The following is a 61436-nucleotide window of genomic DNA, read 5'->3' on the forward strand; positions in this document are numbered from 1 at the left end:
ATAAAAGAATACCATTTTGATTGCTTTATTTTTTTTTTTAAAAAAAAAAAACTGGCAACATAGTGATTTATATACAGTATTAGGGTGAATATCTAATTTGAAATGTAATAAAGTGATTAGATGTGTCCAGAAAAATATTCTTCCTTTTGAAAACAAAGGACCCATCTAATCCTTTTTTTTTTTTTTCTCAGGATTATTCGCTTATAAAACTTTATAGTATGTCTTAAAATGTTTATTTTCAATAATCTAAAATAAAATAAAAAGTTGATAAAATTTTTAATTTGTAGAAGACCGAAAAGCGTGTAGTATTGAAAATGATTGTAATGCAAACTTTGATGTCCATAAATTTAACAAGACAAGAAAATATTATAAATGAATTTCTTAAGGTTGATTCAATATTCGTGGTTCTTAAAGTTGATTCAAACGTTCGTGGGTAGAAAATCTTTACTTGAATCTCTAATTATTTACTTAAAGGTGCATTTGGATTTAAAGACAAGGTTTTGGAGAAAAAGATTTAATTTAAAATTTATCAATATTCAACAAAATATAGTTCAAAATTAGAGTGGAATAATTTGAAATTCTTTAAATTTATAATTATCCAAATAAATTTAAAAGATTTGTAGCAAGAATTTGAAATCCGTAGTTTTAAATCCTTCAATTTAAATGCAATATTAAGAAATACAATTTTTAATTTGGCAATTTTAAAGGTGGAACTTGGCATTTCAATCTTATTGATTTGAGTCTTCGATAACATTAATTTCAAAAATCTTGGGACTAATCCCGAATTAAAGTGTTACAAATTTAAAATATTTGGCTTGAACTTAATTATTTCTTTGGGGAATCAACTTTTCAACTATTTGCCAAGGTTGACTTGAGCTTTGATAAAGTTGATTCATGGTTGCACACTATAATCAGGAATTAAATATTGAATGTTTTTTTAATCTCCGTAACGAATGTCTTGACTTTTGACTTAAACATCATGGATCTCTTTAATTTGCGCTAGCTAGAGAGAATTTTCAGAACTTATTGGATTCTCTCCTATTTTGTAACTTTCACTTGCCTTTTGATATGTATCTTCACTTGTGTATTGATTTGTGTCTTGAGCTATCTTTTAATTTGTCTTAATTTATGTTATTGGTGGAAAAACACCATTAGTCACCAATTAACCCTATTTAACCTGAACTAAACCTATTCCAAATTAGAGAAAATTGTAGTTTTGGTTTTTATATATTAAGGTATTTTAATTTAATTTTATTTTTTATAATTTTCTCTTATTGCATCTTATAAATTAAAAACTTTTTCAATGTTAGTTTTATGTGTATTTTTATTCGATATTTATTGAAAAATGTTAATAATTTGGTTAATTATTGAACCAAAAATGTACATTAGGATTAACATTGAAAAAAAATATTTATAAATGTAATATGAAAAAATGATAATAAATAAGATTATTTTTTTCTAAAAAAAACACCAACACATAAAATGAAAAATGTAATTTTCGTCCCAAACAATTAAATTGTATGAGGATAGAATGGTCCCGAAACGTGCAAACGGCTAATTCTTATATAACTACACAAGAAACAAACCGGAATTCAAGACAAGAACTTTTGGGGAGAGAGAACCTAGATTACATCGAAATCCACGTGTCAAAATCTTGAACATACCACGTTCACTCTAAATTCACCGGGTCCCACCAGAAAAATACCACTCTCAGTTTAGATTTTAAAGTTGGTAATAGATCTTCTCCCTTTCGCTTCTCTTTTACAGAAAGTAAAAAGTCCTCTCTCTCTCTCTCTCTTTCTCTCTCTATATCTCTACATAATGTGTATGTACAAACTATATATGTATATATATATAGAGAGAGAGAATACATATTCAAACTAGTTTGTTTTTGTGTGTATATAGGTAGAGAGAGAGAGACAGACAGACAACGGACATGAGAACACCAACTGCTGATGGCCAAGATCATCATCAACTCCTCCCACTTTTGACCCTTCAGACAGCGGCATCCCACCCCAATCCCATGGGCTCCCCACTATTACTTCATCCCTCTCTGCGTTTTAGCTTTCTTTCTTGAATTCAATTCTCTCGGCTTCTTGCTTCTCATGGCAGAGCACGAACTCGAGTCCGTCTTGGAATTCTTGAGGAAGAATGGGTTGTCGGAGTCTGAATCAGCGCTGCTGGAGGATGTAATGGAGAAATCTCAACTGGGATCTTCTGAATTGGAGAGGTTCTTCTTCCCCATGCCCCCTCCGCCTCCGCCCCTCAGAATTCCGTCCGCTCACCGGCTGCTGCTCCCGCCGCCTCGGGCTGAGCTCTCTGATGGTACTGCTGACACCTCCAAGAGTTCGTCCGATGATGAGTTCGTGAGTTTGGGTTCTTCTACTACTGAATTATGTTCTTCTGGTATTCAAATCTTTTCTCTTTCCAGTTCCTTTTGTTTTCTTTTGTTTGATCAATTTTAGTCAATATTAGCTTCTTGTTTGTTCCTCTACTCAGTTATTAGATTAATTACTTCCATTTTTTAGCTTCACCTGTGAAGTATTTATAGTTCGTATTGATGCTTGGTCACTTGTGTGTTTCTTGGTAATTAAATCTACTAATTTGATAAATGTCTGGCTGTTTTTTCCATTTTTCTCCTGGGATTTTCTTTTATTTATACGAATTGGTGTTCTTTTCCATTAAAAGGAATCCTTCCAAATGAAGCCATCATATTTCTTGTCTGTCGAAAAATAAGGTTGGAATTATTAGTTACATCGGGGAATCTTGTTTAGGTCCTACATTAATTTGAACAGAATTTGTGCCATTATTCACTCTTTTTGGTTAGAACTTGAGTTTACGCAGTACTCCAAGTCACTTATTTGTGTATTGGTAGTATTTGACAATACTTTGTTACCATTTCTTTTCTCTTAATTCCAGAATTTACCAATCCATACGGTATCCGTACGACTCGTCCGACATCTCAGGCTTCGTCTGATAGGTTGTCTCAGTTTGGTACAGCTCGAGATTACCCCGATTTTGATATGCAAACTGACCTTTTCTGGTACAAGGAGAAAGATGAGGACTATGCTATGCCACCCCTCTTTGGAGGTCGAGATTTTGATGGCGACCCCAGCGAGGATAAATATGTCATGACCGTGCAAACGGAGGAACGCATAGACGATCAAGTCGCGTATAATTTCATTCCTGATGGAAGCACTAAGTATATAGAAAGTCGATGGGATTTTACCTCGAGGGATAATTTGAAAGACGAGGCTTACAAAGACTATTATGAATTGGGCGAACACTTTAGGCTTGAAGAAAGTGGTGAAAAGCGTGAGGGACATTGCACCAATTATAGTTGTTCGGCCCCTCTCTGTGCTTGTTGCAATGGTGCTGGAACTGTTTACACGCATGGCTCAAAAGAACACAAACTAGGAAATCTAAACGTAACGGATGACAACCGCGATCAAACAAGGACTCGATTAGCAGAAAATGACTCTAGCTTTGCCAATGAGAGGAATTCTACATATGATTGGTTCGAAGGTTTTGGTAATAACCTTGATGTTGGTACGGTTAAGAAGGATAGCCAGCTAAATGAGAATGACGATTATGACTTTATATATGATGAAGTAATTGCAAGTAAAAAACATGAGCCGAAAGTTGCTGTAAATGAAGAGAACGGTGCTACATCTGACGAGCTCCTGTTATATGAGACTAAGGAAGATGATTATGAGATATTCAACCTAAGAATCATACATAGGAAAAACAGGTGAGTAACTTACTGGTCTCACCTTCTATTTCTTCTGTGAGCAATTTGTTTCCACATTGTGAGTTCTGGGAAAATAAGAAGACTATATCAGACATCATGCTCGTCTGTAAGAAAGTTTGTAGTCATTCTTTCCTTTATTGACTACATCATTTGGTTCTTAATGGAAATTTTGAGTTTGTCTTTTGCAGGTTGATTTGTAGCATTCAGTTGAACTCATTTCTTATGCCATTCACAGGACCGGATTCGAGGAGAACAGGGACTTCCCGGTTGTGATGAATAGTATCATAGCGGGTAGATATTATGTTACGGAATTCCTTGGATCTGCCGCATTTAGCAAAGTCGTCCAGGCTCATGATCTTTACTCTGGAATGGATGTTTGCTTAAAGATCATTAAAAATGACAAGGACTTCTTCGATCAGAGCTTAGACGAGATCAAACTTCTGAAGTTTGTTAACAAGCACGATCCTGCTGATGAGCAGCACATTTTACGTCTTTATGACTACTTCTACTATCAGGTATGGCTAACATGATTAATGCTGTTATAGAAGAAATATAATGGACAGGAGTACCCTTCGCATTTCCTATTTATTTGAAATTTACGACACATATAAAAGAGAAATTTTATGCAATAAACTGGCTATCATAAGTTTGATTTTGATATTTCATTGTATAATATTAAATTGCTACCAAGGGTACATGCACGCACATGTATTCTACATGTAGAGCATCGTTGTATCTTCAAGAAATCACTCAAAGTTTTTGAATAATTCCTGATTGCATTATTTTCCATTTAACGTTTATTGCAGGAGCATCTATTTATTGTTACTGAACTTCTGCGAGCAAACTTGTATGAATTTCAGAAATACAACCGTGAATCTGGTGGAGAGCCGTATTTTACAATGCACAGGCTGCAGGTCTCATTCCACTAAATTTCTCATATCTCCACTTCTTAATTATAAATATATATGTATGTATGTATATGGTTGATATTGAAAATACTACTATTGGAAAAATAACAGGATAAGTCTATATTATCAGGCACAAACTGAAAATATTAAAGCTGCCTATGCCCTTGCAGGTGATAACCCGACAATGTTTGGAGGCAGTATTGTATCTCCATGATTTAGGAATCATTCACTGTGATCTGAAGCCAGAAAATATTCTGATCAAACGGTATAGAACATGCGAGATCAAGGTGATTGATCTTGGCAGCAGTTGCTTTCAGAATGACAATCTGTCCCTGTATGTACAATCTCGTTCGTATAGGGCTCCTGAGGTTATGTTAGGTCTTCCTTATGACCAGAAGATCGACCTGTGGTCTGTCGGGTGCATTTTGGCAGAATTGTGTTCTGGGGAGGTATGCCCTAGTATTCAAGCAGAAATCATAACCTGAACTGGGTTCGTCTGAATCCAACAAATTTGCAGCTATGTGATTCTTGTGCAATTTGAGGAGAGTGACAATGATAGGGCCAATGTAATAACACTTACTGTGTGACTAACTCGGTCTTGCCAAACCTGTTTTGGGAGAGAATTTCGTGTTTGAGTTGGTAATTAATGGCATGTTCCTTGGACATTATTAGTCATTACATGACATTCTTGAATCTTGCTATAGTTGTAAAGTATCATGTCATAACTTGCAACTTTAACATAGGTTTTCATAGTCGAGGTACTAGGTGTCTATGCAAAATTAAGAAAAGGATTGTTGACATGTTATTTAATTTCTGTTGTTTGAGTCGCTTTATTTTTCAAATTCTGTTATTCTTATGCTGCCTCATGTAATTATACAGATAAACCTGATCTGTTCGCGCATGTTTCATATTAGCATTTATATCGGTACTTTTGTGATATTCCAGGTTCTTTTTCCGAATGAACCAGTTGTAATGCTTCTTGCACGCATGATAGGGATGCTTGGTCCAATCGACATGGACATGCTGAAGAATGGCCAAGAGACACACAAGTACTTTACGAAAGAATATAATCTGTATTACATAGACGAGGTAAGTTCTGTATATAATGCCTGTTAGGTTTCTAGAAAGTTTTGGGTCTCTGTAACTCGTGGTTACTTAGTACTGATGAAACTTGGCAAAAGTTTGTCAGCTTATTTACCATGTAAGAGACTCTAATTTCAGCATGATGTGGGCAGGTTGTACCTCTTTTTTTTCAAATAAATAATTAAAATATGTCCAATCCTTAGGGATGTCTCTGTAATTATCTGGATTTGTTAAGGATCACTTTCTCTTTCCCATTGAATCTCTTCCATAGTAGTTCTTGCATTTGTTATGTTTGGAAAGTATTGCAATTCTTCTGGTTCTGCAATCAAGATTGCCTTTTACCTTAGTGATGTAATGATTATTGCTAATGTTGATGTCCAGTGTTGCTTTTCCGTTTATTAGGACCGAACCCTCCGTCCTACCTAGTCCTTGTTGGTCAGTTAATTGGAAACCTGGATTGAATATATGTCAACTTGATTGTTGTTCAATTGTTATGCATATCACCACCGAACCTAAGATATCCGGAATCCCTGTTAATGATTTGTTCTTATGTATTAGGATACGAATAAGATCGAGTACATTGTCCCCAAGGAGACATCACTGGAGCATCACCTGCAAATTTCAGATTCTTGCTTCATCGACTTCCTGAAACACATGCTTGAGATCAACCCCAACAGACGGCCTACTGCAAGAGAGGCGCTGCAGCATCCTTGGCTTTTGCATTCATACGAGGTTAATTCTTTCTGAGCTTTTTAAGTAGATAAAAATTTTGTATGAAACCTCCAAGAATGTGGGTTTGAAGAATGTCTTAACCAAAATGTTTCCTGTGAAGTAAAGAGATCATTCGCATGCTGTATATAGATGGTTTCCAACTTTATATTTCCTTCATAAAAATGCCCATATTAATTGGTATTCACCTTAATTGTCCGGACAGCATCAATTCTCGATTTACATTAATTGGTATTCACCTTAGTTATCAGCCGTTTGATAACAAATAATCAACATCATTAACATCATATGTTCATCTATCCATTGACAATTCATTTGGGTGCAAGTTTACATGGGCGATATCAAATTTTCCGTAAAACCTGATATTTTAGGTGTGGGTTGTAATTTGCTGTAAGAATGTCCGGACATAATTGTAATTAACCCTCCTAGGCCAAATTGGATTAAGACGGTAGGATAAGTTATCCAACGTGAACAACATTTGGGGAGTACGTTTAAACAACATTCGTCTGCTGAGGAAGTTTATCTCAATTGACGAAATTGAAGCCAAATAATTATAAAATTATGGATTCGAACTCTACCAACATAGAAATATAATAATAAATGTCTTTTTATTTTAATAATAGATATTTATTAAATATAATTATCTGACATTTCGATAGTTGTTAAATAGATACATGATATTAGATGGATAAAATAACAAAAAATAAATTGAATATAAAAAGTGGGTGTTTTTGCATTGGAGAAAATGTGTAGGAGTTATTTTGGGATGTGAGAAGTAGGATTAGGAAAGCCGCCAAAGCAGGAAGATTTGTCTCTTCTCATTGGCAGAATCCTCTTTTTCATGTGCTTCTTCTGGTGACTCGATACTGACACCGGATCACCCATCCTCCCTCTCTCTCACATCCTATTTTTCTGTACTTACAAAAGTAATCATCAACACTTGTTCACGTCCCAAATTAACTGACACCTTAATTTTCATAGCTCATAAATATTTTTAGTGCATCGCATATTCTGATATTTGTTGGGATATTGTGAGGTATTTGTTCGGACATGATGGAATATCACAACTATTTCTCTTTCACAATATGTGCTGGTCGCAACATGACGTAGCTCATGATCGCCCAATCGTTATGTATTGACGACATAATTAGTTAACGTAGTCAAATATCAAAATTCTAGAGAGGTTAAAGAGGTGGCTTTCTTGCATCTTAAATGTTGTCATTCAAGTTCAAAACTTGACTTCCATGCGTGTAACATTTTTTATAGCAGACATAACACTTAGAGGGTGTTTGGCTGAGCTTATAAATTTTTAAGTATATTTTATGAGATGATAGAGAGCTTATAAGCTCCACTAAAGTATTTAGCAATTTTTTCTTTAAGAGCTTATAAGATTACAAAATAAGATGTTTTGGATCTTATAAGCTCTTTAAAAAAAAATTAATTTTTTTTATAAGATCTTATAAGTTGTATAAAAACACCTCCTCTCTCTCTCTCTCTCACACACACACACACACTTTCTCTCTCTAGAATTAAAAAAAATATTATTTAATTTTTCTAACATTCAAAAAAGAGAAATATACTCAATTATTTAATAATAAATTATTATAGTTAAATAAAAATAAGACTAGTATTAATATTATATTTACAAAAAAAAAAGAAAATTTAAGACATTATAAATTACACGATTAGAAATAATCATTGCATGAACAAAAAAAATATACATTAATATTCGACTAGCATGAATGTATATATAAATTATTTTTATTCCAAAGTTTAGGTAATAATTCATCATTTTTTTTATTATAAAAAGATTATCTATTAATTTTTTTTTATTCAGAATTAAACCAATGTGTACTATTTATAAAAGTGTTTTAAATTTTTTTAAAGCAAAATATGTCAAGAAATAATAATTTATTTGATTCTAATAGTATCATGCCCATTTTAGTCATTTTATCAATAAAAGATCCTATTATGCCAAACACCCTAACATATTATAAGATGTTTCCACGTTTTATAAGTTTTAACATCTTATTTTATCCAAACACTTTAGGAGCTTATTTTTAAAATAAGATTCAACATCTTATAAATTACTAAAATATTTTAAAAAGCGTAGGAGCATATAAAATACTTTAAAAAAGTTTAGCCAAACACGCTCTTAATTTCTAATTCCACGTTAGTCTAAGATAATTGTATGATGATAATTTCAAGATATATCAATCATAGGATCGATGATATGGTAACATAGGATATCACAAATTAATGTAATAACTAAATGGAAACCAATTCTTTCTCTAATCATAGAATTTAATAGCTGTACAATACACAACAAGGAAATGACAATTTTAATATTATCGTTAATTATATATATCTAGTAACAAAACTGTTTATTATGTGACAATAAGAAATTTTATGATTTTAATAATCATTATTATTTTATATAAATTATTGTTAATATGAGATAATGACAAAAAAATATGCATAAAGTTGTCACTAAATACAATTAGTGATTCATGTATAGTGACGATTTAGCGACAATAAATAATAATTGTTATTATGTTATATTGTCAGTATAAATGGGTCATTAATTGTATTTAATGACAACTTTATAAATATTTTTTGTCATTAATAATTATATAGTGACAAAATAAAAAATACTGTCATTTAATATATATTATTAATAATAGTTTTAAAATTATCACTTAGTAGTTTGTCACTAATATTATTATTATTATTTTTTTTTGTAGTGATAGGTATCTATCTATGATATTTTTATTTTAGAGAATTAAATCCTAATCATCGACTTCTTATTTGATGTTTTTTTTATGATGATCATCTTTTTATCATGATAAGAGCATCTTTGTAATGGTAAGCAATGAGTCACTCAAATTATCAAAAATACATTTAATTTTTCCACTTTTTACTAAATTAAGAAAAGTTATGAAATATAATACTCTGCATAGATTCTTTTCCATTGTTACGTCAATTATATGTATATATATATATAGTATATTTATATTTATTAATTATTCAAATTTATATTAATAATAAATTTTATAGGAATCCATTGGAAATTATCATAAAAAATAAATAATTGTATTATTATGTATGCCATTACCATTTTTGGTCAGAGTGTTGATGGTCAACAAGGAAGTACGCTTGTGGGAGAGAGTCGCAATAAACAAGCACTTGTCTCTCTCATACTCTCACCCAGGGAGCGTGAAATCACGCTCCTCTTTAATGTAATCCTTCATAATTCATTTTTGTGTATCTGGAAATGATCGACAAAGCAAAGCCAAAGCCATCGCCTCCATCTTGACCACTCCTCCTTTCTTCCAAAACACACACACACACTCACTCACTCACTCACCGCGGCCAGCGGCGCGCACGGCAATCACTCAGGCGCATTTTAGTCTGTAGCGGAGTCCCATAGCTATCCGTACTCGCATATTCCACGATGGCGGAGATGGCGCCGGCCCAAGTGTATGCCCCACGGACGATACAGGTGTGGAGGACGCTGCTGAACTGGGTGGCTTTCGTCTTCCAGATCTTCGCTCAGATCCTGCGCGGTACCCCGTCGTTTACTCAGGTTCTTTCTTACGTCGGCCTACGCCATGGCTCGGTACTCTCTTCTGGACCGCCGCAGTTCAAGTCTTTGCCGGTAGTTGAGCTCCACGACTTCTCGGAAGAGCCTGAAGAGGCGCCGCTTCCGGCCGCTGCTCCTGTTGCCTGTGGTGGAGGGAGAGTGATTGGTGATTCCCCACCTTTGGAGAAACTAACGGTAAACTTTCTTTTGAGTTCAAATTTTGAATTTGAATTACTCCTAAATTTGTTGGATTACAGCGAGAGAAATATGGAAAGTTCTGCTTTAACGTTGACTTGGGCAACCACTTTAGATCATAGCTGTGTGATTCAATTTGTTTAGCAATTTCAGTTATAGAAAAAAAAAAAAAAAAAAAAAAAAAAAGAGGAACTGAGAAGTTGTGGTATCGGCTTGATAGGCACTGCTCCACATAGGTGCTGTGTACTGGAATATTATCGGGTGATACAAAATGAATGTATTATAGGGTGCTAAATATCTAAAAGATTAGTCAAAGTTATACAATAAAATACAAGTAGTTAATTACTATTCATTAGTATATATTAAGAAGTTTTAGAATAATTAAATTAAATATTGTTGTTGAGCATGAATTTAATAGAAAAATAAAATCTAATGATACCTTAAGTAGATCATATTGGAAATACTTGCATTGTAAAGAAGTATAACTTCACTAACGGATATGGGATTCACCAAAATACAATGATGTTGGATAGCCTATGATATTCCAACTGATCACATCATGGTATCAATGATATAAACCTATACTATTGGAATTATATACCCAAAAAAATATTATTAGATATTGAGGACGATACATATTTTCTCAGACAGGCCCTCACATATTGGCTGGTATCAGATATCGGCTTATACTTTGAACAATGATCGAAGGAACGGCATAATTTTGGGTAATTCAGAAGTTATTAGGTGTCGAGTATACGTTAAACAAATTGATTAGCTGCTTGCTTGTATTGCTTTTACTTCTCCGGTAAGGTTAGAAGTTGGAGGGAGAGCAAGTGAGACTGTAAGAAAAGAGAGGTAAATAATATTGTTTTCCTTCTATGTCGTTCAAATTATTTAGGACGAAGCATGTCTGTCCAAGAAATTTGTTCTTCAATGTAATATGAGGGGAATCATATGTATGCAATCTATTAGAATAAAAAAATGATTACTGCAAATGACATTCACAAATATAATGGCCAAAGTCACAACTATTTACTCTATATAGGTGGTTCTTGATTTGGATGAAACTCTGGTATGTGCATACGAGACATCGAGTTTGCCAGCTCTGCTACGTACTCAAGCCACAGAAGCTGGTTTAAAATGGTTCGAACTTGAATGCATCTCTTCTGACAAGGTGAGTTATAAACTCTTCATTAGATCTCAGCATTAGATTTCAGTTTGGATTTCTATTTTAGTACTTAATCTTTCGGTGGTGCTTCAAGGAATTTGAAGGAAAACCGAAGATCAACTATGTGACAGTGTTTGAACGTCCGGGAGTGAGGGATTTTCTAGACCAACTTAGTAAATTTGCCGATCTTGTGTTGTTTACTGCTGGACTTGAAGGTTTTCTCAACTCTACGATGCTATATCTTTCTTGGTTTTGAACTCAAAACTTTGGAAATTGTATTTACGTTTTATTGGGTTGCCATTTTTGTTTTGCAGGCTATGCTCGACCACTTGTTGATAGAATAGATGTTGAAAATCGGTTCAGTCTTAGACTTTATCGACCTTCGACCATTAGCACGTAAGTCAGCTGCTCCTCTATGGTGATAGCCCTGCTTCTTTTTATTTTTTTGTTATTTCTTGATTTTTTGTATTTAGAGATACTCCTCACTTTCTTTAAGGGGGCTTACTAGCTTCAAATATCTTAAATTTGAATTTTATAAGCTCTTGGACATGCATGCGTTCATGTATGTGAATACATCTGTTTGATATACCCACATGTTTGAGTTCGTCACAGGGAATACCGTGAACATGTAAAGGATCTATCCTGCTTGGCAAAAGACTTAAGCCGAATTGTCATTGTTGATAACAACCCTTTTAGTTTCTTGTTGCAACCATTAAATGGAATCCCATGCGTTCCCTTTTCAGCCGGACAACCTCAAGACGAGCAGGTACCTGTAATAAGTCTGACAAAAATTTTGCTCTTCCTGACATTGTTATATTACCCCCATCATTATGGCTAATTCCTATATCTGTCTGTTCGTTAGCTTTTGGAAGTCATACTTCCATTGCTCAAGCACCTTTCTCTGCAGAAAGATGTAAGACCCATGCTCTACGAGAAGTTCCACATGCCCGAATGGTTTCAGAAGCATGGAATTCCTGCTTTAGAGTGGACGAACATAGGATAAATTCATCATCCCCTTTGTCTGTTTCATATGCCGTAATTCCCGAGGTAATTATCCTTGTCGCAAGTTGTTGTCTCTAAACCTGGGGACAAAATTTTTGTATAGCATCATCCTGTGCGAGAATGCAGGTATTGATGAAATTCCAGAGATTGCCTCCTCGGCACGTTCCAATGTTGTACCATTGTGATTTGTGAAAAGCAAGATTCTAGTATAATGCTATTCATATATAGTCTCCGGCCTCATTTTCTGTAACTTCCTAGTGTTGTATGCTCTTGGCACAATAGATTACTGCTGGTCCTAATTTGTTTTCTTCCTCTGTACTATATTTTCAGATTTTTGAATGCAATACTTCTGTACATATTGGATCAGATTTCTGGCAGTTTTTAATCAAGAAATATCTTCACTTTAGTGAACCTAACATTGTACATCTGAGTTATGTGGGAACTATGAAACCATATAGTTTAAGGAATGTTTTTACCCAAAAAAAAAATTATGGTAAAATCAAACCAATCATACAATAAATATGACATACTTGCTATGCTATGTGATTGATATACTAATCACAAGAAGATTTGGCCATACCCGATCGGGGTCAGAATTTCCAATCGTTCTAGCATTATTGTCGCATTTTGAAGTCTGATCATTTTGATTAGTTTGGCTCCTTATGACAATGCTTGCTTTCTACAGTATGACTTATGGTCCAATAATTTCCATTTTTTTCCTTAACCCGCGTGCACAAGAAACGACATATGTTTTTGCGTCTGGTGGTCTGGGATGTTGTCGTTTTGTTTGTGTTGGGCCATTGTGGCGAAGTTTGATTGCTACAGTACTGATCCTCGTCAAATTCTTTACCGATTCTTTGCGTGCATGGTGTCGCATATGATGTTTGTAGCGGATTGCTTTGAATAGTGGACTGGGGAAAAAATAGAGCAGAAGAGAAAATCCTTACAATGAATTGTTCGTTGTTGGTGTGTGCTTCTTCTTTGGATGGTGTGATCCTCTCCGCAATGGGGTCTTTTCGACAGAGAGATTGACGTTGGAGTGATTTGTGTGGCAGTCTGGTTGTCTATTTGGTGATGGAATCGTGCGAGTGCGTTCGGCGTGTGGATTGATAGGCATGTGCTGGCTTTGATCGAATGTGCAGAGAGATAATATTGGATTGATTTTTTTTATTTTACATTGTATTATATTTTTATTTTATTTAATATATACACATCAAAATTATAATTTTTTTTTCTAAATAGAACATGGAACATGACTGAAAATAAAAAAATCCAATTGAAATGCCATGCTGGAAAGAGGTAGAATTCTTTTGTGAAAAACATATTTGACCATTTATTAATCTTAGGAAGGTAGCCGCGGCGGCGCCACTTCAACGACCACCGTCAGCTTGCAGCTTTATTGAGTAGAGATATTCTCCGGCAACATGATTCATTCTCATCTGGTAGACGGGCATTACTTTCTCCAAAAGGGCTGTAGACTGTAGTAAGTAAATCCAACCTCAATTTCCAAAAAGTACCTTTTTAAACATTGTTGCTGTAATCATCAACTCCTCTATTATTAAAAATTCGGACAATATCATGATTTCGTTTGTGAATTGAGGGACAGTGTGTGTTGGTCTGAAGCAGCAAACCCATGTTCCCAAACCTATACATGCAACACCACACACAACCTTTTTCAATTACTTCCAATCTGTACTGTCCCTCCGGATTTGAAAATTATTGTCAATTTTGTTGCATGGGAATTGGGATGGCTGGTCCAGTCCTCAATTCTGTGTGTTGACTCCATTTCAATTATTTTGGTCTACAAATGATTTTTATCAAGCTGCTTCAATTTTTATATTTAAAATGATGAAAGCAAGCGCTCGGAGTTTGAGCAGTTTATAAATTTTAAGTTTTCCTCTTCCTAGTGAAACGCATTTTCAAGACAAGATCGTGAGCCCAATACAAAGATAGAGCGAATAATATTTCGCGTGACGGAGCATCAATCGAGTTGCAAACCAGATCACAGATATAAATAAAAGTAGAGACCTAATATATTATTTGTAATCAAATTACAATAAGAAAAAAAGGGAGAATTTTAATTGAAACAAAGGTTTGGGCTCAAGAACTTTGTGTATGAACACAAGTGTTGACATCTCCATATTTTGCCTTTATAGAGACCAAAGATTGATGAAGTAACTGTGTATACATTTCTACTAAAAATGGCCTTAGAATTTTCCACGAAATGAAATGGAAGCTTCCTTTTCAATGTTCCCATCAAACTTCTGTTTGACTCACTCTAAAACCTACTTACGTGAATCGAAATATTCCACCAAATGATGTCATTTTATTTGAACCTTATTCTTTACATTGGCTGTTTAAACAAGAAATTTGTCAATGATTCAAATTACAGAAAATTGAGGTTGTAAAAATATATAATTCTTAACTTAAACCATACCCCAATAAATACAGTATATATACAATAAAGTAGAAACATTGAAATCATACGAATAAGGGAAGTAAATATTTTTAAAAAAAAAATTCTCAATTTTAGATAAATTTATAATTTGTTTATCTTTATTGAGAAAGATGCAGCATAATTTTACTTGAATAATTTTCCTTTATTTTTTTAATAAATTTAGATGAGGGTATAATATTTTGTCTTTATCCAAGAGATTTACGGATTTTTTTTTTAAAAAAAAAGTTAAATTAGTAAGTAAAATTGCATTTGGATTGAAGGAATCCCTAATAACAAATATATTGAATTTGTTTGGATAATTCTAAATTTAAAGAATTTCAAACCCTTCGACTCCAATTTTAAACTATATTTTGTTGAACATAAATGGATTTTAAAACCTTTTTAAATAGAATCATTGAAAATTCTTTTTTCTAAATCCTTCGCTCAAATAGTCAAATCTAAGTCCATCAATCTAAATGCAACAGAAGATAATTCAGATTTATTTGTACAGATTGATTCTTTTTGTATTAAATAATTTTCCTGTATTTTGGCACAGGAATTTGAAAACATTGATATTATTATATATATGTGATTATTATTATTATTATTATTATTTTAAGGTGATAGCACATAGACCAGGTAATTTTTACCATAATCTAACTTGTGTTGCAGTACTCACAAGCAACCTCAATTCTCTTCCTATTTTCTGTGTTTGAATGTTCAATGTTGGTAACCACAAGTTCATGTTATTTGACTGGTCTCCTCTCCTCACTCTTTTCTTTTTCATTCTACAACCCTTATTTTATGTTTCAATTTCAATTCTTCATTTGCAATAGTAAACCCATGATTTAATTATGATGAGTGATTTTGATTCACTTCGTATCTTGGTATTGAGATGATTATCTCATCTTTTGAACAGTAGTTACGACTCAAATTGAATATTTTACAGCAATATGTACTTTTATAATTGTATTCAAAAGGAATTAATAAGACATCTTATTAGAAAGAGAAGATTTCTGAGATTCATAAGCCGCATAAGCTTTTCGTCTATTGTTTTTTTTTTTCCTAAAACAAAAATAAAGTAAAAGAAAGAATAGGGAACCCCCTTTTAATGACACGAGAAAAGTGCATTTGTGAATTGAATTTTAAATAGAAAAAGATGAATAGGTTATTGGTCAACATTTGCAAGCTTGTAACCTTGGGATTCATACTTGCAAAGAAAAGACGTGGCATTGCACCAACTCATTATTTCCACTAATATTTTTCAAAAATGTTTTATTGCTATTAATCTCCAATTAATTAATACGCAATTCTTTTCGAATCTGATTTTCCAATCAAATGAATTTACTCCTCATTCTAAGTGTTTATTTTTTTTTATAAAATAAACACTTTTATTCAAAAGTAAGAAAGGGCTAATAAACAAAATTTTGTATAATTTCAATTTTTATATCACTGAATTAGTTTTAATATTTTATGTACTAAATAATTTAAGAGTCTAATTTGGAGTTATGATTTCAAAATTTATTTTTATTCATATGATATTTAATTGAATCAAATTAAATATATAATAAATATATTATTTTTTAAAAAAAATTAAATTAATGACATATCATTCATATTGATGGTATGGAGTTGGGTCCGATTGCGACTATAACCTCTTCCCCTACCAATGTACATTTTGCAGTTGGCCTAAGGCATAGAATTACTCGCATATACATACAATTTCTCCGTATCTCAACACCTCTCTCTTTCTCTCTCTAGACTCTCTCCCTCTCTCCAAATGAGGGGGCGCTTCCATAGCTCGCAACGAAGGATAACTCCCTTTAGATGACGACACCCTTTTCAGCCGTCATCGCCGCCACTATACTGTTCCTTGCCGCCGTCTCCCCTCCGCCGCTGTGTGTCCATGCGCTTGGCGGCTCCGCGGCCACCATCGCCGTCGTCTACGGCTCTGCCACCACCATCTGCACCATAGCTGCGGAGCAAGCTATCCAACAGATTCAATGTTGGAGTAACGGCCAATTACTTCCGCCCATCCTTCCTACCACCTCCTTCGACGCTGTCGCGGGCGGTAGCGACACCCTTTGCGGCGTTCGCTCCGGCGGTTTCAGCCTTCTCTGCTGGAACACGACCTTCATCCCCAAGAGGATATACAACAACGCTTCGGCTCCGCTAACTTCCCTTGCAATTGGCGACACTCAAATTTGTGCGCTTAAAAACGCCACCATGGGAGAAAATGCCATTTGCTGGCGAGGAGATAATGTTTCTTCCGCTCAATTTCCAAATGGGAGCACACAATTTCGCGTGATTTCATCGGGGTTGGGATTCTCTTGCGGAGTTCTGGATAGTAACAATCAGGTCTTATGTTGGGGAGATGATGGTATTTCTCGTTCGATTGAAATGGAGTTTGCAAACTTATCCATGGCAAATGTTCAAGTAGGTGGAAGGCATGCTTGTGGAATTGATAATTCGGGATTTGTAGTTTGCAAAGGAGATAATAACAATGGGCAGTTGAATATACCGGCAAATTCAGCATACGAATACAGGGCCTTGGCGCTCGGAGCAAACCATAGTTGCGCGCTCAGAAGATTGAACCGCACGGTGGTCTGTTGGGGCGGAAATGGTGAATTTTCGAGTAATATTACTAATGGGATTTCATTTGAGTCCATTGTTGCAGGTCTTAATTTCACTTGTGGATTGATCACTAGCAACTTTACAGTAATCTGTTGGGGCCCTGGTTGGCCTAATTATGCTTCAGGGATTGAGCTGCCCTTGCAGAAGACTCTTCCAGGCCCCTGCGTCAACACGCCTTGTCAATGTAATATATATCCTGAATCCCAAACTCTTTGTTCTGGAAATGGTCATATTTGTAGGGCTTGTGATATTCCGATTTCGATTTCACCACCATCACTTCCATTACCACCTAGCGTTAGTCCCTCCCCTTCTTCACCGTCCAGAGGGCTCAGAAGGGGTTTATTGGCTTTCGTGATTGTTGGATCAGTTGGGGGATTCGCAGGTATTTGTTCGGTAATATATTGTTTGTGGGCTGGTGTTTGTTTTGGGAAGAAGAAGATACATAATTCTGTGCAGCCAACCATTACTGGTGCTAATGCCGCTCAGCAATCTGGCAGCAATCCGCCTTCCCGATCGGCCACTCTTAGGCGCCAAGGCTCTATGCTCATAAGACGTCAGAGGAGTGGAACGTCGTCCAAACACGCAGACAAGGCCGAGGAGTTTTTGTTTTCTGACCTTGCAGCTGCTACCAATGATTTCTCTTTAGAGAACAAGATAGGTGCCGGGAGTTTTGGGGTCGTTTACAAAGGGAAACTACCTGATGGACGTGAAGTCGCTATTAAGAGAAGCGAGACGGGCCCAAAAACAAAGAAATTCCAAGAGAAAGAGACCGCGTTCGAGTCAGAACTTGCGTTCTTATCTCGACTTCATCACAAGCATTTGGTTAGGCTGGTTGGTTACTGTGAAGAGAGGGATGAAAGATTGTTGGTTTATGAGTATATGAAGAATGGAGCTCTTTATGATCATTTACATGACAAGAACAATGTCCAGAAGAGTAGCAGTGTGCTAAATTCTTGGAAGATTAGGATAAAGATTGCACTAGATGCTGCTCGTGGCATCGAGTACCTGCATAACTATGCAGTCCCCCCCATAATCCATAGGGACATTAAGTCTTCAAACATCTTGCTGGACGCAAACTGGACAGCAAGAGTTTCGGATTTTGGGTTGTCGTTAATGGGGCCGGAGAATGACCGTGATTACAGGCCGATGAAGGCGGCCGGTACCGTTGGTTACATAGATCCAGAATATTATGGACTAAATGTCTTGACTGCAAAAAGTGATGTTTATGGTCTTGGAGTAGTGTTGTTAGAACTTCTGACAGGGAAGAGGGCTATCTTCAAAACGGGTGAAAATGGGGGTGCCCCTATCAGCGTGGTTGACTATGCTGTTCCAGCAATATTGGCCGGAGAATTGGGCAGGATTCTCGACCATCGGGTCGGTCCGCCTGAGCTGAATGAATCTGAGGCGGTGGAGTTGGTGGCATACACCGCTATGCATTGCGTGCATTTGGAAGGCAAAGATAGGCCTACAATGACTGACATTGTTGCCAATTTGGAAAGAGCGTTGGCTCTATGTGCAGATAGCCATGGCAGCATCTCAAGTGGACCAATCTCCATTGTTTCAGACTGAAATTTAGAATAGACAAAAACAAAAGAATTTGATTCTTTTCCTCTGTTTTTTCTTCCACTTTTTGAGATTGTTTTCAGCTGAATTTGTTGGTATATTTTTGTAGAGTAAAGGAGATTTTTTCTAACACTGAGCTGTAGTGTGGGAGTTTTTGTAAAATCATTGATAGCCACCACTACTTCTTCACATAATTATTTCTCAAGGAATCGTTCAATTCCATTTCTCTAGAAGATATCTAAAGATTCTTTTCCTCTACCTTCTCAACACTTAAATAATAATTAAAAATCACATGAACAACCCAACTTATGTTAAAAAAAGCTATCAATATAATTGATTTAATACGACAACAAAATTCTGAGTCAAAAATTTTGCTCTCTTTAGCGTGAAACAAACAATAATGCAAGAAAACCTGGTAAAGTGAAAATGGAGTTTGTTGACGAAGTCGAGGATGAAAGAAGTGCAACCAAGTTAAGGTAAAAGATTGGTCCAAACTGAGTTTTGGGTACGTCTCTAGACTGACTGACTCTTATTAATTGTTGGACAAAAAAGGCTCTAGACGTTGGGAGAATTGACTTTGAAGCTCTCATTAAAAGCAGTCTATTAAATCCAGTGATCCACTCAAGAAGTGACACGTGTGGGGCCCAGATCAAATAATTTCATCCCCTTTGCTCATATGGGCCCCATCCCCATATATTGGGCACCATAATTCTAAAACAGCGGTGCCAATCAGATACCAACATCAATATATATAAAAATTAATTAATAGCTGAGTGTGAATTTATTAAATTATTCGGTTATCAAATTTGAATTTTTTATTTATTTCTTTCCAAATATATTTACTGCACAATGATGAATAGTAAATGTAGGAATCAATGTGTAGCAAGCCGTGGGGTGTGGTGGAGGAGAGGTGGTGGGTTTTATTGTTGGCCGGTGACCCGCCGCCGCCGCCCACCACCTCCCATTTTGTCTACAGTATAGTCCAACAGTTCACACAGAACTACATAAATGGGATACATTTCTATGCAAAAAAATAATAATAAATTATAAGGGTTTTTTTTTTATATTTATCATAATTATAAATATTTTTTATTATTACAAAATTTATAAATATCCTTTTAAAATTACAAATACCCTTATAAATACCCCTTGCGACATCCCATTATAGGAGGTGTTTGTTAAGGTATTTCAGCAGTATTTGTACTTTTAAACAATGATAAAATATTTATAGTTACGAAAAATTTTAGAAAAATTTATTATAATTTATCCTAAAAAATAATTAAATATTATGCAATGATATATTAACCAAAAAGAATAAAGTTACATACTATTCTTGTCATAGGAATAAATACTCTGAGAAAATAATAGAAAAGGTTATAATTGATATTAATAATATAACAATAGAAAATATAATTTATTATTATATACATGTCACTAATTTTATATAGTAATAATTTTCAACATTGTGGCTTATTATTTTATTGTTTATATTATTTTTTCTTGTAGTTAGAAAAGCACCAAATATCAAGATTATTAAGATTTTGGATTTGAATTCCATTAGAATATGATTTCTTTTATCTAATTTTCAACTAAAATTATACTTTTAGTCGTATGTGATAGGAAGTTAATGCTTTTACTCCTAAATATTATGAAATTTTTAAAATGATTCTAAAATTAAGAAAATTAGACACATTTGATCATCTGTTTTAGGAGATTTTCAAAATGGTCTCAAAATTGAGAAAATTAAATACATTTAGTCTCATATATAAGTTTTCGTTAAAAAATAGATGGCAATGATAGGTGTAATGTGTGTGTTCGTTTGTGCATTGCCCGTGCCCGTATCATCTATTTTTTTAATTATGAAAATTTGGACATGAAATTAAATATGTTGAGTTTTCTCAATTTTAGAACTATTTTGAATATTTCGTAAACATATGACTAAAAGCATTGGACCTTATATTCTATGAGACTAAAAGTGTAATTTTATCTAAATTTCATGTAGTTATTGTGCAATTATCATATTTTACTGGCTTACTGTTGATTATAATCCAATCTTTATGATTTATATTCATAAATATTAATATAATTGATTATACATAAATGAAAAATTGGGGTTGTGAGGTGGCCAAAAATTCAATGGATAATGCAATAATGAGCAACCTTAAGTACAATAAAAGTAAAAAAAGTGTCCCAATTAAGCCATTTCAACAATCAAATCAAATCACTTTTAGAGTATAAAGGTTATGAAAAGAATAGATAGCTTACCTTCTACCATATATATATATATATATATATATATATATATATAAATGAGGCTTTCTTGATTATTGGAATAGACTTATTTCTTTTATAATTTTGCTTTTGCCCTTTTTATCTTGTTTTTATTTAAATTATCAAAGTACATGTCAAGGCCTGTGGGGTACATGAAAGTGATTAATTATATTATTAATTTAATCTTCATGTATCAAAAATTAAGTTAGTATGTGAATAGTTTTGTGTCTAAGCATATATACGTACATATATATAGATAATGATAACAAATTACTGATGTTATTACAGCTAGTGAGTGATTCCGAAAGTAAATAGGTGACCTACAACGCGATTGACACAGATAAAGAAAATCACACTAAACTATTCAAATAGTGATGACTGTATTATTCTTTGACAGTAAATATTCTGGAGGTTGTTGTTGTTTTATAAAACTAGTCTGATGCGGTGCCTCGGCTCTAAAGACCACGAAGCCCAGTCCTTCTTCCAGTGTCTCTTCTCCTTAACAAATCGTCTTTTTAAAAATAAAGTTGTAACGTTCACATAATGGAGAAGACCTTGTACAACAGAATATTAATTGTATTCCATGCCGCATCACAAATATACAACAAAATAGAAATTATAATAATAATAAATAAATATTTACACATACATGTGACTCATATTAAAAAGAAAAATAAAAAGATAGTTAGATAAAAAGTTTTGAGGATTCAATTTTAGTATTTGGAGATGATAGCAGCGTAGTAGAGTAAATGTAAATTGGAAATTCAGAATGATTATAAAAGACAGGATCATCAATACCACGAATGCAATGAATCATGAATCTTATCCTTAAACCTTAGTCTATTCTGTTTATCATATCTACGTAATAAATAAGAAAAATACTTATCAGTATTATTACCACTACTTAGGGTGAAATTACTGCCCCTCATCAATTATAGTTTGTCATGTTTATTGCTGTCACAGGAAATTAATTCAGAAAAAGGGTAAATTACAATTATTTTTTTTAGATTTTGCTTAATTATAAATATTTCTTATTTATTTAAAAAATTATCAATACTTTCTGACGTTTGATAAAATTTTGTAATTTTTGAATGAAGATTTAAAAATGTCCACTTTGTCTTTGCCACCTTTTTTATAAAGAAAATCTAAAAATTATAAAAAAAAATCTTACCAGCTGAAATTTCATTCTTGCTCCTTTTGTGTTATGGCATTTAATAAAAAAATTAAAAAATCTTAAAAAACAAATAAATTATAATTTATAGCCCACATTTGGTTAAAAATTGACGAAAATTTAACGAAATGTGCTAGTTGTTAAAATAAAGAGAATAGTGGTAATTATCCAAATAATGAGAAGTATATATAATCATATCAAATATGAGGAGAGCTCGTCAAAGATTGCCCTTAAGAAAAAAAAGTATAATAATTATTGATTCTTACTGATGGGCACCAATGCTTGATTGGACTTCATGTACTTGTAAAAAATATGGTAAATGACTATTATTAACTACGATTAAATAAAATCAATGCAAAAAACTAGCTTTAATTTCTACCATAAAAAAGTTGTTTGTCATGGTAAGAGCCATGGACAAAACAAATCATGGCAAATGTTTTAGTCACCCTCTCACAAATCAGGGTCAACAATTGTTGTATGATCGTGGTCAATAACTATTTGTTACGGCTATTTATTATTAATCATATCACTTAACCGTAGTTAAATATTATAATTCTTATAGTGACGACATATATTTGTACACGTCGGAACTTAACCATCTTGATTAGTTTCCCCAAGTTTTGGGCATGAATTTGCTATCAGTATCCGACCAAGAAAGGTATTTGATCGAGCACGAAGAACTAGCCCAAACAACTACCAATGAATCTTGTCAAGAGTGTGATCAAGAAATATCCCTGTAAACATGGAGGGATGAAATAATTGTGCAAACAGAAAGGAGCTAGCAATTATTTAAATACAATAAAAAGAAAAAATTCGTGTTTACTGCATATTCATACACATTGTCTGTCTTTATAGATTTTAGTTCGGACAAGATTACATGTATATTATAAGCAGACAGAAGCAGGAAAAGAATCATAGTATGGAACAAGGGTCGACGTCAGTTCCTCCTCACGTACTAGTTTTTCCATTCCCTGTTCAAAGCCATGTCAATGTGATGCTAAACCTAGCTGAAATCTTCTCCATTTCTGGCTTCCAGATTACTTTTTTAATCCCGGATCACATCCAAACAGGCCCTCGTTTCGATCAAATTTCGTTGCGTTTTGCACGTTATCCTGCCTTCTACTTCCAGGCAATTTCAGATGGTTTGCCTTTGGATCATCCAAGAACAGGCGACAGGGTTAAGGAACTGTTTGACTCCATAAATGTCACAACGAAACCTCAGTTCAGAAATGTACTGAAATCCAGGGCCCTGAGTTCCAACAGCAGGGCGCCCTTGACATGCATCATTGCTGATGGAATCATGTCTTTCACTATCGATATCGCTCAGAATTTTGGGATTCCGACAGTACTTTTTCGCCCGTTTAGCGCTACTTGCTTCTGGACATTGTTCTGTGTCCCTAAGCTCATTCAGGCCGGCGAGCTTCCTCTCAAAGGTAATCTCTCATGTTTGATAAATTTGTACTACAATATATATTTACATCTAAACAGGTTTCTGTTTAATAAATCCTTTACTAAAACTTGCAGAGGATAGCGACATGGATAGATTAGTTGAAAATATTCCAGGGATGGAACGAGTTCTTAGGGTACGTGACCTACCGAGTTTTTGTCGTGTGGAGGATGCAGCGGATCCTCAACTTCAGCATGTCGTCTCGGAGACTCATCGTGCCACTGGCGCCCACAGCCTAATTCTCAACACTTTGGAAGACTTGGAAGAACCGGCATTAGCACGTATTCGTGCCAACTTCCCTAAACTTTACGTGATTGGGCCGTTGCACGGATACTTTAGGCCTCTTTGGAGTCCTAACAGCCTTAATGAACAGCATAGAAGCTGCATCGAGTGGCTGGATGATCAGCCTCTGAAGTCTGTGGTCTTTGTGAGTTTTGGCAATATGACTGTTTTGAAAAGCCAACAACTAGTGGAATTTTGGTATGGTTTGGTTAATAGTGGGAAGCCCTTCCTATGGGTCGTACCGGCTAACTTGACGGCTGGGTGCCGGATTCCAACCGAGTTAATAGAGGGAAGTGGGAAAAGTGGGAAGGTGGTGGATTGGGCTCCACAAGAGGAAGTCCTATCCCACCCTGCAACGGGTGGGTTTCTAACACATGGTGGATGGAACTCGACTCTTGAGAGTATTTATGAAGGGGTACCGATGATTTGCTGGCCGTTTTATGCTGATCAGCAAGTGAATAGTAGGCTTGTGGAGGAGGTGTGGAGAGTTGGAGTGGACATGAAAGACATTTGTGATCGAAAAACGGTCGAGAAGGCGGTGAGGGAACTGATGGAAGTTAGGAGGGAGGAGTTCTTGAAATCTTCAAAAGACATTGCAAGATTGGCAAGAAAATCAATAAGTGAAGGAGGATCATCCTATGCTAACTTGGATTGTCTGATCAAAGACATTAAACATATGAACTATGCAAACTCTACTTAAATCAGAAAGTGTTAATTAGTCATCTATTCCTAAGAACTACTTGAAATGAAGAGAGTTGGAAAAAAAATTATCGGAATAGATCTTTTGCAGCTATTGCAAAGCTATATTATTTCATTTTTAACCAATTTAAATATCCGTACAGCATAGGACAAACAAAACGCTGGTCTGAATAGAGGGGAAAGACAGATTCCTCGTCGCTTAACAAAAAGCAACACAATATATACAGTTGCATGCACATACTAATTATATTACCTCTTAATCTGATCAAAACGAGAACACGAAAACAACTTTAAAGCGACTAATTAATTCGTTCCGTTATCAAAAAAACTCGAAGCGCATAAGCAGCTTCACGGACTTGTACTGCTCTCCCTTTTGCGAGCAAAGAGGAACCGCTCGGATACCTTGTCTTAACTCCCTAACCGGCAGGCACGTTTGCCCTGCAAAGTCGTCTTTATCAGACATATCATACTCGTGTACTTCAATCCGAAGCAGGGCTAGTTCAGGAATCGTTATCGGGAACTCAAACACCTCATCCCAAGTCGGTATCCAATTATCTCCAATAGTCTTTGTTTTCTTCATCATACAATCAACTGGCACACCAACAATTCCCACCTGAGGATAGATAGAAGACCACTTAGGAAATCTACTAACTTATGTTCTTATGTCTGATTTTTTCTGCTCGTTGCACCGTCTGTCTTGAAATTCCCTAACATAGAAGCAGAAGCAGGTGGAATTACCTTTGCATAAAAATCAGGAGGAGAGTAACTGTCAAAATGTGTATGATTAAAGTCATGATACCATCCTTCACCCATATATACAGTCACCTGTTTCGTAAAAATTAAGGATGTCTGAGTAAAATGAAGAGAACAGTATATATATAGAAGGTAATGAACACAAAACCTAATTTCACCATACTCTCAAAGTAGTTCTAATTGGTATTGCAGCTTTAGGATCAAAGACCCTTCCATCATGTCCTAACAAGAACTCTGGTTTTTTAACATATCCGCAACCACCATTTGCCCTGAACATTCCTTGCATCATCCAAAGTTCTCGTCCATAACCCTATCGAGAAAATGGTAAAAGTTTGTTATCAACGTCCACAAGTTTACTACGTGCACAAGCTCAAACGTGTAACAACGTTTGTACCTCTAGCGAAAATGTGGAGGAAAACACAAAGACCATATATACTTGCAGAAATCATATACATGTCATACTGTTTTTTCATCAAATTTGGGTGAATTTTCACGGACACTCGTGAAATTACGGTATTGTGTGCTTACTTGCATATTGAACGCGACCAGTTGTGCTCCATGCATCCATGCGGTTAGGGGATCGAAGTTGGATGAATCGACACGTGTGCCTTTTGGGTAGATTCTCAGCAAGTTCTTATGTGTAAACCTGAAGCAAATTAACAAGGATGAGAAATGTTTGACTAGATTATCTAAAAAAAACTTGAGTTTTGTATGAATATTTGCTTGGATTGGTGAGAGTCGCAGTAGTGCTTAAGAGTATTTCTTACATCTGAAGCTTATATGTAGGAATTTCCATGCTCTCTCTGCCATTCATTACAACCTATATGTTGCATCTCCTACATTTTTCTTGTCGCAAGAAAGCAAAGAGACATAACCAACACTCCTACATCAGGGTATATTACAAAAAGTCCTTCAATTTTCATCCCATAACTTAGGTTCTGTACATTTTTAGTCTCGTTCTTACTTTAAGCCTCCTACCGATTTTTATAAGGAAATTGATCATGCTCTCCAGACTTAATAATAAGAAAAAAAAAGCAACTTTAATTAGTACCTGACAATTTCAAAGGCATGTGTCGTGACGCCCTTCTCTATCTGTTGCTCACTCAAGCTGAGTCGTCTGACTTTATCAGGATCCACCTTCACCCGGTCGCCCACTGCCCCCTTCCCCTTCCCAGCATGAATGGCGATCAAACGCCTATACTCTGCTGCCACATCTTCACCGCATTCATATTCTGCTTCCTCCCCATCTTCATCAAATTCCTACAAACCAAAATTCCAACTCTGAAAATTTCGTCCTAAAATCGACAAATTGGAAAAGGTAAAGGATCATTCTAGACCCTAATAAGTTACGGGACTAAAACCACACACCTTATCTTCACCGGTGCTTTTGTACTCTTCCGGCGGCTTGGTAGATATCATAATCCTTCTCTTAAGAGATTCGGGGGACGGGAACTCACTCAAGCACTCATCACCAGGTGTAAACAGCATCTCTCCAAATGTTTCAGTTATCATCTTCAGACAGACATGCATGATCAGAATTAATCCACATACAATTGTACCTGTAACTATTGAGAGTAGGTGGCTGCTGATCATGAAACCTTGTATGATTAATTAATGAATTACCTCGGCAGCTAAAGCCTGAAGTTCAGGAGTTAGATGGTCTTCAAGTGTTATTACAACTGGATATTCTGATGCAACAAAAGCATGTTCCTTAATGGATGTCAAACATTTGAGGAATTCCACGGGAGCTGTTAGCGTCCTGCATGCATGCATGCACGCAAATTATATATCTAAGAAACATAAATCTCAAAGAATTATATAAACCCTAGGGGTTGACCATGATGACCAGACAAGTCACATTTTCTTCAACTTTTCGTTCATTAGTAGTCATGGTTAATTCTGTGGACAGTTTTCGGAGAAAGACTAATCAGGAAAAATTGCAATTTTAGTCCCTTAAGTATGATCAGGTGGCAATTTGAATCCTGTATGAATTCATTTCGGCAATTTGGTCACATAATTTTAAGAATTTCACACTTTTGAAGGCAAAAATAGCTAGAAAAGTGCACGTAACCAGCTAATTAATGTGTGTGAACTCCAGTCAATTTAGGGAATATAGGATATTATTTTTCTCAATTTGTGAATTTTTTAAAATTACAAGATAAAATTGTCAAAATGAGTTCGTGTGTAACTCAATTGTCATCTCCATACCTAGAGGACTAAAACTACAACTTCCCCAACTAATTATATAAAAATTACAATAGTAGTTGCAACATGATTGGTTGGATTGATCAAATTTAATTCGGGGGTGGTTTAAATTAATGTCTAAACTTGAAGAGATGTTTTGTAATTATCCGTAATATAAAGCAAAAGCAATTGGAACATAAAAATTAATTGAAACATACCTGCCATGCAGAACACTAATATTGTCTTTGGTGGAATTTGGCCATATATCCAATTCAATAACTCTCACGCCATTTTTTAGTGAATTTATTATAGGAACGTCACTACAATCACTACTTAATTGATTCCCAGTTAGATACGAATTGTGGCCAGTGTATATGAAGTAATGAGACAACGGAGCATTCATATCATGGTGAACCTGAAAATATTTCAAATTAATCATAATTAGAATACTTATAAATTATCGACCATATGCAGTCATGATCACATCAATAGTAGAAAATATCGTATGAACAACTATCTAATTCATGAAGTACTCGTTTTTACCAATAAATGTTAGCCAACTTAATACCACAAAGGCATAAAACTGAGGTTTATTATTATTATTATTATGAATCAAACTAATCACATTATAAGTGTATGGAACAAATATATTACACTTATTGTATATTTGGTTCATGTCTGTTCAAACCCGTCAGAACAAGAATTTTCCCGATTGATATGTACACATGATTAAAAATGAAAATTAAAGGGAGAGGTAAAGTTACTCCAAGTTTTGGATTAAGAGGCGGATTGGCATCCCCAAACAAGTACTTAAAAAAAGCCTCCAAATTCAGCCCCCGCTTATGGAATATATTGAGATGCTGAAGGCTGTCGAGCACCTCCTGCGCATCCTCGACCGTCGCCTTTTCCTCCCCCTGCACTTCCACCATGAACTGCCGGAGATGGTCCACGCTCATCGTCCCGCTCTCCGAATAATCATTGAAGATTGCCTTCACGTCCGCCGGAGGCTCCGCCGCTGCCATCTTAAACCGTCGCCGGAAGCAGAAACACACCCTGTATGTCTGTTTCGACATCCAGGTCGGCGTTGATCAGTGCGGGATTAATATGCGCCTTTGATTTTGGCTGGAAGCATTAATGAAGGGGGAGGGAAATAATCAACAGAATTGACGGAAACAGGGTAATGCATTGATTGTGGGTAGAGTGGAAGTCGGGAGACCGCGGATTAATTTGCCACGGATCTCGACGCTGTCGCAGGTGTTTTTGCTCTTCTACGTACGTACCGTCGCGAAATGCTCCGCCGGAAGTAATATATTGCTGCTTCTGCCCGGGATTATAGTCTCGTTTTTTCGGTTAGCCAGTCAATAATTCAATAATTTCTCAAATTAATACCAATAAATATTTTATTTTCTACTTTAATAAATTAATAGAGAGTTATTCTGCCACCTCATCAGCCCTCGATTAAGAACCTGAGACAGTCACATAGCTTCATTCCCATAAACAACGTCAAATTATGTAGCTTGTGATTCGATCAATGTCCCAATTTGTAATGTATTATCAGCTCTAACTTAGTAAATTTCACTATTTTGTCCTGAAATTGCATCTCATATGGGAGGAGCTTATTGAGACTTATAAATCGTTTAAGTTTTTCGTCTAATCATAAACTGATTCGGTCAAAAGGAAGTCTTGAAATTGGGATCGTTGAATTGTAATGTTAGATAATAATTTTTATGGCAATTTAATTATTACTTAATATTATTAAGTTCGAATATAATTGTTAAGTTTCAGTACTTTTTATAGTACGATGAAAAGGCAAAGTGTAGCATGCACACCATTAATGGCTAGTATTTAATAATGAGTTTGTATATATGGCAATATTTAATTTATTTATCGATTAATATTTTTATTTTATAAAAGTATAAAATTGATGAAATAACATCATACATAGGTAAATATATAATCGACAGTAGACTTTTCATGCCTACAATAGATTTCACCAATTAAATTTTGACCACTTCCTTGCAATTACATTTGCCCCATATTTTAGCAACATTAGCAAATATTTAAGATAATTTGCAGAAGAACACTCTCAGAAAAAATTATAGGAAAAATTACATCGTCTTTCCATAAAATTTAGTGTAATTATACGTAAATTTTATAATTTAAAAAATTACATGTTTCAGCCTAACAAGTAACAAGTAGATTTCTCCTCTATTACATTAAAATTTACCGAACTTGTTGATGCTAGGAAAAAAAATGAATGAAAATTAAATTTACCTATGATTGACTTATTACATATTTATTGTAAGTTAAATAAAATTTTTTCTGATTAAACTATCTTTATACATCTTCATATGCTAATGCATGTGAGGAGGTATATTTTCACTTTTATAAGGATAGTTTGATTAAAAAAATTTATTTGACTTACAATAAATATATAATAAATCAATCAGGGCTAATATGAATTTTAAAAAAAATTGCTATTATATATCATCAAATTTGATGAATTTTGATTAACATAAAAAAATATATTTATTAAATAAAAAAAATATCAAGAATATAACATATATTTTTTAAATTAAAATAAATCATATAATTACACTAAATTTTAAAGATGTCGGGTAATTATCCCAAAATCATAGCATCATTTGAAAAATGTGCTCCGTCTTTTGAGCCCGTAACATTGGAAATGGGCCAAATGGCACTTTCTCCACACTGTTTATAGGAAAAATGCATAAACTTCAACTTGGATGGATTACGCTTTATCATCTAAACTACACAATATTACACTTTGCCCCTTCAAATTATAAAATATACATTGTAGCCCCTCCAACCAAGAAAATATGATCATTTTGTCCAATTTACCTGCTTCAAAAAGTAATTTGGGGAATTAACTTTCTGCACGCTGATCTTTGGCTATCCACCCTTAGGTGGTCCGTTAACTCATCCATCGTTATCATGGTACTATATTTTATTAATTTTTTAAAATAGATACAGTGGTTGAACTTATCCAAAAATAATTATTAAATGTCCCTTTAAAAAGAACAATTATAATTCAAATTAGATTTAACTGGATCTAAACTAATTATGTGGAAAGTACAATATAATTACTATGTGATCAGTATATAATTCAGATAAAGTGATTAATTACATAATAAGTGTATCACACTTTGTTGTTACATTTTGCTGTTGCACAATAGTTTGACTCTGAACCGTATATCATATTCCATTTTGTTTGCATTGTTCCTTACATACTGCAGCAATTACTGTACAAGAATCTAGGCATGCAAAACTAACATTAACCAAAAATGGACTCAGAAAGCAAAACATATCTGTATCCAACAGATGGAGTGGAGGACCACAATTAGGACAACGGAAGATGCAGTTTCATTCAAACTGAAACCTCATAAGAAGCCTCACAGACTTAAACTTCTGACCCTTTTTATTGTACAACGGCACTGCCCGTATCCCAGGTCTCAATTCCGACACAGGCAAACATGTCTGCCCTCCAAAATCATCCTTTTCTGATCTATTGTGTTCCCTTACTTCAATCCGTAGCAAAGCCAGCTCCGGAACCGTTAATGGGAATGCGAAATCTTCGTCCCAATACGGAGTCCAGTCGTCTTCTATCACCCTTGTTTTCTTCTTAGCAGCATCAGCTGGTACGCCGACTATATATATCTGCAGCCACGAATCATAGGAAGTTATCTACATACGGTCCGTTTATATAATTTCTTCAAGGACAGGGAAAGTGCGATCATTTTAATTTTTCCATCCTCAACAAAAGGTGTCACCTTCTAAATATTTACTACAAACAATTAAGACATTTCTTACAAACCTTTGTATAGAAGTCCGGTGGTGAATATGCGTCAAAGTGTGTATGGCTGAAATCCAAACGCCATCCGTCTCCCATGAACACAGTTACCTATAAAAGCAGAACGATCAATCGATTATGGAAACTGTGTCATCGGATGAATCAAATAGGGTGTGCAAGCTGTTTTAGTACTCACCTTCAATGTTTTCTTGACAGGCAATGTTAACTTGGGATCAAAAACCTCATTGTCTGGACCTCCCATCATAAGCAAATCAGGTTTCTTCACATAACCACATCCTCCATTGGATCTAAACAGTCCATGCATCATCCAAAGCGATTTTCCATACCCCTGTTTGATCAAAATAAGTTTGAAACACAGGCGTTTAGCACAAAACGACACATCGTGTGATGCCAATGTGAACAAGCGTCAATTGTTGTTAGGATCAGCTATGCAGTTGAGGCAGCACGAGGTTACAAAATTAACCTGCATATTAAAGGCCACCATCTGCGCTCCATGCATCCAACCTCCAGTCGGCTTAAAATTCGATGACGTTACCCGTGTACTCTTAGGAAATACCCTAAGAATACTCTTCTGAGTGAACCTACAAAATAAAAGTTTAGGAACAATCATTATTGTGCAGCTAGAGCTGATCAAAGGGTTCCGGATGGACTGAATGCAATAACCCCTGTTCTGTTCAACAATTACATGCTCTAAATATAATCAAACTCAACAAAATATATAGTACAAAACACCAACGATATGTACCTTATGACGTCTGTTGCATACAGTGTTGCAGCCTTTTCAAGCCGCTGTTCACTCAAACTAAGCCGATTAACTTTATCCGCTCCGTTTCTTAGTGCATGTCTCAAGCCATTTTTTGCATTCCCGGCCCGAATGGCTATGAGACGCTTATACTCTGGTGCGGCCAGAGTGCCTGACTTTTGTCGAGAAGCATCACAATCTTCATCGTCCTGATCACTACCAATCTGATTTACCTTGTCGTCAGCCTCTGCTTCAGCAATAGGATCCGATGTCTCCCTCAGTAATTGTTCGTCCTCAGATGAATCCTTAGTTTCTCCGTCCTTGTTACAGCTTGAGGCAAGGTACTCTTTCGGAGGTTTAGTTGAGAGTATAATCTTATGCTTCAAGGCTTCGGGCGAAGGGAATTCCTCCAGGCCTTCTGACTCAGGGTAATACAGCATATCTCCAAATACTTGTGTAACCATCTACAGAAAAATGAAATTCCGGACCCATATCAACAACCAAATAGGTGGAAAATATGCAGATGAATTAATGAAAAACTACCAGAATATATTTAAAGGTTAAACAAAACTCAATTACTCACCCCTGCAACTTTGGCCTGAAGTTGTGGAGTGAGGTGATCCTCCAAAGTAATGATGACGGGGTAGGGAGATTTGACGAACGCGTGATCTCTGATGGACGTCAAGCATTTCATGAGCGGTATCGGCGCAGTCAGCGTCCTGCAAATTACGACAACCTTACATTTCTTGAACAATACAAGTTCAGATGAATGCATAGGATCTATGATGTCTTTTCTTGACTTGTAGCAGTTAAAGAGTATTGCAAAGAAGATGGTTATGAATAAACGACAACGTGATCAAATTCTTGAAAGTTTGTGATCATTACCTTCCATGAAGAACATGAACATTGTCTTTTGCAGAATTAGGCCATAAATCAAGCTCTATGCCCCTAACACCATTTTCCAGAGCTCTAATGATGGGAATTTCACTGCAGTCACTGCTCAGTTGATTTCCAGTTAAGTAGGAATTATGTCCTGTGTATATGAAATAATGTTGCAATGGAGCAGTCATGTCATGATGGACCTGCAATTATTACACAATTTGTCAAGTAAAGTTTAAATCAATCTCCATCTATAATGTCTGAATTATTTCTCAGCAGATTTTGGTCTGTGTCTACTTGTTATGCTGCCCATCCATATGCTTGAGCAACTGATAACCAAATGCATGATGATATTTCTGATTTTTTACATTTTTTGAGAAATGTGTAGTTTATGAAATTGTTTACTTCTCTATTGAAATATATGAAATTATACTTTTAATCGTAGGATAAAGAAGTCAATATTTTTTTGTTACTTTTAAAATGGTCCCAAAATTGAAAAAAGTTGGCACATTTACTCTTATACTATACGAAAATTTTAAAATGGTTTCAAAATTGAAAATTTTTGACACATTTAGAACTAATGTATGTTCAAATTTTCATAAAAAATAGTGTGAGCAACAAAGCTAAACATGCACATTGCACGTGTTCTTACTCTCTAGTTTATGATAAAAACTTAGACATGAAGCAAATATGTTGAATTCTCTTAATTTTTAAAGCATTTTGAAAGTATTTTGAAAATTTTAAAAAGTAAAAGGTTAAATATGTTAAATTTTTCTAATTTTAAAATTATTTTAAAAATTTGTAAAAAAATAGAAACATTCAACATCCTATCCCATTAAACTGGAACTGTAATTTTAGTGCTGAAATACTACAAAAGAAAATGAAGGTGGTTGTAATATGGTTGTAATATCCGTAGCAAAGACACGGCGAAACTTTGGGGCGAAGCTTTCGAGGCAAATTTATTTGTCAGGAGAAGTCGTCGCAAATTTAATTTCTATATCTGTGTGTGGAGATTAATTAAATATATGTATAAGAAAGAACTTTTATTTTCTCTAATTAAATTTAAATAAGGGGTCATAAAAGGCATCTAAATAAATGAAAAACTAATTTATAATAGGAAATAAATATTTTGGAATGAGCAAAAGTAGAAAATAGAGAAATATATGAAGAAACGTACCTGAGGATTAATAGGGCCATTGAGATCATCTTGGAAGAGGAAGTAGAAGAAGTCGTCAAGAGTGAGGCCTCGGCGCCTGCTCGTTTGGTGGCGGCGCTGGAAGACCTTTTGCATGATCGCCTCCGCGTCGGCGGCGGAGCAGCCTTCCTCCTCCCGCTGGTACTCCACCAAGAACTTGAGCAACTGATCCGCCGTCATGTGGTCCGCCCCCTCCGCATACCGCCGGAACGCCTCCCCGACCTCCGGCGGCGGCTGCCACTCGCTGATTTTGAACTTCCGGTTGAAGCATCCAAACATTCTGTAATAATTGTAACTCCCCATTACACTTCGGAGTGTGATATGTCTCTCTCTCTAGATCTCTCTCTCTCTCTTCAACATAACACGCTGATGACTTTGTTCAGATTCATACACACACATATATATATATATATATAGTCATACGCGTTGGCTATGCGTTGTGGATGTTGGAGTGGTTATTTCTTGGAAGCATTAATGTTGTTATAGTGTAAGTACTTTGATGAATCCAATGAATTGTTTATATGAGAAGGGATCAAAATCTCAAAAATGATATAAAATATTAGGTAAATTTGTTTGTTCTAAAATTTATTATAATTATAAATAAATTTTTTTATTTTTTTAAAAATTATAAATACCTCTCGAAATTATTGATTGTCTAACAGAAGTCTTCTTTTGTATTAATGCAAAATAAATAAAAATAAGTCAAGACGCAGCAAATTGTAATATTTTATGGAAATAAAAACAGATAAAAATTCATGATTGTTTTTTAATTATTCTTTGGGGAGTTGGATGAAAGAAAAATAAATAAATAAAGAGTATTTGAAGTTCGAATAGTTAGGTTGTTAATTAATAAATATAAGATATGCTTTTAATCCTATTAATTATTTTGAAACGCGGGTGGGGATCTATGACTTTGCCCTTGTTGTATTATTAATTCCTAGATTAGCACGTCTTCATTCACGTCCTCTTTTTTCTTTTTCTTTTTTTCTCCTTATTGGGGATGATTTTTTTTTTTTCTTTTTAAGGCTAAGATTAAGATTTTATGAACAAGTTCAAGATTATAAAATAAATAAAAACCATAAAATTAGGTGCATTGCACAAATATTTACGTACAAATAAATTTTTTATCATACAAGTTGTAATAATGGATTTTTTTTACACCTCCAAATAACATGAGAAAATTAGCGTATGCTATTTAAAAAATTCTAACTCAACAATTATAGCAGTATGTATTCATGTACGTACATACGCCCCAAGTACAATGTTAAAGTGTAAAACACATATGAAAATACACTAGTCAAATTGAATAATATAAATTATATATCATATTCGCTGATAATTATAATAATTTTTTTTTAAGGTGAACAAGGATTAAGACCGAGTATATTTTTTTTGGTATTATACCAAAAACATTAAATAATGAATTGTAATAACTTTTGATTCAATCAATGCATCAATATAATTATAAATAAATTACGATAATTCATATAAAATAAGACAAAAACTCATGCAAAATGAAACAAATACTCATAGATACGTTGAGACTCAAAATCCATTATTTCAAATTTGTATATGGATCCTCAACCTTAGTCTCAACCATGCTTAGATTAAAACGTCATTGGTATTGATGTAATAATTATTTACCAACCTGTAACTTTTAATCATTTTTCCGGACAAGAAAACACTAATTTTCTAACATTAATTACTTCACCACCTAAGTTGGACGCGTAGAACTCATCTTCCAGGAAATTATTTGTGTGAATTATATATGTTTGAATCCATTAATAATATTTAAATAGTATTATATTTGTCATTTAATTCGTTATTCTTTATAAATATTTTTCATATGATTAACTTAGATTTAAGAGTAAATTATAACATACTCTCCTAAATTTTATCATAATTATAAATAAATCTCGTTATTTAAAAATTTATAAATATCCCTGAAATTGACGATCGTCTAACAAATATTCCCTCGTAACAATCCATTATATTTATTAGATCACGACCATTAATTAATACAAAAATATTTGCAACAAGATAATATTTATAATTATGACAAATCTCATAATAGCCGGTCGTAATCTGCCTATTATTTAATATCTTCAACTCCTGCTTTCTAAACTCCCACTACGTAAAATTCCCATATTTAAAACCAATGTGAACATGGATTTTCCATGTGAAGATTGAAGAATAATTTTGCAACAATGTGATGAATTATTAACGAATACTCCCAAATCTGATTGGGATTTGTTATGCTTTCATGCTTTTTAATTACTATTATCTTTATTTAGGAATATTCTTTTATATCAATTTCCCCATGCTTTTTTTTTTTTTAACAATTAGGAACCATATTCTTTATTATTACGATTAAGAAATAAAAGAAAAGTTAGTGGAATTTCTTTTTAAGCCAATATAGCAAATTTAATTATGGACCACATGTACGTATTTAAACAATGTGCATAATCTTTTCACATGTCTTTTGAAATAAATAATTTATAAATAAATTGTCATCTACTTCAATTATAATCTTATAATTATGTGATATAATCCAAACTGTTAAAATTAAGGAATAATTATACCTTTTTGTACTGAAATTTGGTATAATCATACGTAAATCTCCTGTAATTTGAAAAATTATATCTAGTATCCCTGGTATTTGCTTTTGTCTAACAAATAAGTCTCTCTATTAGTAAAACTCACCGAATTTGTTGATATATAAAAAAATAGATGAATATTGATATTTATCCTCGATTGACTTATTGCACGTCAAATACTTTTTTTCTGACTAAACTATATTTTATAATAGTGAAGATATATCTTCTCATATGTATTAACTAACGTGTGAAAATGTGTAAGGATAATTTAATCAGAAAATAATTTATTTTGCCTACAATAAATCACAATAAGTCAATCGATGGTAGAAATGAATTTTAATTTATATTTTTTTTTGTTAATATCAGTAAATTTGATGAATTTTGAGTAACATGGAAACTTATTTGTTAGATGTATAGAAACAAACCTCATGAATAATAGATATAATTTTTCAAATTGTAAGAAATCTACGTACAATTACAACAAATGTCATAAGGGAGTGTAATTATACCTTAAATTAATTAAACAAAAGCGGGAAATGCATCTAGTTGATTAATTAGTTATACCGATAACCTTTTAATTTTATAAATTTTAAAATTAATGTATTTGATTAATTTTAACAATCATTCAATATATCTGTTCCTATTCTATTTAATCAAATCATATAACAAAAATTTGAATTATATATGCACATTGACTGAGCATTTACCGCTAGTCCAAATATTTCATTAGACTTATGCATATTTATTTTCACTTAATATAAATAATTTATTATAATAAATATTTATTTAATTTAATATAAATCTATTGATCAAATTAATCTACTTATCAATTGATTGATGCTGACATACATTATATAATCACATTTTCAGCATTAAAACAAAAGAAAAAGAAAATGAAACGTACAAGAATCAAAAGAACTAAACCAAATTTTTATTTATATGAACAAGTAGAAAGAATGGTCCGTGACTATGAGATTATAGATTCAAACTCTACCCATACATAGAATTTTATTTTATTTTAATAATAGTGATCATTCTATTTTAATAGTAAGTGTTGATTAGTTATAATGATTTAATATTAACGATTAGTATATAATTATTATAATTATTGATAATTATTACACACAAATATTTGATATTGATATTAGTAATTGATTTATGGGTAATATATGTTTTGCCCATCTGAACTATTCGTCATGTAGCATTTACCCGATTAACCTAACAAATGTAACATTTATCCTCTCGATTTGACAAAAATGCCTCCCATGCCTTGAACAATTATATTATTTTTAATATATTTTAGTATTTTATATATTAAATCATCACTAAATTATTTTTAATTATTTTTTTAATAAGTGGAGAATTTAAATTAAAAGCGGAGTATATATTGTAGATACACAATATAATATAACCAACAACTCATATATGCTTCTTAAAAAATATTGTGTATATATATATATATATGCTTTAAAATATTTTATCATAATTTTTTAAAAAATATGTTAAAAAAACTGATATGTAATTAGTCATTTTTATGTAAAAGAATAAATAGTGAATAATTTAATTTTATTACTAAATTAAGAAAATATTTTTATGAATTTTTTTGTGTATTTATTATACTCATATATTAGTTAATTTTTGAGTCTGTAAAAAAAAGTTTGAACTATTTAATTCACTAAATATATAGATTTTTTTTTCAATTAAAAAAATTTATTAAATATTAATATACAAAATACTAAAAGAAGTTTTTTGAACTAAATATATATATATATATTATATAAGGACAATATTATTTAAAAATTTAATTGTAGAGAATAAGTGTTATATTTATTAATTTAGAGGATACGTAAAATAATTTCATGGGCAAAATGTATTTTACCCTTGATTTATTAAAATATAAAAATTTGTCGTTTTTATTTCAAAATAAAATAAATAAATAAAAAATGGCGAATTTATTTAATATGGAAACTTCTCTCCCATCGTCTGGACACGTAGTAGATTCATCGTATCAAAACATCCCAACACTCTGATTTCTACTCTTCCACTTCTCCTCTCTTTTACTGTTTCGCAATTTAATCCAACAGCGCCGATCACAATTCTGCCTGTGAGATGGCCAACACTAGAAGATTGCTTCCAATTGTGCTTTTGTGGGTTCTCGTTCTATTCGGAACCCTTGCTCTGATTTTGGTACCGTTTTCTCCCTCCCTTCTTTTTTCGGCTGATTTTGATTTTCCCCACTCCAGATTGTGCGTGGATTACTTTGTAAGACGCACTCATTTTATCGTTGTGAATTTGGAAATTTACATAAGTTTTGGATTTCAGAATCGGTTGAGCGACGCTGGGGTTCCATCCGAGCAAAACGCGATTGGGGATGGGAAGGTGGACAATAAGTTCTGGATCTTTCAACTGAAAATTGATAATTTTAAGTTCGCGTGAATTGTTATCTGTATCTTAGTTTCGTTGATTTATCTGTTGGGTGTTTTTTGTTGAATTTTTCTTAGGTGGGCACTTTGGCCGATGTAGATCAAGTAACGCATAAAGTTTACTTTGATATTGAAATTAACGGGAAACGCATAGGTATATCTTGTTGCAAATCTTTTTTTGCCAGTATGCTGTCATTAGCACGCATGGACCATGTTTTGGTTGAATACTTCTAGCATTTTACTCTCTTCTGATTTTAGTTTTTAGCTTTATTCTAGTATATTGTGTGCCTAGATGCGGCTTGCTGATTGCATATGTGCATGTTACATATTTGGACTGTGTTCTTCTAGCCAGTGCTTGTGCATGACAACTATTAATGCCATTGAGTGGCGTTAACTAGAACAGTTCTCGCCATTGCAATTGGCAGCCATGATCTGTATACCTGACCACTGCTAAAGCATGATTCAGCGACTGCTAGAATGTGATTCCAGATTCCTGCACTACAGAGTAGTAGTAGAGTGCTGGTCTCACTCTGAAATGGTTTGAAGTCAACTAAATACCGGAGCGCTTGAATAACATATTCCCCTCACCAGCAGTTGATACTCTAAGCTGCTGTCACATTGAAATTGTTAGATGTGATCCAAATGCCTAAATGCACTCTTGATAGCATGTTTGCCTACAAACTGCAGTTGATATTCTAAGTTGCTGATTGTCGTAGGGAAGTTATGAAGAGTTTCAAATGATATGTATGAATTAATGGACAAATAACAGTAAACCGAGCAATAATCTTATCAGATCATTGTGGCTACTGCTATTTTATATGGGAAGAAGCATAACCATACAACTTATGACATTTTCAGGTCGCATTGTGATGGGCCTCTTTGGAAAAACAGTACCTAGAACAGCAGGTAGCTTATCAAGTGAACCAAATTGAACAATTTGCTTCTATTTATTGTGCTTGTTTTTGCAAATGGACTTGTGCTTAACTTTTTCATTTTTGGTTGCAGAAAATTTTCGCGCTCTTTGCACGGGTAGCCGAGTAACATTTTCTCCCTTTTAGTGCTTTACTTCTGTTTTACAGCTAATGACATCAAGTAAGTTTGTTAAACATGTTCTGCAGTTTGGATATGGAATTTACACTAAAGTATTTGTGCATCTTGTTAGGTACAGTTTGCAGTCATGCAGTACTATCAGTATTTGAACGTGTCTTTGGATTAAACATATCAAAATCCGCGAAACTATTTGACTTCAAAAATTTGTGCTTCACATAATTTTACACATGCCCAAGTTAAAAAAGAATTGAAGATCATTTTGTATGCGACTTTAGAGTAGTACAATACGATCACCGAATATTAGTGAAGCACATGAAGTACTAGATGCTGAAGCAGAAGTTGATATTTTTGCAATTTGACTGTTGAGAACCTGATATGTGTGGTCTGAGCAAATGATAGTCACAATCAACCGTGACATACTTGTTTACAGATGGAGATTGGCATTTAAAAATGTTTAACAAATTCGTTCATTCTTGGACCTTTTCTTTATTTTTGCCAGAGCAGTTCTAAGATGGGATTCAGTCAGTCATGCACCCATCCGTTCTGTCCCTACTGTTAGTCTAGGTTTTTGCATAACGATAAGAGGAGCTGGGAAGCTTGTATGTCCTAATCCCCAGTGTACTTTCTTTTATCTCAGGTGAGAAAGGAATTGGAAAAAGTGGGAAGCCCCTTCATTTCAAAGGGAGTCAATTCCACCGCATCATACCAAGCTTTATGATCCAGGGAGGCGACTTCACCCGTGGTGATGGACGTGGTGGGGAATCAATATTTGGCGATAGATTTCCAGACGAGAACTTCAAGTTAAAGCACACTGGTCCCGGTGAGTATTTTCTGTAAGACATTTGCAGTGGCTCATTAATCGATAATCTGCCATGCATCCATTGTCGGAGTGAAACAAAACACAAGCTGAGCAATCTGGTAACCTTGTTCACCTTATTGTTGAAATACATATTTTCTCCTTACAGGAGTTCTCTCAATGGCAAATTCTGGACCGGATAGTAATGGATCTCAGTTTTTTATTACAACAGTGACCACAAGCTGGTAAGTAGACCTTATTTAAAACTTATATGAAAAAACCTGTGTGCGAACTGGATGAACACATAGACTGGTAATGGAGTTACATCTGACGCAACCTGTTATGCTCTACCATTTGTCTTTTCAATACCTGTTGCTCTTTATGCTATTTGTAGCTCGAGATCAGTAAGAGCTTTGTTATGTGTAATTTCCAAAGAACCTTGCTCTTGTTACATTTTTATGTCATGCTTTAAAGGTTGGATGGACGTCATGTTGTGTTCGGAAAGGTGCTCTCCGGTATGGATGTGGTGCGCAAGATCGAAGCAGAAGGAAAGCAGAGTGGTTCACCCAAAAGCACGGTTATTATTTCAGATAGCGGTGAATTGTCTCTGTAATCCTCATATTTGCTCTATGGACGTGTATGCTTCTGCATCCCCTTTCTCTCTATATATATTTAGGTAGTCCTTTAGGTCAGACAGGCAACTTCAGTAGTCAGTTGTTATGTTGCCTGTTTTTAGCTGGTAGGGGACATGTACAATTATACACTTGAAAAGCAAATTCACTCAAGTCATACCCTTCCATTGCTTGTGAACTATGATCCAGTATTTACTGAAATCTTACTGCGATTCAAATTTTCCTCAACATATTACAGGCCTTTGGGCAAAAGGATCAAGTGAATTATCACACATGCAGGCCGAGTCTGATCGCATTAAATATTTTATATACTGCCCACTGACCATCTGGTAAACCGAATGCTATTTTGCTTCCTTCCAAGCCCCACTAGAAAGAGAGTAAAAGTGCCTCCTTCTTACTATCTATCCAAAGCATATTCTCAATCGGCGAAGTCGCGCTGTGTTGAAAGTGGTAGACTGGCAACACAGCGGTAGACCTGCGCTTTTATCCAGTGAAGCACGAGAGCCCCCCTTCTCAGGCATTCAATCACGTAACATGTATATAATAAGATTTGTCAAATAGAACAGTCGTTTGAAATAGGGAACAAGGGCTGTTATTAATGCGTTTGGTAACTAAGAAAAGTGTACATGCAACTGTGTTAAATGTTTTTCTCACTTTTTAGCTTTAAAGAAATACTTTATACACATACTGTGTATATACATATTAGACAGTTTCTTTTCAGGTGAATATTTGTCACAGGAAAAACAAAATTGAGATAATGGCAAATAGAAAAGATGAATGATTAAAAATGAGTTGATCTTTATTTGGAAGATGCAAAACAGGAGCTGATATATACTAGCGATTTAGCACGAACATCGTATTCCAAATAACAAACATCGAAACAGGAAAGCGATGACAGAGTAACTGAACTTCACTTGCGAATTTCAATCACGTTCTTTCATCACTTCTTCCGCGAGGAGTTGCTCTTGGCGTCGCCGGAGGAGCCGTTCCGCTGCTGAACAACGTTGGAAAAATTAGACGACAGATCCGAGTAAAGCGAAACGACCTTGGAGATATTCCCATTGAGTTCCTGAATCAAGGTCACGTTCTTCACCAGATTGTCGTGGACTTTCGACTGGTGGTTCTCGTTCACCTGCTGAATCAGGGCTCTGTTCCGGTCCAGCACCGATTGGACTTGGCGGAAATTTTGGGTGAAGGCGGCCCAAACCGCCGGATCTCCGTCGTTTGAGTCGCAGTCAATTTCGTCGCCTTCACCAAAGAGAGGGCTATGGGGGTTGAGATTGGCGGTGGTGAGAGAGGTGGATCTGGGGGAGGTGTAACGGTGGCTGGAGGTGTTATCACCCATGCTTGAATCAACGGTGGCGGTGGCTGAAGAGGAAGCCGGCGATTGCATTAAATAGAGGAGATATCGAGATGGTTTCCCTCGTATTCAGTAAGTGGGGATTTGCTTATCTTGCAGCAGAACAGATCAGGCAGATGAGTCACTTAGGGACGACCTTACCTCTGCCCACGCGATTTCTTAGAGCGTGATTCTAACTCACAGGTACACTTTCATTTTTTTGAAAATACAAACACTAAACTTTATATTCAAAATCTGAGTAATATTTTTGAATTAAAAATAAATAACATTGATTTTTGTAATTTTAAAAATTAAATGGAATATTATATGCCATTCTTTTAACATTTATGTCTTTTTAATTAATTTTTTTTAAGGAGGATCAATATTGATTCCCTAAATTTATAAGTTTACTCAAATATACTCCTAATTAATATTTAAATTCTAAAGAAAATGACCTCTGAAGACTCTCATAAAGATTTTTCAATTGAAATTAATTAAGTATTCGGTCAATTTATAAGTCATCTGTACTCCCAATTATTTAATTACCGCCCAAAATGTAGTCAACTATTCGCATGTATATGTATAATACGAATTCCCATTCAAAATTTATAGGGTTAGGTTCAACTTAAATATTTTTTAAAAATATAAAATTATATTTTTTTTAGAAAAAAAATTAAAATTATACTTATCCCTAAAAATTCTCCCTTTACAACTAAATTCTTCTATTAGAGTTTGGATGAAAATACTGGCATCAGTAAAATGTTACGTAAAATATTATAATAAATTATTGTTCATGAAATATATTTATTAGATAGAAAGTAGCTGTTGATGAATACAAAAGGTAGTCATCTTTTGGTACTTTTCTTACTTTCGATATATGGGATAAAAATTAGCATTAGTGTTGTATCTATTTTCTGAAAGTATCTTGTTCATATACTTCATCTGTGCTTCAAAAAATAGATTCAGCATATTTCACACCTGACCTCATTTATGTAAAGTAAAAAAGATACAAAAATGACTAACTTTTTAATTCATAACTCAAATGCTATAATTCATGAATAACATTCTATTATAATTACACTATTTTGGCTTTATATATATTATATTTACCCCTTTTATAAGTATAAAAATATTAATAGGGGAATGTAAAATGAGAAATAAAATTTGAAACTTCATATAGTATTTTTCGTCCAAATCCTAATGAGAGGGGTTAGTTGTAAACAGAGATTTTTTAAGGGAGTGTAAGTATAATTTCAAAATTTTCTAGGAAAAAAGTAGAATTTTGTATTTTTATAGAAGGTCTAAGTGTAATTAACTCAAATTTATATGATAATACAATTCAACCTAATAATTAAAAAACTATACAAATTTGTTGAAGCATGAGAGAATTACTCTGTATTGATTATAATTATCAAGTAATTTGGAGATAATTATTTTACAACAATTTAATATCTTTATAAATTATTAAAGAAAATGTAAAATTTTCTTAAAATATAATCAGTTAATAGTGATAAATAATTTGACATAATTTTCCAAGTTATACCTAATTAGTTATTGCAATTAATTGATTTGTCGGGAAGCAAAATTCAAAGACGGTTAAGTGCACGCGCTGGAGGGAGCAGTATGACGGCTTGTGAATGGAAAATATCTTGAGATATTTCTCTTAGAATACTGAAAAAGTGCAATGACCTTTTGCTCTTTTTGGCCAGCGCGGCAGTGTTTGACTTCGCACGACATCGTTTTTGCTTCAAAGTGAAGATTTCCTTTGCAGAATATATTTTTACTATTATTAAAATTACTAAAATAGTTCATCAAAAAAATTTAAAATTACTAAAATAATATTGTAATACTGTTAATGTTCGTCCACTAATCACAATGAAAATTCTAGCCCACGTTAGGTTGTTCGAACCTGCACCAATAACATAACATGTACAATACACTTACAGTATGATTGATATTTAAGATTTAAGTTATCAAATAATATGATAAATATATCACACTTATTTTCAAATTACTTTAATTTAACTTAAATTCAATTTGAATAAGAATTTTTCAATCACATCAAACATCTTTCTGTTTTGCTTAATCTATATATTCTTTTTTCCATTTATTGAAAAAAGAGGCCATAATATGAACACTCTTGTGAAAAATTACAAATTTAAATGGTGCTACTTGTATTTTGTTCATATTTGTCTATAAACAACTTACAATTTTTTATTATTTGTGGGCCTTGTATGAGGGATACTAAGGGTATGAGTACTTGACATTTCATTTTGTTTCATTTCAATGTGAAAAAATAAAATGAAACGTATTCAATTGAGATTAGATATTTTTTTGAGTATGTAACTGAACGTGTAATAATAGTTGATATGATATTTAAAAAGTATTGTATAAAGAATATATATGTAATGATTATAGTCCATGTTATATTTCTTTTTTTTAGAATAGTGAAATATGTCTGAATTATATTTTGAAAAGGATTTTACAAATAATGCCTGTAAAGGCAAAACAGCAATTTTGTGCTGGTAAGTGGGGAGTAGTAGTTATTATATTAATAGGGAAGGAGCATTTATGCAAAAACTTATATTCTTTGTTCTTGAGGAAGCATCCGCCCCTAGATAAGATTCCCATTATACAAGGAAGGAAATTCTTCACGAATCCAATATCTATCCACTATATTCATAAAGTGCTCATCATGGGCCCCTTTTTTTTAAAAAAAAATTATAAGAATAAATTTTATTTTTTGGTTCTGACTTTTCATTTTAATCCCTATCTTTCAATTTCTTTAATTTAGCCCCTCTAACAATTTTCAATCGCCAATTTGTGGTCAAAATGCAATTTTACTAAAACACTATTTTAAAACTTTTAACTCGTTTGAAATAAATTATTCTGATCCCTCACTTTGTCATTTCGATTTCAATTCAGTCCCTTGCTCTCAGATTAAAGACAATTTGAAAGTTTTATTTTTTTAATGTAACTTTTTTTTTTGGGGATAAAGATATTTGCACATATACCGTGTTAAGGAAAATTCAATTTTATTTTCGATGTATGAATATAACTATGTTCTAATAGTTGCTTAATTGTTCCACTTGGATACTTTTTAGGGTAAAATTTTTATTATCATGTAATACTCAAAATATTCAAATAAGTCCTTGTGATAAAAAAAAAATTATGTATTTGAACATAAGTTTGATGTTGCAATGATAAAAATACCTTTTTTAAATCAATGGCCTATATTTAATCTGATTTAAATTCGTACTCATATTTTAATCATATTTATCAAAAATTAAAATATATTATTTTAATATATATATATTTGTATGTATATATTCTACCTCTAGTTTTCTTCTCTTCTCATAAATTCGCCGTCCGACTACCTTTGGGAACAAGCTTACCACCGTTAGAAAGCCTGTTTAATGGAAAGCATTTTGATACCTCACACACTGTGAGTTATCTCAATTTTTTCACTCAAAAAATCATATTCCGTGCCCCCCATCTTCTATCATTTTTTTCTTCGCCATCCAACCACCTCTCGGTGCATGCTTACCACCATTGAAAAGCTCGTCCAACGACAAAAGGGATGATGATGAAGAAGACGTTATACACAAAAGGGAGAAAAACGTGAGAACCCTAAAATTGGCCTTCATTGTAAATACCACCCTAAATATCAAATTAGGAAAGCATTTAATGTGATTTGAGCCTAAAATTTATGGGATCACTTCACTCCCCACATCTACCAAATACTAATATGAGCTGTCAGAGAATTTGGTAGAAACGTTGTTTTCATTAGGTAATAACCTACTACTACTAAAATGCCCGAAATTTGAATTTGAAATTTAGAGAAAACACGACTTTTTCAAACTATGACTCTCTTTAGAATCACAAACAAACTATAAGCTTATATTAGATATTAAGCTTCACTTTATTTGTTACAGAAAAAGGTAGTCGAACTATAAATATATAATTACATAGGTCTGCATAGTCGGAAATTCGTATATTGCACATATCCCCTGTGACACACTATTACAACGAGAAGAATAGGTACAACAGTCTGACACAAACTACCAAATGCAGAAAAATTATAAACCAGAGTAAATTTCTGGTTCAAATCCTAGACGCCCTCTCGACAATGGCTGTGACAACAGCAGAAACCATACAAACCAGACAGCACTAAAGTTCTATAAACCATTTAGCCTCATCGATTATATATCTGAAGAATGGATGGACGATAAAATAAACTAGAGAAATAATAGTCTGACGTTTTGCTTTTGCATTGGCTAACATTCCAGTCGATAGTTTACAATTGAATGGCCCTTGTTTGGGATTTTACAACAGCAAGCATCAATTTGATGCAATTATACATGTAATCTGTTGATAGAAATGGCAAAAAAACACTTGTTTATTAGAAAAGAATCAACACTTGTTTTCTACACCTGAAAAATAATTGGAGTTCTTTTTCCAAAATGAATCAATCTATGCGAAACCTGATCTGTTCTCATAATGTCAAAGTTTTCTGAAGTTTCAAAAGCCATAGTGCAATCTGCATTGCAAACAACCGAGCCTCTAAACGAAGCTCCTCAAACCACACAAGAAGCCGAGAAAGAAGGGACCTGCTCTGCAACAATTTTGACTCGATAACTGCTTCAGAAGAAACTCTTCCAACAATCAAAAATGTCTCAAGAGAAGAACCTTCCAGCTGTTTAAGAACATAAAGCTGCTTGTCAGGATCAAGAAGAGTAATGTACTCAAACTCATAACTTTGCCTTGTTGTACAACAAGATCCTAAATTACACTCCGAACAGATGCAAGAGAAAGGGAAATTGAGGATTGCATATAGCTGCTTTATGGTAGGTCACGAAAAGCATGGGCTAAGTGAAATTTTCAGAAGAGAAGGGTTAACCAGAAAAAAACAAAGAAATTGAAATGGAATGGTTAAAGAACATTTATTTGTTATAAGACTGCAAATAGAAACTCATTAATATCTGAGAGATGTAGGCTTTCAGCTATTCATAAATATAGCTAAGCATGCCACATTGACAACCTCGACTAAAATAATTATTTGGCAGCAGAGTACTATTCTTGGACAGCTCCAATTTCAACAACTGCATGCATCATGATGTGCAGGCAGAGTATTAAGTCTATATCTCAGAAGTTATAAGGACATTACGTACCAGCGCTCTATTAACCGCACGTAGGCAGTCATTTGTTTTTAGCATTAAAAGAATAACACGAGGGAGTCTCCTCAGAAGCTCTGTGATTTGTGGAAAATATTGCGAAGCATACATCTGCAAACAAAGAAAGAAAGAGAAAAGCTCTATCAATCAGGAAATGCAGGTGCCAAACAAAGGAAATTCTAAGCATCGGTAATAAATAGACCTTCCCAAATTCAAAATATATACTTCACAGACAGCTCTGGATAAGCTTAACATAATAAAGATGCATAATTCTTATCCAGAACTTTCAGTTTGAAGATAGTTACATATAGCATAGGAAAGAAATTTAAACTAAGATTTGCCATGATAATCATCATTACTTCCAAATGCAACAAGAACCAAATCCAGACAAACTGAAGAATAATCCTTGAAGATTTTGAGAAACCTGTGATCTCTAGAACAACACAGTTTAACATGTGGTACCTGGAGTTCTGAACGATCAGTATCAGTGCCCTTGACAACCAGATGATCCACAGCTGGATCAATGACTTTATTCCATGGCCTCATTGTAAGAATACCAGCAAACAGCACATAAAGATCCTCTCCAGCACCTATTTTGACACTATTTTCTTTAATTGCATTGGCATCAGAAAATACCAGACCCTGCAAAGTATGTTAAGGGATAGTATCACCAAGGGAGACTCAGGCTGAGAAACACCATAAGAGAGCCAGGCATTTTAACAGAAAACACAGGCACCTTCCACAGGGAAGCATAGTTAATTCGCATGGAGGAGTCAAGTTCCTTGTATAAACCATGGTCTAGCAATACCAACTGTGGTTTTTTCTTTCCTGCGCATGAGAAAGGCAAGAAATTATCGAGTTAAGCCAATTAACCAATTTCAACTAAAACAATGGGTAACTTGGAAGACAGAGAAAAGCAAGAAACAAGCTGTAATGCGCCTCAAATTCAAAAAGTGTGCAGGTGCAACTTGAACCACATAAAGTATCAAAGGATACCAACTGGTTGCTATTATTCAACAATAATGAATTTGAAGCAGGGTATTGATTAATCAAGAGCAACTAAAGTATCTGCCTTATGTGATTACATGTGTTCAAACACATGCAAGTTTTACAGTCTCCGTTAAGGTTTAGTACATAAGATCACATATAGGTGCTTACAAACCAGCGAATGTGGGAGAAAGAAAAAAAGTATAATTGTATTACCACTAACCTTAGCAGCGCTTGTTTTTATTGAGTGGTGTGGGAAACATGAGTTTGCTTAAGGCTATTACCAAAAAGTCTTCACCAAAAGAATCAAAATGCAGATTGCATGCAACCAATATGCAAGAAATAAGGAGGCGGCTATAAGGATACTGATATACATGTACATCAATTTCAGTGAGATCAATTAGATTAACTCTGTACTTAAAGATACCAAGAGGGATGCATGTTTGCATACTGAAAGAATGCCTCACCAAAAATGCTTCTACTGCCAGAAGGCAAAGGGCGAACCAGCACATTCGCAGCATGTGGATCACAGTGCACAAAGCCATGTTTAAACATCATCTCAGCAAAAGCTTGACTTAACTGCATACGGTAGAACAAACATCTTATCATATTAAGCAAGAATACAGAGCATATTTAAGACAAGGACATTAAAAGACTATTCAAGTACTTAAGCTTAATAATTGAGCCATTGATATCATCAGTCAATTGACAACGGATAGCAAGTTCAATATCAATGCTGCAATGGCTCTTTGATATTGCATAGCTGAAATATAGAATGAGTGGATGAATGAAATTCAAGCAGCTATGGTACAAGAGCATCTAAAACAGAAGGATAGTTTTCTAACAAAAGTCTGATCTCTCTTTTGTGGCATCATATCACTGAATTTGATAGAGGAAACACATAAACTTACCAATGTTGACACTTCACTTGGCCGAATACCGAGCTTCTCAATGGCCCGACAATCATTTACTTGTGCTCCATCAATAAATTCCATCACCAACAACTTGGAGGTACTTAAGTTCCAATGCACTTTAGGAGCATAAACGTATTCTGCAATATGTGGAGACAACCTCTGAAAGTTATCCATACACTTTATGCTGTTCTTGGCCTCAATCAAGAAATCTAACTCCTGAGAAGTTCATTTAACTTATCAAACAATTGTTCTTGGAAGTGATAAAGATTACAACAAAACGCACCATCAAAAAAGAGATTGAACAACCAGAGTAAACTGTCAAGAAAATTTTTCCAAGAACTGGAAAGAATTATAAAAGAATAGGGCCCTTGGGATGATGCAGAAACCAACTGAAACAACAATATTGCATGTAGAAGCAACACAAGATCCAATGCATAATATTATTAACTATTACTGAAAAAATCACATTTTAAACTGGGTACATTGGAATTGATAATAATAATAATACTATATGAATGAGCCTAACTAGACATGCAGAAAAACTAACAATTTGGAATTGCTGACCAAGTTCAGTGGAAATTTCGGTCTAGTAGATGAAAAACATGAAAGATATACAAAGGGGAGCAGAAAACGGAGCCTACTCATGTTCAAAAGCTTATGACAAAACCAAGGGTGCAATTTGAGCCAAGATGCGCCACATGTTACACAATCTTTTAATTCCACACCAAATTGTTATGATATTCATTGTTGGGCTAGTAAAGATATTGCTTGTAATTTTTTTGGCTAGCAGATAAAATAATATTCAGTGACAACAAAAGGAGACACACATCACAAATAATATGAAATACCCTGTATACAATTACTGAAGTGAGACAGCAGATTTCATTGGACATAAGACAACAAAGAAACATTAGTACAGCTCAGAAAAAAACCTTGGGTAAACTTTCCTGCACTTCATCAACCAACCACCTGCACAAAAACTTAAAAACTCAATCTTTCAATGGGTTTAAAAGAAAACAAAAACAAAAGGGAAAACAGCGCAAACCATTGTACAACATATAGTATTATGTATTCACTATCGGTTAAACTCTAAAGGCAACTCCATAACCATCAATAATTGAAAAGCGAAAACCTTAAGAAAATGTCTTGATAAAATTCATTTTAGACCTGTAATCAAAGGAAGGAAAGAACCGATGCAAGGTGTTTACAATTAACTCTACAGTTGCATAATCTGCTGCTGCAGTGTCCGTCATGTGAGTATGCTGAACCTGAAATGGAGTCAAATAACCGGAAAATGAGGAGAAGATGACACTCATTAAGTCATCAAGACTACATGAGCACGAAGGTTGAATTTTTTGACACCTTTACAGCAACTTTTTGTCCGTCATGAGTTCGGGCAATGTGAACCTGTGCTAAAGAGGCACTTGCTATGGGGATCGGATCAAATTCATCAAAGATCTATCAAGAAAAAAGTTTTGATCAGCTGTCTAGATGATAAGAGGACCCTGTTAATGAGAGATACAGTTGTTTGTATCCATATACCCAAAATCAAGTTAATGCTCGTTTTGACCTGGAAGAACTATATGAGTTCCAACCGCTATTTGAAATGAATGAAGACACTTACTTCATCAGGTGCCCCTCCAAGCTCTTTCTTGAAAACTTCAAGCACTTGGTCATATGATGACACTGGGCATCTATTCAACAAGGATTCTCGCATTATCTTTACATACTCATCTGGAACCAAGTATTCCTGAAAACAAGGCCAATTTAATGAAGTCCTGAGTTAAGCATTACATCTAAAACCAGTAACAACAAAGAACTGCGTGAGAACAGCATACCAGCTGACTTATATGCTGTCCTAGCTTGATGTATATCCCACCATTTTTAAAGCAAAGTTCTTGAAGCCTAAGTGCGCTCCTGGTGTGAACTTCACGTTTTGCTCTTTCCCTTTCTATGCTACCCTCCGGCAGTCCCCAGAGTGAGTATTCATAATCTGAAAAGAAATTACAAACCGTAATATCTCCTTATAATGCTGCAAGCATTAGTCACCAAAGTCCCATTACTTAGTAGACCAATGAAATGTTTCCATTCTTAAATTTCATATTTAGAATTTTTACTATCTAGAAACATACCTCATTTGTTTTGCCATCTTTCCATCAGAATATAAATTGCTCTTACTTCTACTACTTCGACCATCCAATCATAATTCTTAAAATATTCAACTAAGAAGATAAAATCCAAATACAACTTCAGAAAAACACGTGTTCTTCATGAAAATGAGTAAAGAGAAATTAATCCAAAAGCATTTCCATGTCTACACAAAAACCAGGAGAAAATGAGCTCAATTTTGGAAATGCTGGAAGCTTCTCTCAAACCTGGGAGGAGGGAATATTGTTTTCTTCTGATATATCAGACAAAACGTCCAGTGGAACTAACGAGTATAAATTGCTTCAAAGAAAATACGTAAGCGAACTTTTTGAAGATAACAGTAGCCAACCGTACCGAAGGCAATAGTGGCGGCGGTGGCGGCATCGCGCAGGAGGCGGATGGGAACGGAGGTAGAGAGCTTGAGTGCAGAAGCCGGGTCCTCGGAGTTTGCAATAGCCACTGCTCCGGCGCCGGCTCCTCCCACCGCAGTAACGGCCAAAAGTAGCTTACCTTTGGCGCGCCAAAGCGATCTCGCTGCCATTCTCTGTTCGAATTCGGTTTTCCTTGTCCTACTTTTCTTTTGTTGGGAATTTCGAGGAGCAAAGGGGGGAAGTTCGAGAAGCTGTTTAACTTTTGACTTCTTACAGTGGCCCCAATATTACGGGTTATTACATTTTACACCCCTAAAACATAGTATTAATGGCACATTGCAACATTCGTTAAGATTTGTCATAAAAAATCATTTTAAGATAAAAAAAAAAAGTTATCAAAAAAGAAAGGCTAAAATTTCTTATTGGGTTATTCTGGAATTTCATCATATTTTATTTAATTTAATATTTCTCTTTTCTTTTATAACTTATATGATTCATTCATAGAAATCTCCACAATTCTTATCATTTTGTCATTTTTATATCTGTATAATGTAACATTGAACATTACAAGGTAATTGGTTGATGCAAGTAGAAAGTATGTCACGGCCAAATTTCAATTTGCAATGATGGATTTGAAAACAAGTTTCATTAGTTATTTGGACAACTCAATAGTTCCGACATAATACTTTTTTTGAAAAATTTTATATTTGAATCTCATGTGTGTGCATGTTGGATGTGTGAGTATAATATATATATATATATATATATATATATTCATATTTGATGGGCTTACTAACCTAAGCCCTAACAATTGGTATCATAATTAATCTTCTTTGATGCGGATGGGCTTATGGGCTTAGAGCTACACAAAAGATACCAAATCCAGTAAGGAGGCCTTTTTTAAGGAAAAGGAAAAAGAGAGAAAAATCAAAATGATCTGCACCAACTCTCAATAAGAAGTTGGTGACATTTGACTAAAAGTTGTACAAAGGCTTTTACCAAAAATTTTGACTTCACATCAGCAAAACTGATACGAATTTCTCAACTTTTTACTAGTTTCAGTAAGACCATGTTTGGGGGAAAAAGACTAACACTTTTTGTGCTTAAATTATGAGAATCATGGAGTTAGTGACAAAAGCAATGAGATAAGTATGAAGCTCTTATATAAACTATTCACAATTATCATAAGTTTGGATATAAGCCTAAGTTATGAGAATTTTCAATTTAGGGGGAGTTTACTAGCAGGTTCCTACTTTGATATTTGAAAAACGTTTTAATAATTCAACAACACAATTGTGCTATTCATGTTGTCTTTTTTTGTTTTAAAATGTTGATTATTGCGTTCTAATTAATTAAGCAATTTCTAGGTTAGACGATCGACATTGAGTTATAGATATAACCACGCAACACTCAAATAAATTTTCTCTAAATTAATATTTCAGTTAATTTATGATTTGCGATCAAACTTCAATATGGACATATGGTTCGAAATGGAGGATAACAGATACGTGCTAGCAAGTGGCCTTTTCTCTTAAAGAGCTAACAGAAAGTTACTAGAGGATCAAAATTAGTGAACATTCCATAATTAATGGGTTAAAAGTGTAAATATTCTAATTTACTGGATGAAAATAGTATTTTTGAAGTAGATGAGCTTTCTCAACAGTTTTATCTAACTCTCAAGTTTACTGCAAATCATATAAAAATTTTATGTGTAAATTATTCTAGAGAATATAAATTTTGTACTTTAGTTTTGAAATAACGAGATGTATTTAATAGAGTTTTTTTTTTTTAATTATGACAAGTATTATTTTTTGAGGAGTTAGATTTACTATCCTGACCAGTACTCTATTTCAAGAAATATTGTTCAAACTCTTTATTTAACAAATTTAATGATTTGGGTTTAAGACTCTCCTATGGGAGGTTCCATATTTGAATATTGAATGTATGCGTATGAGAAACAATGAAGTAGAAGAACTGTTCATACTGTATTGAGAAGGGTATTGAAGTAATTTTCTTTCAACTTGCCTTTCCATGACCACGACCATACGGTGGATTCAGATAATTACATACACGCTACATTTTACGTTTGGTGTATTGGATCGATGTATGAATGTATTATACATATATTGTTAATTTTAGAATCTAAAGTATGTGGCAATCATTCACCTATCCAATATATTATACGTTCAGTTGAATATTTACAATTCGAATTCAGAAAACACGTGTCATTTGAATACCATTTTAGTCTTTATGTGATGAATTTTAGCTAAATGAGATTGAAGAAAGTAACATTTAAAAATCGCTGGAGGCATATAATTTTAAGCTTTTTACCTATAAATTACAGCCAAGTTAATAAATGTTAATTATAAAGTCTCAATCTTATAATTAATTTGAACGAAATTTCATTTTGACAAAACAGATACATATGAAATGGTCATATCCTAAAGAGAAAAACTTGGCCATTAAGAATGTAAAAATATATATAAATTATTGAGTAGCCATGTTGGTGTTTCTTGTTCTTGTATGTATACATATATATATATATATATATTTGTGTGTGTACATGTGTCTCTTAATTATGAGCATGAGAGGTAAATTCTTGGTAAGACAAATGGAAAAGACCGCCTCCGACAAGTAAACTAAATGTCAACATAAATAAAATAGATTATTTTTTGGTTATTATTGAGAAAATAATTAATTATGAATAGTAGAAGAAACAAAAATACAATAATGAGGTTACTAATAAAAAAAAAATTAAAAAAAAATGGAAGTACAAATTAGTTACAGGTAGCCCAAATCTACCAACTTATAGGCAAATTAATGAGATTTTAACCCTAATTAACCGTCTAATTGACATTACAAATTCACTAGCTAGTAATTAATTGTCTGAAATTTCTAGTTTAAATTAATACAATCGTAGTTGATTGTGGCCAAGAAGTTTGTCAGGTATTGCAGTTAAGTCCACACAAGAACACAAGAGAGAGATGGAGAGAGAGAGTGTGTGTGTAAAGACATACTAAAAGCCTCCTCTATTTGACCAATACAACTTCCTCATGTAAAAGATTCCAACTCCCATTGCATTTTCCAACCCCTCTTTATTTTCTCCATCTATATAATAACTTTCCCACCATATTTCTCCACCCCCCAAAACATCATGGGATTCTCCAAAGAAGATAAAACATTGCACAAAATGTCACTTCTAATCCCAAGATGGATCAAAACCCTCTTCTTCTTGATCACAATGATCATATCCTTACTCTTATTCTCAGCCCCCATTCTTCTCGTCATCGCCGACGCCCTCCTCCCTTCCGCCTTCCTCTCCGCTTCCCTCTCGCCCTCCTCCCTCACCCTACATACCTTCTCGTCCCACCTCAGAAACTACGACTTCCGCTACTCGCTCATCGATATCCCCCTCGTCTCCATCGCTCGCTCAACCATCATACTATGTAAGTGTATATATAAACTTCTAGACGAGATGGTCATTTCAATCAAATTTAAAAAGAAAAAGTAGCCTTATTCTCTTTTTTGTCTCTTTACAAATCCAACTAACTATTACGTCATGTTTCTTGATCTTTTAGGTGTTTATACCTTTTGCGACGGGCCAAGGCTGTCGCGGGGTCCCTACCTGGCGGTGGCAACCGTGTGCGCGGTGGTGTCGCTGGTGTTCGTGTCGTTGAAGGCTTCATATATATTCATTGTTAATAGCAATAGTTACATCATGAGAGGTGGATATGTTAAGGCAATGGAGGTGGCGATGTTCGTTTCTTCGCTAGGGCTGGCGATCGGGCACGTCGCGGTGGCCTACCGGACTAGTTGTAGGGAGAGGAGGAAGCTGCTGGTTTACAAGATTGATGTTGAAGCTGTAAGTCAAATATCATCCTTTCCCTTTCTTCCTCACCTGAGCTTTAAAGGGCTCTCTGGTCATTTCATAATATTTGGCTTAGAATTTTTTATTTTTTCTTTCATTGGGTCGAATTTGATCAAATCAAAATCACATATAAAATAAAATACTTAGTAAGTGAATAATGTATATAATTTATAATAAATGTAATTAATAATTTTTATTTTAATGTGAAATATGGGGGATTATATTTATAGGGATGCAAGTTGGGGTTGGTGGGCCTGCGACTGCGCTGTCTGAAGATGACCATAAATCAATTGGGGGGGAGGGGGGGGGGGTGTTACAGTTCCAGTGGTTGATCTCACGTTGGGAGGAATAGTTAGGATCGTTCCATGTTCATTTATCTTCTAGAACATGCCCAGGAAACCTGGCAACACTTAGAAATTCGGAGTGAAAACTAAGAAAATAATATTAGTGATAAAATTTTATGAGAATTATTATTATTTTATATATAATGAGTGATAAAAATTTTCATTTCGTCATAATAGTTATTTTAAAAAAATTTATGAGTAAAAATGATTATATAGGAATTGTAATTATAAACAACAATCGGAACATAAATATATAATGACAGCTTAGTGAAAATATGAATAATTTATAACTATACATGCAACGCTCCTTATAAGTATTGACAATTTAAAACTAATTCTTGAAACTACTTTTTTTTTTTTTCAAAAAAAACTAATGATGACAAATTAAAGTTTTTTATAGAACTTAAGATATATTGTTTCTCATAATAATATTATTTTTGCTTGTAGTGTATTTTAATTAGGGTCTGGTGAAAAATTAATTTAATTTTAAAGCAATCACAATAATTGTATATTGTGGGTCATAGTTAATTTTCAATATTAATAATTCTCCTGGAGAGCCTGGAATAACATATGATAATTTATAATTTTTATTTAAGAATTGAATTATAGTAATTGTGTAGTAAATTAGGCAATTTGTAGTTCAGGTAGGCATTAAAACTTCCTTAAATTTGTGGTCATGAACGAATACTTCAATTCAAGGAAAGAGGACACTGTGAATTAATATTTAATTTTGATTGGAAAATTTTGTTTGGTTCATTAAATTACATGTCAAAAATCAGGGGTACTGAAGGTTGGGAGGGGGACAGCTACATCTACTCCTAATTACATCGAATTTTCTGTTGTAAAATCTTATTTCATCTTTTACTTTATTTTATATACAGATCCCATGTGTATATAATCTTTTCATAAAATAAATAATGATGTTATCCTTATATACGTAGGGTGTATATGTTGAATGGAGTAGACGATAAAATAATATTCGTAATAAAAAATCAAAATTCACATCTCACATACCTTAAACTATTACATCAGTATCAACAAACTGCACAATTCATTTGTATTCAATCAATTAATTATGTTTAGTCCCTACATAGGTGAAAGAGAGACATACAAGTCATGACTTAAATTATTACACTTGATTTTGCCTAAAAATATTTATTGGGATTAGACTTTCCGCACTTACTATAAGTATTAACTACCGTCGGGACCCCTACACAAAAAGAACGTGTATACAGGATTTTTCTTTATATGCATAGAGTGCGAAAAGACTAAACGATGTGAATTATGTTGTGTCAACAGTTAAACTTATATTATACTGATGTGACATAATTTATATTAGAAACCAACAAAAAATTCCACACTCTTGTTCGACTCATCTTAGGACCGAATAGTAGCTTCGACCTGAACTAAAGGATGACATATTCGAGAAATGGAGATGTCATAAATTTTGATGATCTTTTTTACGATCCTTTTTTATAGGCATGAACGGTTTGGGACTTTATCTTAACATGATGTCACATGGGTGCAGGTGTCCGCATGCAAGAACGGGTTTCCTAGATATCACAAAATACTCCAAGAAGCAAGAACACAGTAAAACAAATAAACAAATAATTTTATTTATTTGTTTTCTTGTGACAGATTCCAAATTTCTCCTGAGTCAGATTTCAGGTAATTAATTTAATTAAACATTGCTAATCTTTTTCTTAATAAATGTGTATTTGTTTGTTTGTGGGCTTAATTTATTGATGAACCCATGTGAGCTACACCTAATCACATGTACAAAACCTAACTTTTGTTCTTGCTTAAATTAAACTAAAGTATAAATTCATTTGTACTATGCGTAGTTTTAATTGATTCTGGCCTTTTCCAACTGACAGATTTGTCCGAAGGATATCTGGAGGCTGATGGTCAGAGAAATACAACCGTAGACGTAGATGATCAGGAGTAGATATTGCATTTTTGTACAATGTATACGTATAAATGTATAGTACTGTCGTTCTTTGTCTCGATACTTTGGCAGCAGGCCGAGGAAAGGAAGTTGTGTTTTTAACATGTAAATAACATAGCATTGTCAAATGTTGTCTTCCAACTTGTTTTGAGATATCCTTTTATTCATATATCTCTCTCTTTTAAGATGCAAAAATATTTGGATCAGAGCTATAAAATAAAGCACACTGAATGGGGATCGGAATACTAATTACAACAGCATCAACATATTAATAGAGATAATGGAGCATACAATTTCTGATAACATTGAATCAACATGCGTTAGTATGAGTTTATGCTGCTGGGGTTGACTTCTAACATGGAAGAAGTATGAAATATGTTGAGAGAAAAGAGATTATATCCAACTCAAACATAGCATCCTTCTAATTAATCTAAAACATAAAAAAGAAAAAAAACACAGATGCTCCCAAAGCATCAACTCTCCACTTGTGCATTTATACAAACACATGCAAGGCTGTACATATTCTTGATCTCGATAGAGATACTGAAGAGAATCCCATATATATGTATCTCAACAACTAAACCCTAATAAGCAGCAGTTGCCAACCAGCACACACAAATTATATTCTGCCCACAGCTCACCCTGATTCTTTCTTTGATGAATAATTTTACAGGTCATATGTCCACACAATTGCAAAGGTAATGATGATGACCAAGAACAGGTAAGAGAAGAAACATTAAATAAGTTATCCATGATGTTATAACTAGAGGGTGTACCACAAAATGAGGTCCCCATCAGCCATTCAGATCAGTCTTTGGAAAACTCATGAGCTAAGTGGTGGGGACTTTGTTTGGTGGTTTGATTGGATGACAACATGTATATGGTCCACAACTCATTTTGGGAGAGCTGCATACTCACAACTCGTTGGTCCGATGATAAGTAAATCGAATTTTTGTTGATGAGCAATGTTTTGAAATTTTAGAATTATAAGTTTAACTTTTTTATTCTCGTCCCAAACATCATTAATCCCATCAACCCAAATAAATATATGTTTCTTAAAATTCTTTGGTTTCAATTAACTCAAAAATTCAAAACTGAACATCCAAATCAATTATTTACCACATTGATACTTAGAATTGACCAAAAACAAGTTTACTAGACCAGAGAGAAAAAAGGAGGGGGGTTGTAATTTCACAAGCTATACCAAAAACAAACACTATGTTTGTTTTCATTTTTAAATTATTTTCGAGACAAGTTAAAACATACTCAATGTTTGTCATCATTCAAAAATATCTTATTTAGGTGTTTTTAACTATTTTAGCATAAATATATATATACATATATATATATATAAAAGATATGATTTGACAATGAATAGTAATTTTTGTCTCCCAAAACAGAACATTAAACATATAATACTTATTATAAATTATCTCCAAAAATAAATCCAAACATACATATTATCTCTAGCATACACTTATTTATCTTTATTTTTCTCTCTCTCTATCTCCATAAAATACAACAAGACACTCAGAAAACAAATTGATACTTAAAATTTAAAATTATTTAAAATTCAAATTCTTTCATGTGAATGCAGCCTAGCATAATACGAATCCAATCCATCACCTAATTTTGGCCCAATAAGCTCCGAAATTTTGATAGTGACTATAATTTATTGTGGATCAACTTATTAAGCCCATACTCACAATTCAAGTTTACTGTGGTATTTTCTACTCGGGACCCAAACTTTAAGTTTAAAATTCAGTTACAGATGATTTCTGTTATGATTGCAAAAATAAATTAAGAAGACGCTTGACAAATCTTATAAGCTTTTAAAAATATTTTATAAAATGTTAGAAAGTTTATAAATTTTTTTAAAAAAAATTAATTTTCTTAATTTTTAATATAAAATTTTATAAGCTATATAAAATTAATATATCATAAGATAAAAATACACTCATTCATGCACTCACACCCTCTATCCCTCACCCACACACACAGCCACGCACTCTCTCTCTCTCTCTCACACACACACACACATAGACCTCTCCTTCTCTCTATAATTTAAAAAATTTCTTTTATTATTTAATTTTTTTAATATTTGTAAAAGAGAAAATACTCAATTATTTAATAATAAATTACTAAAATTAAATAAAAATAAGATTAATATTAATATTATATATTATTAAAAAAATATAAATTCAAAACATTATAAATTGTACGACGGTAAATAATAATTGCATTGACAAAGAAAATATAAATTATATATCTAAATTCAACTAGCATGAATGTACACATATTTCATTTTAATTCAAAATTTTAAGTAATAAGTCATCA

At 33.7% G+C, this 61436-nt stretch overlaps 10 protein-coding genes across 10 annotated transcripts; 6 read left to right on the top strand and 4 right to left on the bottom strand.

Moving 5' to 3' along the window:
- The first annotated feature begins 1758 nt into the window (after positions 1-1758).
- On the top strand, positions 1759-6598 carry LOC105167046 (uncharacterized). The gene is made up of 7 exons (XM_020695436.2): positions 1759-2406; positions 2920-3751; positions 3987-4266; positions 4558-4665; positions 4830-5108; positions 5605-5748; positions 6301-6598. The coding sequence occupies exons 1-7, from the start codon at positions 2106-2108 to the stop codon at positions 6487-6489; spliced, it is 2133 nt and encodes a 710-aa protein (XP_020551095.1). The 5' UTR covers positions 1759-2105; the 3' UTR covers positions 6490-6598.
- A 3008-nt stretch (positions 6599-9606) lies between these two features.
- LOC105167047 (uncharacterized) lies at positions 9607-12785 on the top strand. Its single transcript, XM_088882409.1, has 6 exons — positions 9607-10249; positions 11295-11423; positions 11512-11632; positions 11732-11813; positions 12030-12183; positions 12280-12785. The coding sequence occupies exons 1-6, from the start codon at positions 9926-9928 to the stop codon at positions 12418-12420; spliced, it is 951 nt and encodes a 316-aa protein (XP_088738535.1). The 5' UTR covers positions 9607-9925; the 3' UTR covers positions 12421-12785.
- A 3725-nt stretch (positions 12786-16510) lies between these two features.
- LOC105167048 (putative serine/threonine-protein kinase-like protein CCR3) lies at positions 16511-19258 on the top strand. The gene has a single exon (XM_011086605.3). It carries the CDS (start codon positions 16684-16686, stop codon positions 19057-19059), a length of 2376 nt encoding a protein of 791 aa, XP_011084907.1. The 5' UTR covers positions 16511-16683; the 3' UTR covers positions 19060-19258.
- A 4156-nt stretch (positions 19259-23414) lies between these two features.
- On the top strand, positions 23415-24924 carry LOC105167206 (7-deoxyloganetic acid glucosyl transferase). Its single transcript, XM_011086828.3, has 2 exons — positions 23415-23928; positions 24020-24924. The coding sequence occupies exons 1-2, from the start codon at positions 23415-23417 to the stop codon at positions 24922-24924; spliced, it is 1419 nt and encodes a 472-aa protein (XP_011085130.3).
- Positions 24925-25006: 82 nt separating this feature from the next.
- LOC105167049 (phosphoinositide phospholipase C 2-like) lies at positions 25007-29119 on the bottom strand. Its single transcript, XM_088882677.1, has 9 exons — positions 28625-29119; positions 28079-28275; positions 27300-27435; positions 27045-27188; positions 26728-26936; positions 26205-26322; positions 25840-25986; positions 25662-25748; positions 25007-25536 (listed from the first exon to the last, which is right to left on the bottom strand). Exons 1-9 carry the CDS (start codon positions 28931-28933, stop codon positions 25243-25245), a joined length of 1641 nt encoding a protein of 546 aa, XP_088738803.1. The 5' UTR covers positions 28934-29119; the 3' UTR covers positions 25007-25242.
- A 1938-nt stretch (positions 29120-31057) lies between these two features.
- LOC105167050 (phosphoinositide phospholipase C 6) lies at positions 31058-34898 on the bottom strand. Its single transcript, XM_011086606.3, has 8 exons — positions 34491-34898; positions 33320-33516; positions 33018-33153; positions 32438-32898; positions 32156-32273; positions 31868-32020; positions 31696-31782; positions 31058-31538 (listed from the first exon to the last, which is right to left on the bottom strand). Exons 1-8 carry the CDS (start codon positions 34809-34811, stop codon positions 31245-31247), a joined length of 1767 nt encoding a protein of 588 aa, XP_011084908.1. The 5' UTR covers positions 34812-34898; the 3' UTR covers positions 31058-31244.
- A 4188-nt stretch (positions 34899-39086) lies between these two features.
- LOC105167051 (peptidyl-prolyl cis-trans isomerase CYP19-4) lies at positions 39087-42234 on the top strand. Its single transcript, XM_011086607.3, has 8 exons — positions 39087-39292; positions 39428-39484; positions 39607-39682; positions 40387-40434; positions 40534-40557; positions 41216-41398; positions 41544-41619; positions 41849-42234. Exons 1-8 carry the CDS (start codon positions 39215-39217, stop codon positions 41985-41987), a joined length of 681 nt encoding a protein of 226 aa, XP_011084909.1. The 5' UTR covers positions 39087-39214; the 3' UTR covers positions 41988-42234.
- A 550-nt stretch (positions 42235-42784) lies between these two features.
- Positions 42785-43462, bottom strand: LOC105167052 (uncharacterized). The gene has a single exon (XM_011086608.3). It carries the CDS (start codon positions 43397-43399, stop codon positions 42947-42949), a length of 453 nt encoding a protein of 150 aa, XP_011084910.1. The 5' UTR covers positions 43400-43462; the 3' UTR covers positions 42785-42946.
- A 4122-nt stretch (positions 43463-47584) lies between these two features.
- Positions 47585-53185, bottom strand: ATH9 (ABC2 homolog 9). Its single transcript, XM_011086609.3, has 12 exons — positions 52923-53185; positions 52259-52413; positions 52045-52170; positions 51783-51878; positions 51588-51688; positions 51353-51389; positions 50418-50636; positions 49974-50085; positions 49256-49347; positions 48982-49161; positions 48517-48630; positions 47585-48041 (listed from the first exon to the last, which is right to left on the bottom strand). The coding sequence occupies exons 1-12, from the start codon at positions 53107-53109 to the stop codon at positions 47841-47843; spliced, it is 1620 nt and encodes a 539-aa protein (XP_011084911.1). The 5' UTR covers positions 53110-53185; the 3' UTR covers positions 47585-47840.
- Positions 53186-56000: 2815 nt separating this feature from the next.
- LOC105167207 (uncharacterized) lies at positions 56001-59268 on the top strand. The gene is made up of 4 exons (XM_011086829.3): positions 56001-56385; positions 56518-56801; positions 58680-58819; positions 59029-59268. The coding sequence occupies exons 1-3, from the start codon at positions 56094-56096 to the stop codon at positions 58743-58745; spliced, it is 642 nt and encodes a 213-aa protein (XP_011085131.1). The 5' UTR covers positions 56001-56093; the 3' UTR covers positions 58746-58819; positions 59029-59268.
- The last annotated feature ends 2168 nt before the right edge of the window (positions 59269-61436 follow it).

The sequence above is a fragment of the Sesamum indicum genome, linkage group LG7 (assembly GCF_026168435.1).
Source record: "Sesamum indicum cultivar Baizhima isolate 11 linkage group LG7, ASM2616843v1, whole genome shotgun sequence".
Taxonomy (NCBI): Eukaryota; Viridiplantae; Streptophyta; class Magnoliopsida; order Lamiales; family Pedaliaceae; genus Sesamum; species Sesamum indicum.

Excerpts from the sequence above, each read along its gene's own strand:
- LOC105167046 (XM_020695436.2), top strand. The coding sequence starts at position 2,106 with ATGGCAGAGCACGAACTCGAGTCCGTCTTGGAATTCTTGAGGAAGAAT. Across the intron at positions 2,407-2,919 it reads TACTGAATTATGTTCTTCTG|AATTTACCAATCCATACGGT; the intron begins GTATTCAAATCT and ends TCTTAATTCCAG. Across the intron at positions 5,749-6,300 it reads ATCTGTATTACATAGACGAG|GATACGAATAAGATCGAGTA; the intron begins GTAAGTTCTGTA and ends CTTATGTATTAG.
- LOC105167047 (XM_088882409.1), top strand. The coding sequence starts at position 9,926 with ATGGCGGAGATGGCGCCGGCCCAAGTGTATGCCCCACGGACGATACAG. Across the intron at positions 11,633-11,731 it reads GTTTACTGCTGGACTTGAAG|GCTATGCTCGACCACTTGTT; the intron begins GTTTTCTCAACT and ends TTTGTTTTGCAG. Across the intron at positions 12,184-12,279 it reads GACAACCTCAAGACGAGCAG|CTTTTGGAAGTCATACTTCC; the intron begins GTACCTGTAATA and ends TCTGTTCGTTAG.
- LOC105167048 (XM_011086605.3), top strand. The coding sequence starts at position 16,684 with ATGACGACACCCTTTTCAGCCGTCATCGCCGCCACTATACTGTTCCTT.
- LOC105167206 (XM_011086828.3), top strand. The coding sequence starts at position 23,415 with ATGGAACAAGGGTCGACGTCAGTTCCTCCTCACGTACTAGTTTTTCCA. Across the intron at positions 23,929-24,019 it reads CGGCGAGCTTCCTCTCAAAG|AGGATAGCGACATGGATAGA; the intron begins GTAATCTCTCAT and ends TAAAACTTGCAG.
- LOC105167049 (XM_088882677.1), bottom strand. The coding sequence starts at position 28,933 with ATGTCGAAACAGACATACAGGGTGTGTTTCTGCTTCCGGCGACGGTTT. Across the intron at positions 25,987-26,204 it reads TGGTCGCGTTCAATATGCAA|GGTTATGGACGAGAACTTTG; the intron begins GTAAGCACACAA and ends TTTTCTCGATAG. Across the intron at positions 25,749-25,839 it reads CAATTAGAACTACTTTGAGA|GTGACTGTATATATGGGTGA; the intron begins GTATGGTGAAAT and ends TTTACGAAACAG.
- LOC105167050 (XM_011086606.3), bottom strand. The coding sequence starts at position 34,811 with ATGGGGAGTTACAATTATTACAGAATGTTTGGATGCTTCAACCGGAAG. Across the intron at positions 32,021-32,155 it reads TGGTGGCCTTTAATATGCAG|GGGTATGGAAAATCGCTTTG; the intron begins GTTAATTTTGTA and ends TTGATCAAACAG. Across the intron at positions 31,783-31,867 it reads CTGTCAAGAAAACATTGAAG|GTAACTGTGTTCATGGGAGA; the intron begins GTGAGTACTAAA and ends CTGCTTTTATAG.
- LOC105167051 (XM_011086607.3), top strand. The coding sequence starts at position 39,215 with ATGGCCAACACTAGAAGATTGCTTCCAATTGTGCTTTTGTGGGTTCTC. Across the intron at positions 40,558-41,215 it reads TTTTCGCGCTCTTTGCACGG|GTGAGAAAGGAATTGGAAAA; the intron begins GTAGCCGAGTAA and ends CTTTTATCTCAG. Across the intron at positions 41,399-41,543 it reads GTTAAAGCACACTGGTCCCG|GAGTTCTCTCAATGGCAAAT; the intron begins GTGAGTATTTTC and ends TTCTCCTTACAG.
- LOC105167052 (XM_011086608.3), bottom strand. The coding sequence starts at position 43,399 with ATGCAATCGCCGGCTTCCTCTTCAGCCACCGCCACCGTTGATTCAAGC.
- ATH9 (XM_011086609.3), bottom strand. The coding sequence starts at position 53,109 with ATGGCAGCGAGATCGCTTTGGCGCGCCAAAGGTAAGCTACTTTTGGCC. Across the intron at positions 52,171-52,258 it reads GACAGCATATAAGTCAGCTG|GAATACTTGGTTCCAGATGA; the intron begins GTATGCTGTTCT and ends CCTTGTTTTCAG. Across the intron at positions 51,390-51,587 it reads TTTCCTTCCTTTGATTACAG|GTGGTTGGTTGATGAAGTGC; the intron begins GTCTAAAATGAA and ends GTTTTTGTGCAG.
- LOC105167207 (XM_011086829.3), top strand. The coding sequence starts at position 56,094 with ATGGGATTCTCCAAAGAAGATAAAACATTGCACAAAATGTCACTTCTA. Across the intron at positions 56,386-56,517 it reads TCGCTCAACCATCATACTAT|GTGTTTATACCTTTTGCGAC; the intron begins GTAAGTGTATAT and ends TTGATCTTTTAG. Across the intron at positions 56,802-58,679 it reads ACAAGATTGATGTTGAAGCT|GTGTCCGCATGCAAGAACGG; the intron begins GTAAGTCAAATA and ends ACATGGGTGCAG.